Below are 72,089 nucleotides of genomic sequence, written 5' to 3'. Positions count from 1 at the left end.
TTTAACATGGAAAGGTTGAGTTTTTCTGTTTCAGGAAATAAGGATCAAGTATGGATCAAGTGTAGTTCAAGAATGGATCAAGTGTGGATCATCAAGGAAGTTAAAGTAACAAGTGATTCAAAGAGAAACAAAGGCATTGGCTGATAAAGCTAGCTCAAGCAAATATCCAAAGAACTTCAAAAGCAAAAAGTTTGAGAATGATATCAAGGGTGGCATATAAAGTCTTAGGAAACACATTGTAAGTATTTCAAAGTTAAATATCGTTAGAAATATGTTTTGAAGCTTTTCCAAGGGATTATAAGGACCTAAAAACCTATTTAGGATTATTGAAACAAGTTCCATAAAAATCAAACTAAGAGAGCAAATCAATTTTTAAAATAAAGAAAATCATTTCAACAATTTTTGTATGTTCAGATGACTGAAGTGGTAACTTCAAATGACTGAACTTCATGTTCATATGTTTGAAGAATTACTTCAGACGTTTGAAGAATAAGCTCAGACGTCTGAAGATTTTCTGGGAAGAAATAGAAAGAGGCAGTAGTTATTCAAATGACTGAACTGGTCTCTTCGGTCATCTGAACCCAACTCTTGGGTTGTCTGAACCCACTCTTCAGTCATCTGACCCTATATCCAGTTCATTTTTAAAAGGGTTTCAGGAACTTCAGATGACTGAACTTGACTCTTCAATCATTTGAACACTGTTCAATGGGCAAAATTTTTAAAATCTAATATTTTAAATAATAGCCGTTTGAGCTCCAAATTTTCTAACAACTTGGGAAACTCTCTAAGGAAACTTTTACAACAAGGAAACTTGTTTAAAAGCCTATAAATACAGGGTTTTTGTAAATCAACACACACCAAGCATTGAAAATCTCTCATAAGCTCTCTTGCTCTCAAAGCCTCATCTTGATCATCTCTTGCAAATTGAAAGTGCTGTGATTCTTAGATTCTAGCTCATCAATTCCTGAAGTTAGATTGCTGATTTCTCATCTGGAGAAAAGGAATTTGGTGAAATCCTTGTTAGGCTTCAAAAGTGTATTTCTTTCTTGATATTTATCTTTTGAAGTACATAGTTTCAATTTGTACTAACCTGCTCTTTGTGTGAGCATCTCTTGTACACCAGATTCTTGTAATTTTTCTTGTAAATTTGAATGATTCCAGGCTGTTGGATCGTTAACCAAACAAGGGCATATTGTTTGGAGAAGGCGAGCTCTAGCCTTAGCAAAGGAGTGATTGTAAACAGGTGTTGTTCCACCCAGTAAAGGAACTGCTATAGTGGACCCCTTCAGTATTTTGCCAAGGGCAAGGACATAGGCAATGTTGAAGCCAAACCTTGTAAAAACCTTGTGTCTTTCTTTCTTCTTTACTTCCTATTTTCTGTACAAGCTGTTGTTGTATAATTTAAAGTGCAGGTTGTAGGTTCTAAAGTTAAAAATAAAGAAAGACTCTTGATATTTAGAAAGTACGTTTGGATTGACCTTTTGCGGAAACCCAAAAGGGAGTATGTTGGTTAATCTACAGAAATCTTGATCAAGAGAAGTGCATACAAAGAGGTTATCTAAAGAAGGTTGTGAACATCTACAGGAAATTGATAAAAGTACTAAGATTCTTGCTTGAGTGGTTGAATTGTTTAAGTTTAATTGATTGGCTTGTGAATTTAAATTTCAGTATTTTTAAGTGTGATTATTAGTTACTTATTGTGTTTTTCTTGGTGTCATAAGCAAAGCTTAAAAAATATTAAAATTAAAAAGAATCCAATTCACCCCCCTCTTGGGAAGCTATTCCTAATATCACAATTCATCATAAGAAAGCATGCTATTTTTAATTTTCAGAATCACTTGAATAATATAATGAAGCAGAACAAAAGGATTGTACCTCGTGGTCATTGTGAGCCATCAGACATAGATTCACAATCTCGTCATCACTGGATTCAGATTCTGAACTGCCGGTACTGTGAGTGTCCCAGCCCACCTTTAGAGTCTTCTTCTTCTTCTTCTTAGACACTTTCTTCAACTGGGGATAATCTAACTTGATGTGTCCAAATTCTCTATAGTTATAACACATGGGAGGATCATCTTTTTGCTTCCTTATGCTTGACTCTCCCTTTTCTATTTTTGAGCTCTTGAATCTTCTAGTGTATTTCTTGTTCTTTCTCATAAACTCTCCAAATTTCTTAGTGATGAGTGCCATGTTTTCATTTGATTATGAATCACTTCCCTCACTGGAGAAGTAAGATGATGCCTTAAGTGTTGTATCTTTCTTTGCTTTAATTTGCTTATTCTTCCTCTCATTTATTGCAAGCTTATAGGTGATGAGAGATCCAATTAGTTCATCAATAGACATCTCCTTCATATTTCTCCCTTCTGTTATTGCAGTACCTTTAGCTTCCCAAACTGAAGGTAGTCCCCTAAGTATTTTCCTAATCAACTCACAAGTAGGGTAAGATTTACCAAGAACATTTAATGAATTGGTGATGTGTGTGAATCTAGTGTACATGGATTGTATAGATTCATTAGCAGTCATTTTAAATGCCTCATATTCACTAGTAAGCATGTCTATCCTACTATCCTTTACTTCCTTAGTACCTTCATATGTAACGTTTAATTTTTCCCAAATCTCTTTAGTAGTGTTACATGTCATCACACTATTAAATTCATTTACATCTAGTGCAAAGAATAACATATTCATTGCAGTAGCATTTATTTGCCTAGATTTCCAGTCTTCCTCTGTGTATATTCATCTTCAGTCTTAGGAACATTTACCTTGTCAACTACTTTCAGGGGAACATGGTTTCCCTTAGAAACAATTTTCCACACTTTCTAATCCAAATTTAAAAGATATATACTCATTCTACGTTTCCAATAGGTGTAATTTACACCGCAGAAAATTAGTGGTCTAGTGGACGAGTGTCCCTCACCAAATGGAGTTACACCAATGTGTGCCATATCATCTTTTTACAAAAATGACGGTAAAGTCTATGTAAACCTAGCTCTAATACCAAATGTTAATTCAGGTGTAATCCCAAGAGGGGGAGGGGGGTGAATTGGGTATTTTAAAAATCTTTCAGATTATTTACTACTTAATCCCTATATTTATATTTAACAAATTAATTTCAGGTGTTTGAATCTTATTCAAATTATTATATCAATGAATTCTATTTTTACCCAATTAATTATTAAGTGTGTGTGGGGTTATTCAACATACACACATGCAATATAAGTAATGAAATGCGTTGCGGAAATTAAAAGAAGTAAAAGGAGAGAGAAGGCAAACACAGTTTTTATGAGGTTTGGCCAACCCAGCCTACATCCTTGCCTTGAGCAACCCACTCAAGGATTCCACTAAATCCTTGCTCCTTTAACCGGGACGGTGCTTCTCTTACATCCGCTGCTTACAAGAGGAACAACTTCCTCCTCACCTGGTTCACAATTCGAACCTTGATTGCAATATAGAATTTAAAATATGCAAAACAACTCAATATTGCTTCTAACAAAGCTAGTGAGTACAATTGAAAACCTAACACATATTCATATGATGAAACCTTAATCTTAGTATGTATGTAACGATGTAATCGTTATATGAATGAATATGCTTAACCAAATTTCCCTTTTATCAAAGCTCCCAAAATAATTATATAAGTAAATGCTTTGGAGAACTAAGGATTCTAGTTCAACTTACTAGATGCACGAATACAAAATGTGGTCTTATTAAAAGATTTGTCTTGAATATTATAAAGATCTAAATCAATAAGTTTTCTTCCAAATATCCAAACACAATATAGTCTTTGTAATATGTAAATATATATATATATATATGATATGAGTTCCAAAGATCAAAAACCTAATATAATATTTTTCAGAAAATATCCCACAATAATATATTTAGTAATGGGCTCTAAGGATATTTAATCAAGTGGTTTTGTAATATCGAAAATGTCAAGTTTTTAAATGAATACACACTTGAATCAAAAATATTTGACCAATGGCAAAACTTTTCTCAAGTGGTGATCTTGTCAAAACAATCTATATGTATATAAATACACTTATGATCAATCTCTCTAATAATATTCAATAATAGATGTTGAGATGAAAAACTCTTTGAGAATAAGTATTAACAAACAAATCGCTTTACCAAATCTCAATACCAAGTTAAATGCACAATAATTGCTAGAATGCCTTTTGAAAATCAAGGTAGTCTTAGCTCAGATTTGACGTATAAACTTTAAAATCCCAAGCAAACATTTCAGCAGTGTGTTTCCCAAAGTTGTGCTAATCGTTCAATATGCTCAATTGTATGCCAAAGGTTCTTTCTCTTCGGGGGCACTGGGGTTTAGATGTTGATTATATAGGTAACCTTGCCCTTAGGATGTTTTCTAACCATTGGATTAGCTCGTGTGTTCTCTCATTAAAAATTAAAATTTTAATCTTCCCGTAGGTTCAGACGACTGAGGATTAGGGCTCAAACAACTTAAGTTCCTTAGAGTTTCGAAAAATTAACCTGGACATAGAGTCAGACGAATGAAGTTGGGGTTCAAACTTCTAAAGTTGTTGGTTCAGACGATTGAAGTCAAGGTTCAGTCTTTTGGTGTGCTTCTGCCTGTTTCTGTATTTCTCAAATAATTCTTCTGAGGACTGAACTTAATCTTCATTCTTATGAAGGAATTTTTCAAACGACTGAGCTTAAACTTCGGTCTTCTGAAGTTGAATCTTTAGACGACTGAGCGTACACTTCAGACTTCTGAACAGGGAGTTCGGTCTTCTAAACAGAACATTTTTTGGATTTTTCTTTTTAATATCTATTTTTACTCCCTTTCTTTGCTCTTTGATAAAATATTTTCTAGGGTTTTAAAAAATATCTAAGTCCATAAATATCCCATAATGATATTCATGAGATGCATGAGTTCTAAGGTCAATCTAGGGTATATTTTGAGTTTCGAATTAAATCATATGAAATATGTAAATACGTTCAATTCTAAATACCCGTTCCCATGGTGATCTTGAACTTGTCGTTTGCATCTTCATTCTTCAACTCTTTTAGTTCCATGGATTGTGCCAAGATATATATACTTTAATCTTCATGGCTTCCATGCCTTTCTAGCCTTTCGTGCATGCTAAATTTTTTTCCTGTTCACAATCTCAATGTACAGATCAAATACCAAGTGATTTGTCATTATCAAAACAGCATTGGACTCATAGAGTCAACAAAAGCTATTCAAATATGTATATGAGAAAAGAAAGAGTGATTTTAATAACATAAATAAATAAGGCGAAGTAAAACTCTCTGCATTAGAGCTTACTAGTAAGGTGAGTACCCTGATAAGTATCATTTGTAACCATACCCGAGTTTATCGAGTAGGGTTATAAATGATATCAGAGCAGAGGGGAGCTACATGTATGAGCTTGTAATCTCCTATATCCTTGGGACCTTTTGCTGATAAATATGGGTTGCTTGTGAATGAGTTGAAAATGGAATTAAAGCTTAAAAGCTTGTGTTTTATATCTATATGATTATGAGTATGAATGGTATATTTTCTTAGATGGTATTACCACTGAAATGGATAGACATTATGGTATAATGAAACTTATATTGCCACACACTATAAATAATTTATTTCGTCTTAATGAGATGTGTCTCACCCAAATATCTAAATATTTCAGGGAACCATGACAGGCCTGGAGATGGAGCTCTGAGATAGAGGGGAGCAGACACTCTAAGTAGACAGGGTGAGTGTTTTGAACTAGGGATGAAGGATTCCCCTAGAGTTTTGATTGATTTTGGGAATGTGTTAGATATGTATATGTGTATGGATGTTTAGTACTCTGGTTATTTGTATTCTGGATGATTTGTTTATAGTGACTTCTGCTGATAGGGTTGTTATATAAGTTTGGCTGATTACCCGATATCCCACTTCGGGTCAGGTTATGATGATACAGTATCAAAGATTATAACGTGGCCGATGTGTAATTTGAATATTTATTATTTATGAAAAAAAAATGGTATGAAAATCGGGAAGTCAAAGGATCTCTACAACTTACTACACTTACTGCATAAGCAATATCTAGACGGGTATGTGAGAGGTAAATAAGTTTACCAACTAATCTCTTGTACCTTCCTTTCTCTGTTGGCATTTGGCTTGAATGTTCACCGAACTAGTGGTTTTGAATGATTGGAGTGTCTGTTAGCTTACAATCCAACATTCCAACCTCAGCTAGCAAATCTAATACATATTTTCGCTGAAAAAGAAATATACCTTGCCTTGATCTAGCAACCTTTATTCCTAGGAAATATTTAAGTCCTCCCATATTTGTCATCTCGAACTCAGTCACCAATTGTTTTAGAAGCTTAGCAAGTTCCTCTGTATCATCCCCTGTGATTATTATATCATTAACATATACAATTAAAATTGTTATGTTGCCCTTTTGGTGCTTTAGAAATAATGTATGATCTGCATTACTTTGGCAGAAGTCATGCTTCTTTAATGCCAAATTGAACCATCTAAACCATGCTCAAGGTGATTGTTTTAGTCCATATAGTGCTCGCTGCAATTTGCACACAACTTCAGCTTTTGAAGATGCTGTGTAACTTGGAGGAACATCCATGTAGACTTCCTTTTCAAGATCACCATGGAGAAATGCATTGTTTACTTCAAACTGATGCAATGGCTAGTCCAAGTTGGCTGCGAGGGATAACATGACTCTAATTGTATTTGACTTGGCTACTGGAAAAAATGTTTCTTGATAATCTACGTCATATGTCTGAGTGTATCCCTTTGCTACGAGCCTCGCCTTGTATCATTCTATAGATCCATATTCCTTGTGTTTGACAAAGAAGACCCACTTGCACTGTTATATCCCATGGAAGAAAGGCTTAAAAGGATTAGATGTTACTACCCATATCAACAAGGTGCACCTTTCTTTTCAGGAGCCTTCCCATAAGAACTCCACGGTTATGTTGCGTTCTTTAAGTGGGAGAGAATGTGATATCCCATGGAAGAAAGGCTTAAAAGGATTAGATGTTACTACCCATACCAACAAGGTGCCCATTTTTTTTTGGGAGCCTTCCTATAAGAACTCCACGGCTAAACGTACTTGGCTTGGAGTAATCTTGGGATGGATGACCTTTTGGGAACGTTTTCTCAGGAAGTGTGTGAGTGAGGATAAAACACACTGAAAAAGACAAGTTTTGGTCTATGGGGCCAGTCATTAGTCCGATAAGACCCGCCCCTGGTTGTCTAGTTTAGGTGGAGGAGGAGAGACACAATGCTCCTTGGCAGACCCAGGTTGGGGTGTTACATGCACCTAACTATTTTATTTCCTTTTGGGCAGTGGAACCAAGGTCCATGTTTGATTCTTTAGTAGTGCCTCCATTTCTTCCACTATTGCCTAAGTCCACTTAAGATCCGTTAATGCTTCCTGAATTGTAGTGAGAATATGACATGTGGAAAGCTCATTTGTGAATGTCTTGAGAGGATCAAGTAGCTTTTTGGTGGAGACATAGTAGAAAATTGGATACCTCGACCTCATTTCCTCAATGTCTAGAGATTATTTGTTTGGTGGCTTGCCATGATTATGCCTGAAAGGTTATACCCCGCAGAAGTGTCAATATTCTTCATAAATGAGGGCGTAGTGGAATTTATTACCTTGGGAATATTTTCAGGAGATGGGCTTGCAAGCACTGAATGATGGTGGGATTCTGGTTTGTCTGTTAATGGTGTGGACTTAATTGTTGAGGGCCCTTTAAATTCAGAGCATATGTCTAGCCCTGAAGATGTGTTCGTTGATTCCTCGCCAATTTTTAGTGTGTCATTATGATCTTCAAGCCATCGAGCCTGTGTCGTGCAAGAACATAAGTGCCTAAGAGAAGAGTCCGTGTAGTTTCAAGAAGATGTTGATTCTTCTGTTCAATGACCCCATTTTGCTGAGGGGTCTAGGGACATGAGATCCCATGGATAAAACCATGATGTTGAAAATAGGAATAAAAGTGGTGATTAACATATTCACCACCATTGTCGGAACAGAGAATCCGGATCTTGGCAGAAAACTTAGTCTAAACCATAACATAAAATGACTGAAAAACATGAAACGCTTCATCTTTAAGACCCGCCCCCCTGTTTTCTGGTCCAGGTGGAGGAGGAGAGACGCAATGCTCCTTGGCAGACCTAGGTTGGGGCGTTACATGCACCTAACTATTTTATTTCCTTTGGGCAGTGGAACCAAGGTCCATGTTTGATTCTTTAGTTGTGCCTCAATTTTTTCTTCTATTTCCTAAGTCCACTTAAGATTCGTTAATGCTTCCTGAACTGTAGTAAGAATATGACATGTGGAAAACTCATGTGTGAATGTATTGAGGGGTTCAAGTAACTTTTCGGTGGAGACATAGTCGACAATTGGATACCTCGACCTCATTTCCTCAATGTCTAGAGAGTATCTATTTGGTGGCTTGCCACGATTATGCTTGAAAGGTTATACCCAACAGAAGTGTCAATATTATTCATAAATGAGGGTGTAGTGGAATTTCTTACCTTAGGAATATTCTCAAGAGACGGGCTCGCAGGAACTGAATGATGGTGGGATTCTGGTTTGTCTCCTAATGGTGTGGACTCAATTGTTGAGGGCCCTTTAAATTCAGAGCATATGTCCAACCCTAAAGATGTGTCTATTGATTCCTCACCAATTATTAGTGTTTCATTCTGATCTTCAAGCCGTCGAGGCAGTGTCATGCAAGGACATGAGTGCCTAAGAGAAGAACCCGTGTAGTTTCAAGAAGATGTTGATTCTTCCATTCAGTGACCCCATTTTGCTGAGGGGTCTGGGGACATGAGATCTCATGGATAAAACCATGATGTTGAAAATAGGAATGAAAGTGGGGATTAACATATTTACCACCACTTGTGGAACAGAGAATACGGATCTTGGCGGAAAACTGAGTCTAAACCATAACATGAAATGACTGAAAAACATGAAACGCTTCATCTTTATGTTTCATCAAATATAGTCAGGTCATTCAGGTTTAGTCATCAAAAGATATCACAAACCAACATACACCAGAGGCAATGGATAAAGGAAAAGGTTCCATACATCAAAATGAATTAAATTAAATGGTGTATCACTTTTATTCATGCTTAATGGATAAGTAGCATGATGGCTTTTCACTAAAATGCAAGTATCACATTTAAATTCAAAAATACCCACGTTGGAGAATACATCAGGAAATAAATATTGTAAGTAACCAAATGACGAATGTCCCAAATGATGATGCCATAGCCAAACCTGTCAAGCTTTGGAGCTAGGTGAAGAAGACACGTGATGCACACGACCCAAACTGACATTTTCCATGTAGTACAATGCTCCCTCTTAGTACTATGCCCAATGATCTCCTTGGTGAGAATATTCTAAAGAAGAAAAAAATCGAGATAAATTAGTACCACACAATTTAAATTTGTGATAAGTTGGCTAATAGATAATAGCTTGTAGGATAAAAAGGGAACAAGTAGAGTGTTGGATAAATGAAGAAAGGGTGATAAGGGCACATATCTGGCCCCTGTGATAGGTGAGACCACTCCATTAGAATTCGCAATGCTGGTTTGTGCCTTGGAGATGAGCAGTGGGAGAAATCCACGAGATCAAAATTCATATGATACGTGGCCCTAGAGTCGAGGAGCCAAGCATGACCAAGTATACTTGGGCCTGCAGGAGAGAAGGTATCGCCACCATCAAAATAGGTGGTAGCAACATAATACCAACCCAGTTTGGCTGTAGGAAATCTAATGAAATTGCCCATTAATGCTAGATCCATGGACTTGATCAGCTAGCCTTTGACAATGGCATTGTTAGTGCGCCACTAGCGAAAGGACGAGTCGGTTGGAGATGATGTAGGTAACATGCCATTGATGTAGTTTAACTTGTATTTTTTGGAGATGTACATCTTGAAAACTTGGGACCATAAAGAATAGTTGGAACCAACCAACTTGATGCCAATCAGGACAGCCATAGGTTCAAGAGGCATGGTCAAGGTTTGAGCTTTGGACAGAGCTTTTGCCATCTTGGTGGTAGATAATTCAGAGAGGAGTGTATTAGGATTAGTGGTAAAGTCACCAAAATTTGTCAGAATTTTGTCGTCATCTTCCATATTAGAAGGGATCAGGCAGAAGGAGGCTTTGGAGTTTATCGTTGTCGTCATCGTCGTCGTGTTCCATACCATGATAGAATCAAAGAGGAGCAAAAGATTGGGAAAAGAAAAAAGCTTTCATTGAATCATTAGGGTTCTACAAGAAATAAAGATGGCTTATATAACCTACAAGAATAAAAGGGAAAAAGACTATTATACCATGATATAATGCAAATAATTATTATCACTAACATAAACAATTTTACAAGATATAGTTAACAATAAATGAGATATCATAAACCCCATGAAATGTGAGATAAAATATGCATTGTTGACATATATGCTCCTTTAATTTTTTTTTTTTTTGAATCAATAGGCTCTCATTTGTTAGCATATATGATCCTTAGATAATTTAATTTAGATCTTTGACACTCCTCATACTTTATTGTGATGATTTACCTCGGATCTTCAACATTTAAATCTGTAAAGCACAAAATTGTTGATGATTTGATAAAACTGTTGACGGTTTGATGAAATAGTCGACAGTTTAATGAAATAATCGACGGTTTCCTTCTAACTAGTTGTGATGCATTGCTAATAAAGAGACCATGCATATGATCTAAAATGCTCAATTTCATTAGAAATACTATATATGACATAATTATCTTGCTAAGAAAATAACTAATCTTACGTTGTGGCAAAGATGTTTTTAGTGTTTCTCTTTTGTGTATTTCCAATACATAACTATTTTTTTTTTAGCTAAGGTCAAGAGGAGTTTGCCTTTTCCACATGGAGCTGCAGTCTTTGTTTAGGCCTTTAGAAGGGGAGTGACTTACATCACTTTTTTTATACTTTTTTCTTCTTTTTTTGAAACTAGTGAAATGTTTTTGTAAAGTTAAATGGTGCTTGATTTAGCATACACTTTCTTTTTCTTTTTCTTGTTTGGGCCAATGAATCTAAATAGACTACAATCAATCTTATAGCAAGTCATTCAAGGGTATGCATTATGGAACTCTAAGCTTGCCCCTTAAGATGACTATAAATTCTTTCTGATCTAATGCTACTTCTTCCACTTTTCCCTTCAACATGTTAGCACCAAATTTAATTAGGCCATATTGGTAAATACATGTCTTAGCATATTGTTTTAGAATAGTACAAGATGTTTTATCCATATTGTTACTAATGCTAAGAAGATGGCTATTATATTTAGGTCCAGTAAAAAAAAAGTAGATTAAAGCTCACTCCAAACTTTACACTAACAACCCACAAGTCCAACACATCGAAAACATGAAAAACATACTCATCCATCTCCAAAAATATCAAAAGCCTACCATGCCAATCAAAATAGAGAATGAATTCGAAATTGCATGTATAAAGTGTTGGAATATTTTCTAAAATATAAAATTTTTTGGGTTTTCAAAATCCTCCATTTATGAATTTTCTAAAGCATTCCGAAGGAGTATTTATTGTTATATGAGTTTGTCCCACATTGGAAAAAATGGAAAAGGAAAAGTCATTAATAAATGACAATATGGAATAATATCTTAAAATTGGTTAAGAGATAGTACTAGTGTGTACTCTAGAACACCGTAGGATGGTGTTTTGTACCATTCACGCATGCACGCAGGCATGCACGCATGTGTGGCATGGCTGTAGGGCACTATTGGCGCATTGTTTGGTGCACAAACACTTAACACTTTGGATGCTTGCATCGTTGTGAGATCGTGACCGTTGATCATGGTGGCGGGACTAGGAGACCAGGTGCGACCTCATAGACGGTACCATCGTCTGCACATGAATTCCTGAAAGTTTTGATCAGGGGCTTGACCAGGTCGGCGCCAAGTGCGACCAGGTTGAATCTGTTTCGCGATTTGAACAGAAGCAACCTTTTGAAAAAGGCATAATTCTGTGTATAAATAGACATAATTAACTCCATGAAATATACATGAATTCATCACTCTCTCCTTCTCTTTCTTATATAAAGCTTCCACAAATTATATCTTTTTCAAATCTGAATTCTATTTTCTACAGACTCCAGATTATTCTAAGGGTGTTTGTGATCAATTTTCATTTGTGTATAACGCAAACTGATATCAGATTATATTATGGACTTCACTGTATCCTGAAAACGTATTTACAGACTCAATACACACGATCTAGTAGGGACAAATAATTTTTTAAGGAAAATGACATTGTAACGTGCCTTGAAGCAATTTTCTATTCTGCAACATTTTCTCCCATCTTATTCCTACATAAAGTCAAGTGGTAGCTAGGTCAGCATAAGAAGCCTAAAGGGGGGGAAAAGTATTTTAGTTCAACTTGTAATTTCAATTTTGTTGGGACTGACTAGAAAATATGATAACAAAATTGAGATTTTGTATGACTCCCAATTTTATATTTTATTGTATACATAAATTTAAGTTCAACGTTCAGATGTCAAAATATCAAATTAACATTGTAGATACCCTAGGTCTTATATTAAAAAAAAAATACAAATACAAGAAAAAAAATATAAATACAAGAAAAATGAAAAACAAAGAATACAGAGAAGGAAAATAGGTGGGTCAGCAAGTCTTCAATTTGCATCAAATTGGTAATCTATAAAAAAGGAAAAAAAAAATGCTCAAATTCAAGAGTTTAAATGAGAACGTTTAAATCAAGTTGATGATGGATAAGATTGATCAAATTAGAATCAATCAAAAATAAATCACAATTAAATTCAAACAGGTGTCAAAAGCCTATAAATAGTTAGCATTTCAGTCAATCATGAGACAACATTCATAGCAGAAGAGACACAGTAGATAGTGTGTGAGAAAATACAGTGTGAGAATTATAGGGAGAAATTCACAAGGGTGGGAGTTATAGTGAGAATTGCAGAGGAATATACATAGGAACAATGTGAGAGTTTAGGGGAGAAAAGCACAATAATCAACATTTCATGGGGAAAATTCAGATACACAGAGTGCACACAAGCAAAGGGTTCAGTGAATCATTCATAGTAAGCAAATACACAACATCATTTACACATAAATAGGGGGCCCAAAGTTGGTGAAGTCTGAAGACTTGAGGTAAGTTTAAATTTAATTGGGTTTTCTGTCTTTAAATTGCATAAATGGAATTCAGGAAGAATTCAACCCGATCGAAATTGGATCTGATTGGTGATCCGACCTAATCGAAACCAAATACGATTGGTAATTTGACCTACTTAACTTAGAGGCCCATAGACCCGAGACCCAAATCCAAATTGGATATAGGTCCATCAATTCCTGAGCCTATATATTCAAATTCAAAAGCCCAAGTCAATTCACAGTGGACCTAGATTAAGTTTACTTGAAAAAATATTTGAGGGTCAGGGCCCATATTAGTTGGAAGTTAAGCCCAAGTGTTAAAGTCTTCAGTCCACAAATTGGACTGAGCCCAGGTCCTCCGGCCTAGACCCAAAGCCCAAACAGAGCCCAATCATGGGCTGAGACTTGAAGCCCAAACAGAGAAATAGTGGGTCGAGACCCAACTCCAAACAAAGCTCACATGTCCAAAACCCACTCGGTTCACCAAGACTTAGTGAGTTGACTCATTAAGTCACCCAACTAACCGAGTTTGCACACTAAGTTCAGGGAGAGCCAACACACATAACTTGACCCACTTCAAACTCAAAACACAAGATTTAAGAAAAGATGAAAAGTAGATGAGAGGGGATACTCATCTTGCATTTTTTTTTTTTTTTAAGCAAATCTGGGGCTTGATTCCTCGTATGGTTTAGATCTACAAGAAAAATAAGATAATCAGTGAGAAAATAAAAGAAAAGGAACAAATAAATAGAGGGGAAGAGGGGCACATGTGTGTGTATGGATTGCCTAGCTAGCTTCCTCTAACACGCATGCACAAACACATTGTCTTATGAAGAACCACTACCCCTTTGCCTGTATAAGGGTGTTGCGTGCTCATTCCTATTCTCGAATCATAATGTCAAACACTAGTGTTGTCTCAAGCTACTCCAGATCTCATTACCTTCCCTCCATTTATCTTTTAAATTTAGATGGAAAATGAGATCATTTATGCATGTGTTTATACACGAATGGTACGGTGCTTTGACTTGCACTCATGCCCTTGACATGGTCTAGTACTGCCCAAAACTTTCTCCTAATGCTACCCTAGCTAGCTGTGTTTTTAAGATAGTCAGTGAGAAAATAAAAGAAAAAGAATAAAGAAATAGAGGAAGAAACTAGAGAAAATTTGAGAGCAAAAAAAAAAGAACAGATCCGAGAGGTCATGAAGAAGAAGAAGAAGAAGAAGAAGAAAAATGAGAAAAAAAAAATGTGGGGTTTTATATTTGGGGTGGTGGGCCATGTGCCACCACTATGTGATCGCATATGGCACATTCATGGCTAAGTATCCCAAGGGCGACATGGCTCAATATCGGCCGTTCATTCTGTGTTTTCTCTGGACAAACAAAACTTCGCCACGTCATCAATCCATGTGTTATGATCTAGGCTAACTAAGTGTTGACACGTATCAAGGTAATGTCACCTTATTTCAATATTTTTTTTTTTAAGTAAAAAGGGAGGCAACCGAACAACGACATGTGTCAAGGTGACGTCATAAAAAATTTTAAAAAACAAAGATGTCATGTATCACCATGATGGGTGGACACGTGGCACCCACTGAGTTTGAACCGGTTCAAATCCGAATTATTTTTTTTAATGTATATATTTCATTTTTATTTTATTTTATTTATTGTTTTATTTAAACATTTTTAATTAGTTTAAAAATTTTAAAAATAGCAGAAAAATTCACAAAAAATAAGGAAAATAGAGAAAATTTTGAAAAAATATTTTTGAAGTCAAGAAAAATATTTTGAGTTATTTTGGCTTGGAATAAAAAGTGGAAAAATAGTAATACCAAAAAAATGAGAAAAAAAATAAAAATCACTGAAAAATTTTAGAAAAAATTTGAAAATTTTGAGAATGTTTTCAAAGATACTTTTTGATGATTTTACTTGTTTTTGTGTGGGTGCATCCCAATGATTTCAAAAAGGGTTAAGAGGTATTTCAGACCTTGTCTCTATTAGCTATAAAGGGGTTTTATCTAACAAGATCTCCACATTTAGAGGTCTTATTAGACATTCCTAATCGCACTGTGATTTTTTTTTTCATTTTTAAAATTATTAATTAATTTATTTGTTTACTTTTATTTATTTATTTTATTCATTTTTTTTTTACTTTAAAGAAGTTAATTAAAGCCCATCAAAATTCAATTTAGGGATAATTAATAATTAATTAGGTACCATTTGTAGAATAGGTGTGTAGGGGTGCTGATACCTTTCTCTTGCAACAGAACTCCCAATCCCAATTCTGATAAAGTAGATTGAGATTATTAGTACATTGACCTAAGAATAGTCTAAAGACCAATCAATGAGTAGTAAATAAGTGTTCTAACCACACCAAGGTAAATAATAGATTAGTGGCAACTTCATTCAAATTTCAATATATATTATCCCTTGCCATTTCGGACCCTTCTTCAAGACGTTGCGACAAACATGTTGTCTTTATCTATATTTATTCATATTTAACTAAAAAATTATTCTTATTAATAATGGAGTGAAAATATAATAAAAACTTAAGGCCAGTTTTGTTGTGGAAAACTTATTTGATTTTCTCATTTTTAGTTTTCCAAAGAATTATAAAAATTTCAACTTATTTTTAATTTTTGAAGATTAATATTGAAAAGGTAAAAAATAAAGAGTTTATCTAAATTTTTAAAATAATTTTTTTATTTTTTATTTTTAAATTTGAAAATAATCACAAAAAAGATAACTTGTTTTCTAATTTTCTAACATTTATGTGAGGTAATATTTAGAATCACGAGTTTTGAGACTTGAATTTGAATTTACGTGGATTTAGAATAAACAATATGCATAATCCACAAAATAAATTCTAACATTTGAGTTTCATGCTCTCGTACACAAAGTTAGAGTAAAAAATCTAAAAAAATAATGAAAAGATGTTTTCCAACTTTTTTTGTGTATTAACAAATTAGGAAATAAGATGCATTTTCATAATTATCTATATTGTTGTTTGATGATTTACACACAAAAATTAACTAACTATTTTCATCACTTTTCAAAAAATTAAAATAAAACATATTTTTCATAATTAAAAGACCCTTAATTTTCTTCATTTCATTTTCAATAAAAAAAATATTTAAGAAATAGTCAAAGATTTCATAGGAAGGTTAGTGCTTGCCACCAGATGTGGTTATGGGCCTATTTTTAACATTTTTTATAGGCCTATTCAAATAATATTTAATGGATTAATTTTCAAATAGTTAATATTTTAAATGGACCAAAAGTCTAAATGACAAATATGAGGTTGGAGAATTTAAGAAACAAAAGTTGAGATCATAGTGGAATATGTTGTCACATGAAAATCAATACTAAAGATTTAGTGGCTTAGCCGGTGGTCCTATTGGGGTCCAATTCTCATGAATTTTATTCAATTCTTCCTATTCATGGATAAGCATAAATTAAATTACATGGTTTATGTTTCAGTAGCTTGGGTCTCACACTTTGTTACTTAACATGTGTTAATTGCTTTGCCCACAATAGTTCGTAAGTAAATATTCAATTAATTTTATCAAATCATAGGATCCAATTTAATCTAAATTTAGGGCATCAACAAATTTTTTTTCTTCTATATATCATAATTGATGCATCAATTTTAAAATTGGAACTTTAAATTCAAGTATTAATATAGTTACATAATATTTATTCTACATAAATTTATAATATGCCCATCCAACTCGATTTACCATAGTTACTGTATGAGTCAAGTTGAAATCGAATAACTAACCAAAAAAATTAAAAATTGTAAACTAGAACAAACCTAGAAAATTATTAACGGACATTTTGGCTCGGTTTGATTTGATTTTTCTATTTTTCTTGCTCACCTCTAATTTCATCCAACGTGAAATAAATATGAGAGAAAATAATAGAGATATTTTGAAATTAATATTTGGAATTAGTTACTTTTTATCTATTCTTTATTATAAATTCATAAAAATAATTTTGTTATAATTTATGTCATATTAATAGCCAACATATTTTTTTTTGTGATCAAATTCTTCTATAGAACAACTCTATTTTTGAAAATAAACATTGACGGACCAATTCTAACTAAAAAGAAAGGTCTTATCCGTTATTTATGGTATATAATTAGACTAGTGTATTATTTTTCATGAGTCAAGAGTGGTTGAGGAATGAATAGATTAAGCTGGTGTTTGTTTTTGTTTTTTGTTTTTTGTTTTATAATTTTCATAAGAATGTTTTTTAATCTTTTAAATTATTAGTCTATTCCTTATAGATAATGTACAATTTAACAAAATAGGATAATTATGAAAACAATTTTTTTTTGTTTACAATTTTTTTAGGAGAGGTAAATTCTTTGAAATAGTTATTTAACACAGTTCAATCTAATAAGAAATTTAATATTCTAATTAACTTTATGCATGTCAAAATCATACTCAATTATTATTATTATTATTATAGACATGTTTAGGTTAATTTAGGGAAGAAAAAAAAATGGAAATTTGCATTGAGCTGCTTGCAGTGAATAGAGAATCTAATCCCCTGCAGTTCTAATAGGAGTGATGGCTGCAAGTTTGTCCACTTTTTCTTCTACAATTCATCTCATAATTCAAGAATGATAGGAATTCAAAAATGGACATGATGAAAACATCCTTAAAAGACTATTATTTGCATAATTCATTAACATTCCTAAAAAATCACAAATTTTTCAAAAAGAAAAATATAAAACTCTAGCTATATCCTAGGTTCCATTGTCTTGTTTTGAAATCAGAGGGTCTAATACTTGCAAAATCATATCATTGTATTCAATATATAAAAATAAGAAAATGTTTGGTGTCAAAATTTTTCAACAATGACATTTTTTTTCCACTCTTTAATATGGCATGACACATCAATTATATTGCAGTGTTAAATAGAAATTCTTGGTATAGTGAAAAAAAAAAAAGTTAATTTAGAAAATGAGGACTACAGATACTTATTTGTCATCTTTGGTAGAGAAAATAAACAAATTTAAAACACGTGCATTTTATAAAGACATTTATATATTTTATATATATAGGAGTAAACAGTAGATCAATAAGATCATTGCCTTGAATCCAACATGTAAGGCCAATTTTTTAGTTGTACATGGACTTATAATTTGTAAATAGAAGTCTGCAAAATTGTAAGTAAAACATAATGTCGGCAAAATTATAAAGACAACCCATCAGACCTTGTGTTGTTTTATTAAGTACTGAAATATGGACTTATGAATTACATTGACTCAAAGGAAAAGTCTGAATACTTTGTATTCAAGACAACCCAAGTGATCAGACATTGTCTGACATCATAAATCTTGTGTAAAATAGACCAAGAAGAAAAGGGTGACATTTATTTATACTACAGAGTCGCTAATGGCAGATGGATTAGATTCTAGAGATGGCTTCAAAAGCCACAATCAATTGAAAACAAACATAAAAGATTTCACATTAAGATGTATACAAATCAAATCCCCAATCGAGCTGATGTCTAAGCAGTTAAATGGGTGTCCCATTGCCAAGTAGGATTCACACAAGATAAAGCGAAAGGATAAAGCTCCAAGTTCTAGCATACATGGTTTTCCTTCTGGTTTGAAGATAGTTAAAGGTCTGAGTATTATTATAATTTTCCTTCTAAGTTGCTAAAAGTGACTCTATTAGGTGTTATTTGGTTCACAGGATCCTTTGGAAGACTCGGCAACGTGATGCCCATGACATCTTATTCTCATTTTCAGGTTACGGTGATAACATCACTTTCTAGGGAATAAAGAATTTCCATAAAATATAGGAGTCTAATTGTTGCCCACTTCGTATCTTACATTCTTATGGGCATCTTAATTTTATGATTAAACTGCCTCCACTATTTTGGCTGACTTATGAAAATATGAAAATATGTAACCGATGCACATTCTCATCAACCCATCTTTCTCTTTCCCAAACAATATCGGCACTCCCTAGGGCGAAACGCTGGGCCAAATAAACCCCTTATCTAACAGTTTCTACAATTGTTCCTTTAACTCTTTTAACTTTACCGGTGCCATTATGTACGACGCCTTCAAAATCAGAACTGTCCCCGAAACTAAATCAATAAAAATTCTACCTCACGATTAGGAGGTAGTCCCAACAAATCCTTAGAGAATACACTAGGAAAATTCCTCACTACCGGAATATCCTCAATTTCCCCTTCCGATACTTCCTTCACACAAGCCAAATATCCATGGCAACCTTCTAACAACAACCTCTTCTCCTGAATGGTGGATAACAACTATGGTGGGGTGCGCACCCATGACCCCACAAATCCATACCTTTGTCCTCTTAGAGGTCTGAACACTACCTCTTTCTAATAACAGTCTATACTAGCATAATTAGTTGTTAGCTAGTCCATACCCAATATTATATTGAATCCTTGTATGTCTAACACTACAAAATCGTCTAGTAATATTCTTTCCTGAATGCCCACTGGATAGTTTTTAAGTACCCTTCTATATCTCACTACTGATCCAGTTGGCGTTGCTACTAACAAATCAATATCTAAAAAAAGTGTCTCAACTCTAGTCATCTTAACATATCCCAATGAAACGAACGAATGGGTGGCACCTAAGTTAAATAAAACAATAGCCTTATATGATAAGGCAATAAAAATACCTATCACGACATCGCCTGCAGCCTCAGCATCTTCTAGTGTCAACGAATAGACCTGTGCTGGGGCAGTATTCCTTTGTTGTTTGCCTCAGGGTACCTGGTGACCTCCTCAGTACGGTCTAGGAGCAGGTGCAAAACTGGTGGTGCTCAGAATTTCTCGCCATGTGGTCAGGATGACAACATCGATAACATGCCATCTCTATGACCCGACACTGTTCCAGGTGTCTCTTGTAGCATATGAAACAAAGGGGGGGCATCGGTCTATCTTGTACAGCTTAACCTCCCATCTCCTGTCTCTGACCTCCTCTGCTATCCTACTTCCTCCACGGCCCCCGATCGGACCCTACTTGAAAATCTGGAGGCGCGGGTCTCTTCCTCTAACTCTATGCCACAACACTTCTCTATAGGCCACTCTCAATCACTGTGGCTCTATCATCTATCTCCAAAAAATTCTGGGTCCGGAAGCCTACAACCTATTCATAAAATCCCTGACTCAACCCTTCCCTAAACTTCCTCTTCTCCTTTCCTTATTTGGGACTAAATGCAGGGCAAAGAGGAACAGTTCGATAAATACAGCTGCATGTTTCTGTACCGATATATGCCCCTGCGTCAAATGCAAAATTTTACCGCCTTCGCATTTCCAATGGTAGCGGGGAAGTATCGTTCGAAGAACAAGTCCCTGAAGAGGCTCCAGGTCACCACTACAGGCTCAGGTCTCTACTTCTCTACTAGTCACGCTGATCTCCACCAGCATTAGCTTCCCTAGTCAACTTGAATGTAGCAAAGGACACTTTTTGCTTCTTAATACAAGGGAGCACTGCCAACATGCCCATAATATACTGAACCCAATTCTCAGCCACTAATGAGTCAGCCCCTCTGAAAAACGATGGGGCTTCATATGCGTGAACTGCTCAATCGTGCAGTAACTACAAAAAAACTAGTTTTTAGTGACGAAAGTATTAGTGACAAATTGAATTTCGTTACTAAAAATTGGGATTAGTGACGATTTTTAAGAACCGTCACTAATAATGTAAGCACTAGTGACAGTTTTAGTAGCCGTCACTAATACAACACTATTAGTGACGATTTCAAAACCATCACTAATACTTTTGTCACTAAAAATCGTGCAAGAAATAATTTTTCGCGTGAAAATTTTTTCAGAAAAAATATTAGCGACAATTTTAGGGTATTAATGATGAATTTAATCTGTTACAAATAATAGGGTATTAGTGACGGTTTTGAAATCATCACTAATAGTGTTTTTATTTTAAAAAAATATAAAAATAACTTAGTTAAGGATATCAATGACAGATTGGGAGATTCACGGTTTTGAAACCATCACTAATAGTGTTTTTATTTAAAATATATATATATATATATATATATATAAAAATAATTTAGTTAAGGGTATCAGCGACAGATTGGGAGATTCGTCACTAATAATAGGATATTAGTGACAGTTTTGAAACCGTCACTAATAATATTTTTATTTAAAAAAATATAAAAATAATTTTGTTAAGGGTATAAATGACGGATTAGGAGATTCGTCACTCATAATAGGGTATTATTAGTGACAGTTTTGAAACTGTCACTAATAGTATTTTTATTTTAAAAAAAATATTAAAAAAATTTAGTTAAGGGTATTAGTGACGGTTTTAAAATCGTCACTAATAGTATTTTATTTTAAAAAATATATAAAAATAATTTATTTAAGGGTATTAGTGACGGGTTGGGAGATTCGTCACTAATAATAGGGTATTAGTGACGGTTTTGAAACTGTCACTAATACTTTAACCTAAGATAAATTCGTTTCCACGCACACGTTTACCTCTCCCTCCTTTCCTAATCTTCCTTTCCCTCCTCCCTCCTTTCCTCTTCCCTCATTCCTTATTCTGACTACGCGTCCTCTCCATTCTTCCCTTTTTATTTTATTTTTAATGCATAAAAAAGGTTATTCCTCTATTTTCTAGGGTTAGATAAAGAGATGATAGACCATCGTATAGAGGGAGTAAGAGAAGGGGGGTGGGGGTTGAAGACTGGGAGGAGAATGAGTTCGAGCTCAGAGTTGGTGAGGTCGATCCAGGCAGCGCTGTAGGTGTCGATGGAGTCCGACTGGGCGATGGTGATCGTGATGACCTCAGTGGCTGTGATTGTCGTCTTTGTGATGTTTTTGTCGCAAAGATCAGGGAGCAAGGGAAGGAGGTGAATATTTATTCACCTACGTCGCCATCCAAAGTATCCTCAAGTTCACCTTCACTTCCTCTGCTCTTCGTCAAATCAGTAAAGCCCCCTCCCTTCGCATTGCCAATCTATAAACACCATTTGATTGCTCCAAGCCTTATGATTCCGCTGATCAGTCCCAGCCTTCTGATGGAAAACTCATGGTTGTTCGCAACGTCGTCGAGGAAAAATTGGCAGTCGATGGGAACTGGAAGGGCTTCCGGCCTAACGTTCTAGTCTCTCACAAGTCTGGTGAGAAAGGCGTCGTTTTGTAGACAACTCAGAAGGTACGTTGGGGTGTTTTATTGTCTTCAGATATTTAATGGTTGAATTTGTGAGCAATTGAGGTTGTTTCTAAACTGTATTGTCATTTGTCTCTAAAGTATATTGTTCGATTGTTTCTTTGTCTTCTGTTCACTTGAAAGAGAGTTGTAGCATCTCTGAGCTGTACTATTTCTAATAAAAGGTTTTTCTAAGGACTAAAGAAATAACAATGCAATTTTAAGGTCTTTTTTTCCCCATATATTAAACTAGATTTCGGATTCTTTGATTGGTGTATTATCTGTTTGAGCGTTTTGTTGTTTGCTCAGCTAACTCAAGGGAAAATATAATAGATCGATTTGTGCTTGGGTTGAGCCCATCTAGAGGCATAACAAAATTTCTCTCTCTGTGCTACATGTTTCTTCTTAGTAGTGTGGTTTTGTGAATTAGAAGATGAACTAGACGAAGGCAATGAAAATGAAATAAAAAAATCAAGGAAATTGCATTGGTAATATATTTTTTTCTGTCAATTCTACTTTATTTTGTATGCAGGACCATTGTTTTTTCAGGCTCTATTCTTTTAAGGTTCATTAATGTTTTCGTTAGTAGATAACTTTACAGCTCAACTCATGAAATTTTAGTTTTTTGTTTACTTCATTTCATCCCAGGCAATTGCCTTGTTTGATAGTATACAATACTTTAGGACCAAACAACATTATCAACTATTTCCTAAAAGTGTAAAAAGGATCAAGGAGACATAATTTAGCTATCCTCAGCTTAGATTTTGCCGTCATGGAGAAATGTTTGTTATATAATTTTAGGTCTATTTTTGATAACTTCTAATTTTGATAGTAGGCATACCATTTGTAGTGTATATACAATGAATGGAGGGGCTTTCTTGGATGGACTTCTGATTTGCGTGCTCTATTTGCAAAATCTTGGAAAGAGCAAGAATCTACCTCCTTGAGAATGGTATTCAATTCTATTATTGTATTTTTTTTTAGCTAGGCAGGAATGGTATTTCATCAAAATTTTTGAAAGCTAGGGTTGTCTATTCATGAATATGGACTAATATATCATTTATTTTCCTTAATGAAAATATGCAAGGCAATGTTGCTTTTTTTTTTTTTTTTATCAATTCTAAATTTTTAAATGTAATTAGGACAAGAAGCTATTGTTTGAATACATGTATAAATTTTTCTAGAACAAGCACAAATTTAGGTGGAGTTATAGTTCCAAAAATCAATTGATAAGTTTGCAATCTGTTTAGTATTGTTGGTGGCAAATCAAGAGTCATAGTGGGTGTGGGGAAGCATGGAGATCTAGAAGAATCAATGACTTGAAGTGTATTGGGTGTGTGTAATGTATGTGTGTGTAATATTGGGCATATATTAACAATATATGTAGAGTTGTTAAAAATATATTTGTATGCAATATTATAATCTTTTCACACATAGCGGATCCCAAGTTCAGGTAAAGGAGGAGGCTTACCTTAGATAGCTGATAGCTAACATAAAACTTATTAGATATCTATGAGTCTCCTACGAGCGATGTGGTGCACTTATACCAAGGTGTAGTGAGAATTGGCGAGGATGGGTTAGGTTGTTGCTCCACAGTGATGTGCGGTATTGATACCTGGGTACCATGTCAAATATGCAAAGGTTCCTACAACTTTCTTGATGTAGGAAGGTAAAGAAGTTAGTTCATAAGACTTGGATTAGATTAGCAATATGGAATATGGGTACACTTACAAGTCAAAGTATGGATATTGTTGACAAAATGATTAGAAGAAAAATTATCGTAATCTGCCTTCAAGAAACTAAGTGGGCAGGGATAAAGTTAAAGAAATTGAAAAATAAGGATTTAAAACTTTGACATATAAGAAGAGAAAAACATAAGTGGGTAGAAATCATTATAGACAAAGACTAAAATGTTGTTTTGTAGGCTTGTAGTTGTTAAGAGAATAGGGGATAAAATCATAAAAATCAAGATGGTCTTAAGTCAAGTGATAATAAATGTCGTTAGTGCTTATGATCCTCAAATACAAGTAGTAGAAAGCCTAAAAAGATAATTTTGGTAAGTTATAAATAGTGTTATACAAAGGATAATAGGGATTGAGAAAATATATATTCATAGGTGTTGATTTGAATGGACACATTGGAAAGGATAATAAAGGATATGAGAGGGTACAGGGAGGACATGGGTATGGAGATAAAAATGAGTATGATGATTTGATCAAAGACTCACTATATACTTTGATTTTATCACATGAATGACATGCTCCTTATTTACTATAATTTCTCACTTGACGTTATGAGTTTGACATTACCTTTTTGGGAAAAATTTTTGACATCTTTTTACTAGTACAAAGTTTAAGAAATTTGGCATGCACCTTATCATGTGTTTCTATTTTCTATTTCTATATGTTGGAAGGGTTCTATGTGGTTATATATATATATATAGATATATCTCCAAACAACTTTTTTTTCTCCCCCATACAATCATACACTAAAGCCACCACCACAAATTTCTTTAGAAATGCCACAATCTTTGTAATGTCACAATTAAATAATCAATTTCTTGACCTAAAGGTTTTTGGAACTTGTGTGATAATGCATGTGTTAACTCTTTACTAATAGTATGAATATTCTGTTATTGACTATGAATGTTTGATTTGCTAGCATGCTACATATCCTATTCTGGATGCTTCCACTTCATTCTTTGGAGTTTATGATGGACATGGAGGTAAGAATCGGGAGGTTCAGGTACTCTTATAGTGGGTGGATGGTTATTCTTCATCTAGTTTACCCGGAATTTCTTTTCAAAATTGATTTTAAATGCGATAAGCCTGCCCATGTAGACAAAATGAATTTTAGCCTTTCATCTGATAGGTTGTCTCTTATAGTTAAAGTATGATTTAAATATTAATTTTATTTCTCTTGAATCTTGATGCCCTTCTTGCAGTCATTGCATCCACTTGCCTTATTGACAATAATTTCTCACTTGAGTCTTTGAAATTCTGTAGAATGTTCTAATTGAAAGTAGTGATTTGGACAAGATTCGGCCAGATTATGGAGCTAGTTTAGTTATTTGTAGACAGAATGAGTTGTTCTCAATTCGCATTCCATGTCAAGGTATGTTCATTTATTTCTTGTTCTTTGATCATCATGAATTTTTATTAAAGCTTCTACATATAAGGTTGAAGAGATGAGTCCAAGATAACAATACTTGAGGAATTAGTACCTCTTCCTCCTCATGGGTTTGTGGTTGGTTATTGATAGGTTTACATTATGAAAGTCAATCATGATGGTTCTGTGGCTCGTTTGGAGGCCTACCTTGTTGCTAAGGGATATACTCAGGTGCACAATTTTGATTAATGATACACATTCTCCGTGGTTGCCAAGCTTTCCCTTGTTCATCTCTTTAGCTACCACCTATTGTTGGCCTACCTTGGCTATAAATTTATTTTTCTCTTAAAAAAAAAAAAGAAATATCCAAAAATGGAATGAGATGAAATATAAAATGTCTAGTGAAGGAAAATTTATAAGTTGTAAGATTGTCAATTTGAACTTAACAAAAGAAACTTGATGATTGGAAGACAGAAACTTGAATTGCAATCCTAAAATTATCCAAGTCTCATGACTTGGGGCTAGTGGTAGAGGTTATGGGAAGACAGAAACTTGAATTGCAATTCTACTTCTAGATTTATTAAGATTTATAATGATTTAGCTGCTAGATAATTGCTCTGATCTTGAGAACCCTTCTTAATTGATCATGCACAACAATTTAATTCTTTTAATTTAATTCACAACCACTCAAACATTAAATCAAACAATTTAACCAAGCCAATCAATTATAAAACATTCAATCAAGATATACTCTGCAACTTAATGAAAATTCTTAGCTTTTTCAACTTGTGTGTAGTCCTATTTATATAAATTTGAATCAAGCCTTGTATATATGAAATTTGTCTCTCAATTTGATATTCAATACAACATCCAATCACTCTTTCCAAATACTTAGACCTTAAATAAACTTTAAGTTAAAGAGTCTTGGGGCGTTGAATCAATCAATGTACTACTTTACAATTTCCGCAAAAGATTGATCAACTAACGTACTCCCTTTCGGTTTCCGCAATCTCAAAAATAAATTAAGCTTAAGTTTATTTAATCTCTAATCCACGTGGTGTATATGATTTAGATATTTAAAACATCCACGCAATTGTATATATACTGAAAATAAAGAGAGTAAGGAAAGAGAGAGTAAGATCGAGATTTTTACGAGGTTCGACTTATACCCAGCCTACATCCTCGCCTTTGGCAAACCACCAAAGGATTCACTAAAGCCAGTTCCTTTGCCAGGCGGAACAACACCGTTTACAACACTCCTTTGATTAAGCTAGAGCTCGCCTCTCCAAGTGATATCCCCTCACTCGGTCACTCCTTTAATTAGGCTAGAGCAGCACCTCTCTAAGCAATACCCCATGCTTAGCTAACAATCCAAATAACCTTGAACCATTCTAGAAAAATTTGTGTACAAGAGACACTCTCATAACAAAGCTGGTTAATACAATATTTAGCACAAATATATTTCAAAGTAAATCAATATAAAGAGATGGAAGATCAATTGAATTTAGATCACCAAATATATTTTCCGAGTATTGAAATATTCAGACTTTGAAAGCTTTAATTCATAATTTGTATCAGCACCAATTTAGTAGTGGAAGTAGGATAAGCACAAGAGAGATTGAGAGCTTTGAGAGAACTTTTATTGCTGGAAAATTTCTTAGGTATTGAAATCTTTGGAGTTTGGGGCTATTTATAGATGTTAAGAGATAATTCCTTGCCCCCCAAGTTTATTTGGAGTAAACATCAAGTTTTCCAAAAGAGTAGTGCTTAAGAAATCTATTTAAAAATCTTCCCATTGAATTTTAAAATCCTGTTTCAATTGGCAGTCGCCTGCCATAGAGAAAACTAGACAACTAGAAGGTTGGCAGTCGCCTGCCATGACACTGCAGGCAGTCACTTGGCTTGACCACCCAGGCGCCTGACAATGCTCAGGCAGTCGTCTAGCACCCTACTGCCTCCCAAGTTTACTTCTTCTAAAATTTGGCATTCTACTGCCTATATAGGGCAATCACCTAGTTCTCAGTCTTTCCCTTATATTCTTTGAAAACTTTTCTTCCTCTGAGCCCTTTGTTACTTTGATTTCAAAAACATATTTTAAGTTTTTTTTAAAAATGTATTTCTTAATTTCTTTTGATTTATAAGAGCTTCAATTCAGTTTATATTGAAGTTTACATGAAGTACTTACATAGAGATATCCTTAATACTCTAGTCTTTTGATCTTCAAGTAAATCCTTGTTCTTGCATGATCATATATCATCTTTGAGCTTTTGATCATCTTTCTTTTTTCAACCTTTTGTATAGTATGCTCATCATGAGCTTTATTATCCTTTCGAGCTTGGAAATTCTTGAGCTTTGCCTTCTTCCTGAAAGAATTTCACTTGAAACAAACCATATCAAAGTTATTGTGATTTGTTATCATCAAAATAAATAAGTTTTCAAAAAAATTGTCTTCCAATTTATTTTTTATAGTCAAAATGGACTGTTATATATAAGTTTATAAGAGTAAATCAACTAATTCACTTAATTGAAGGGATTATAAATAACCTAAATATATAAGAAAACTAATTCCCTTAATTGAAGGGATTACAAATCACCTAAATATATATAGGAAAGAATATCTCTAAATTTTTAAAATTAAGTTAATGTAATCCAAAAACTTTTAACTCAATTAATAAAAAAAAATTGGTTAAAAAGTCTCATTAACCGAACCGATCGAAATTCCATATTTAACCAAACTCAAAACCGATCAAACTGAATTTCGATTAAATCCGCTAATCGATTATATATATATAATTTTATTTTACATTTTTTCAAAAAATTATAAAGTTATGATTATATTTTATTTTTTTAAAAAAAAAATTTGTATTAGAAATAGGAAGTTTTTTTTTTTTTTTTTTTTTTTCTAAAACCCTCTCTATAAATAATGTGCATAACTACTCCTAAGCATGCAAGAGCATATCTTTAAGTTATGTCATGATTTTTTAGCATGAATGTTTATTCAATGGTTGGACAAAATTTAATATAATTTTGTATTTAGATTTATTCAAATTTATACAAATTTAAATCCAAACCTTAAAATTCGGTCCCAAATAAAACTTTAGATTGTTTTTCTTCTATACATTTCTTTTATTTGATTGAAAAAGGATTTGTAAGTTTTCACAAGTTGTGGGAATCAGTATATTAAACTTATTTGTGGCATCGTTTTTTTCACACTTGGATAGTAACAAACATCTCGTTGAATTCCTCTGATTGAATAATAATTGTTTGGGTATGTAGTTTTAGTGTTGAGCTGCATATATATATATACAGTATTGTGTTTGTTTAATTCTACGAACTGGACATCCTTACAAGATGAAAATACGTGCCCAAGATCTTACACTTGGACATACATCGAGACACTCACTCAAGATAATAAATATGGTCACACATTAATGTACCTCACAAGTTCTACAAGATAACTATCACTAAGCATTCTCACTTCCAAAACACTTCCATGTTGCCAACACACAGAACACACTTACAATTCTTTTTTGTACATACAGCACACACAATTTCTATTGTTTGCGCACTCAAATTTTTTTCCTGAACACAACACACACAATTTCCTTGTGCTTATCTAACTTCAGTTTAATAGATGATTTAACTTCCGGACTACATGTTTGGATTGATATATCTTGTGAACTGCATGCTGGTAGTGGACATTAGGATTGCATGCTAGATTGGAATGTCACCTGCATGGCTGATGCAGTCATGTGTATTGCCTACTGGTAGATACTTTTAGGTTGTTGCATGTCTTAATCTAAATGACATCTGTATGATGCAAAAATATTGTGAATTGCATGCTTTTGTGACTTACATGTTTGGAAAATGTTCTATTTATAGACGGCATGCTGCTGAAAATTTGTTGACTTTTTTCCAAAATAATCAGTCATATACCATATGCTCATATGGTTATAGTGTGCTGAATGTTAAAACATTTTTGAAAAAATGAGTGAACTTCAAATGAACTTTGAACTTCATCTCTTAATTTAATTTTGCATATACTAAGTGAAAATTCTATCAATCATGGACTCATTTGCATTATTTGATTATTATAGTTGTTTTAGAATCCTATCGAAGTCATGTAAACCATAAACATCACATTCTATTTTTTCATAAAACTATATTCTGATATATATTGTTATGAGATGCATGAACACGTTACATTATTTAATGCTTATTATATGAAGCTCCTGTGCACTCGCAAAATTTATTACTGGTTGGATTATTGTGAACTGTTTATTGTAAACACCTAGGTTTGGAGCATATCTCTATAGAAAACGCCATATTTACAGGATAAATGCTGCCAAAATTTTTCAAAAAGTGTATACTAATTTTTTTTAACTTTCTTTATTTGTAGGGTTTGCAACTATCACAACGTCAACACGATGTCATGCACTACGGATGCAGCTTTTGACTTTTTTTGTTATCTGAATAGATGAAATTTCTGTGTTTGAATTTGAATTTGTATAATGTATTTTTATTTAAATTTGAATTTGTATAATATATTTGTATTTGAATTTAAATTTGTATAATATATTTGTATTTTTATTTAAATTTGAATTTGAATTTGAATTTTGAATAATTTATGAATTTTTTTAGCAATTATGGCTTAATGTTACGTATACGAAAATGTAATTACAGATTTTTACATGAATTAATAATTGGAAAAAAAATAATTTAAAATTATTAGTGACGATTTTAAAACCGTCACTACTAATTATCCAATTTAAGTATTAGTGAAGGTTTCAAAATTGTCACTAATAATTGCCTTTTTTAAAAGTTTTAGTGAAGGTTCTCAAACCGTCACTAATAATATAGTATTAATGATGGTTCTCACATTCGTCACTAATACTATATTATTAGTGACGGTTTGAAAACTGTCACTAATAGTTGCCTGTGAGCAATAGTGACGATTTTCAAATTGTCACTAATAATAGAGCATTAGTGACGAATTTAAAATCGTCACTAATACTATGACTTTAGTGACGATTTTTGATCGAGCCGATGTAGAATTTATAATGACGGACTTAGGTTTTTAGTGACGGTTTTAATCCATCACTAATACTCTATTATTAGTAACGGTTTGAAAAATTCGTCACTAATAAGTATTAGTAACGACAAATATAGCAACTAATTCAAAATCATCACTAATAATCTTATTTTTTGTAGTGAGCTCCGATCCCCTAAACTCCTAACCATTTTTGCCATCACCTGCTGGGTGACGCTACATAATACCACTAATATATTTAAGACACTAGGATCCAAAAATAATCTTCTATGACCATTCATTTTATCATCCTCAATCCCAACTTAGGATTTAGTCATACCACTCAGAAACACGACCCAACGATAGTTTACTATAGTTTTCCTAAAGTCGTCACCCTAGCAAAATCACACAAAGAATCCCAAAATTTCGTGCCTCTAGGCTACAAGATAGAATCCTAAATTCCAATCTCATCCTCTAACAATAGCTGACTCATATCTCAATCTACCCATGTCCTATTCTCCTCACAATCCATTCCCATACTCTGGTATTGTATTCCACTATTTAGTAAAGTCTGCAAAACCTAACAACCTAGGCTCTGATACCAAAATGTAACGACCTGAAATTCCATACCATTTTTTTCCAAATAATATATAAAATATACTAATAATAATTTTACTCTGATACCCCTGAAATCACCTATACAATAGAAAGCATAAAGTCATACATCCATAATTACAATATCGAATCTAATATTAACCTAAAGCATAGATACATAATTATACATCATCCCAGCACCTTCTACCCAGCACTCCTGAATACTATTCAAAAATACAATCCCATGAAAACACTTATCCTTTAGACGGGGTAGTGTAGACGACCTCTCTACTTGCGAGCCTGATCTGCTCGTCTAACTGGATCACTTGAAAAATGTTAATTTACTGGGATGAGACAACGCTTAGTAGGAAGAAATATGCTATTACTAGTGTGTGGTAATTAAGTCTACATAAATAATTTACTGATAAATAATTGAACTAAGATATCATGTAAATAATGTGCAACTCACACCTACATGACTTAAAATACAATTGTATTATCTGAGTTTTCTATTTATCCATACTGATAAGAATATAATATATATGTTGTTCTTCGGTAAATATGTATATATATAAATAACGGGGAAATATCCCTGAAAATCTGTCTGTCATGATTTAACCCCTCATGACAGGGTTATGCACTCCATAGGCTAGACTTAACTCTTATTGGCCTGCCAAGATAAGTCACCTGAATACTCTACCAATCCTTAATCTGGCATTTACTGTAATCTCTCCAAAGGCACAGCACTGGTATCTACCTCGTCGAACCGACCTCCTCAACCCAGAATAATGGAGAGACTGCAATCTCTCCATAGGCACGGTTGATGGAATCCACACACTATCTGAGATATGTGGTTGCACTCTGATATGAAAATAGCAACGGTACCGTACTCTACTAATTGAATCTTTCTAAAATAATTCATTAGGGATTTGATATTGTATAATATATATATAATTATTTTGCTGATTCGTCATGATTCCAAAATAATCATACACTATAAATCTGATTTGAAATATTGTATTATCTAACTAAAATAACTATAATATCTACTCGAAAGAACAGTAATATTTGACTGAATAATCTGTAATGTCTTAGTGTTATGATTTTGGAAATCGTGGCATTCTGTAAATACTATAAAATATTTGTCTATATAATATCTGTTTCCAAAATATATCTGTTTGTATAATATCTATTTGTAAAATGTATTGTCTATATATACATTGTAATTCATAATTCTGTAAAATCTAGTAAAACATGTTTCTATGCAAAAACACTGTAAATCATGATATTCTAAAAAACTGTATAAATCCTAAACTGATATAATATTAACTTGTGTCACATAATTAAATAAACAAAAACCCTTGTAATAAAATATGTATTTTCTAATAATAAAAATAATTTATACCCTGTAGAATTCACTCCGAAACACATATATACTACTGATGAAATTTCTGAAATTCCTAACATAGCATATTTCCCTTATCTTGGCTAACTGAACTCATCTACCGATTCTAACTCACGCCCACGACGTTTATAATTCCATTTCCCTGAAAATATCTATATATATATATATATATATATATATATATATATATATATATATATATATTCTTGTCAAATAACTGAATTCCCAGAATAATCTCATACTCACATTTCCCGAATTGTAAACTATTCATTTTCTTACATGGATTCCCGGGAACACCCACTAAAAACCTAGTCTGCCTGCCGTGTATATACCAACCTTGAATTGTATAAAATCCCAATTTCTCAATTTAACCTTATAAATATATTCATATCTAAGCATATACCTTCAATAAATTAATCATTAATCCAAAAATACCCAAATAATACCCTTATCTAGTTTCCTGAATTACGCCTACAAGGATCCTAAAATTATACCTGCGGCACTCACCCGAACCCTGAATTCAATAACCCTAATTTAATCAAATTAACCATAAATAAAATACTATTTAACATTTTCTAAGCCCATAAATTTCCAATAAACATTTAAACATCCAAATATAACTACTTTACTTAATTTCTCAAATCTCACTCTCGCTTTGGAGTGGTACCAAGGATACCCAAATTGAAATTTTACTCCAGCCAAAACAACGACGATCCAGACTAGGACCCCGTGGTGGTACCCGATTGTTGATTTAGCTAAAGATCTAAGGAGAAATTAAGTAAAAAGTGAGGGTTTACCTTTCCCCAAGAGTGGTGCCTACACCGCTCCCACGACAAATCCACTTCGGTAGAAATGTCAGTGGCAGAGATAAGAATCCAACAATACCTTCAATTTTCCAATCGGTTGAATATCCGCTGAGAAATTGAGGAGAAAGGGAGAATAGATGAGGAGAGGTGGCGGAGGAGGGATGTGAGGGGAGAGAGCATGGAAACTTTCCTTTACTTATGTTATTATATAACTTTACTTATTTATATTTAATATATTATATTAATATTATATATATATGTGTATATATATATATATATATATATAAATATCATAATAATGTATTGTATTATATTAATATATTAATATATTATATTATAATTTAATTAATAATTATTATTATTTAATTAGTTATTTAATTTAATTTAAGTCATTACATCCTCCTGTAAAAATTATTTTTGGGGCATTACAGATTGTGTAAGAATGATTTTGGTGTGGTATTTTGAGGGAGTGAGAAGATTTGGTTGACTGTGTCTGTTCGATCAACTGATATGCTAAATATTGTTTATAAGTTTTGATTTTACTAGTCAATTTTTTTTTTCTTTTACCTTTGTGCCCCTAGGTATGTCCCTATGTCAAGAAATCAGTACTCTCGGTCTACATTTACCAGAGTTAGGATGAGGAATTTAGTTATGCGAGGGAGAGGTACTAGCACCTTCTACACACTTGTTCTATATGAATTATCCTTAAATTGAATTTAATAGTCTTAACTAACTCCATAAAAAATAAATAAATTTTAAAATTTTTAGAAAATATAAAATAAGTTGCGATTTAGAAATGTCTAATAAGATCTCAAAATGAAAGAATCTTATTAGATAAACTCCCCTCATAATTAACATAGGTGAGGTCTGAAACATCTCGTTACACTTTGTTTAATCATTGAGATCCATACACACAAAATAAAATATATACAAACAATAATAAAAAAAATTCATTAAATTTGAGCAAAAAATAGTCTTTAAAACATTTTCAAATTTAAAAAAAAAAAATTTTCAAACATTTTCCAACATTTTTTTTGCAATTTTCTGGGATTTTTAAAGACTTTTTTCTCAATTTTATTTTTTCTAGCATTTTTTTTCATTTTTTTATCTAAGTCAAAAAGACTCAAATAAATTTTTTATTTAGCTTTTATAATTTTTTAAAAAAATTTTCCTAATTTTTAAATTTTTTTTTCCTAATTTTTAAAAATTAAAAAAATAATTTTTTTTCCCTTGTCTTTGAAGATTTGTTTTTTAAAGAACCAGAAGCCACCCACATAGCGGTCCCATTCCAAAATTATTAATAACCCTCATTTATGGTGGAAAAATACCGTGGAAACAAATGAACACTTGGGGCATACAAAATAACCAATAAAACACCTCATGCATCAAACCAAACAAAAGAAGAAAACAAATCTATACAAATACCAAAAGGTAACCAACTAAACATACCTCATATAAGTCGTACCTATCTTATCCAATCTATACAAACCTTTAATAACTTGAGAAAGTTGACTACTATTTGTAAAAAACTATTCCTCCCTATGACACCTTGTTGAGCCAAAACATCTACCACTTTATTCCCTTCTTTATACAAATGATTTATAAAAAAATCTACTCCTTCCAATAAACCAATAAGTTACTCCCAAAAATCTCACAAATACCATAAAGAGCATTTATTGGATCTTATCCAATTTACTATAATATTCGAATCACATTCAATGTAAATACTGGTATGACTCAATTGTCTGCAAAACTTTATTCCTTCCATCACTGCTCTCAATTCAGTTTCATTATTAGAACAATAATCAAAATATTTTGAAAAATAAAAAATAAAAGAACCTGTATAGTCTCTGAGGATGCCACCACCACTCATCGGCCCTGGGTCCCCAAGTTGCTCCCATTCAAATTTAGTTTCAACCTCCCTTGCCTCAGTTTTAGTCATCTCGCACCTTGCATAACTTTATTCTTTTTATTCACAATCAACATTTCTAGATTCTACAATATCCAAACATCATCATTTTTTAAATAAGCCATAACTGCCATGTTCTTACTCAAACCCCCACCCAATTCTTAATGGACAGCAACAAATTTGTACTACTCTCCAATTTCCCCTCCATTCTAGCCACACATATCCTTTTCCATAACCTCAAAACTATTAAACATGGAATCAAACAACTTGACTTTGAAGATGATGAGCACTTTTTTTTTTTTCAAAACAACACATTAGACTCTTAAATTAGGAAGACCAATTTTTTAAAGGCGTATCATGCCTCTAACTAGACGAGATAAAGAAGCAAACTCCAGATATTGCATGTGAGAGGTAATCTTTGTAGACGCCCTATTTTTGGCTAAGCCAAATATAACAAAGGGGTTATTATTATTATTATTATTATTATTATTATTATTATTATTATTATTATTATTAGATTTAGGGTTGGAAACCTATAAAAGACTTGCTACAAGACACACACAGCATAGCTGTGCGAGGGGTGGAGGGGGGGAAGGAGGGGCGGTTCATACAAAAAAAAACCTAGTCTATTCTCCCTTACACACTCATGCACACACACCACCATCTACTACCAGCCGCACCTTCTTCACAACACACTCACTCCCCCAAACAACCGGCTGCTAACAACTCCTTCCACATCCATTCTCTAACGAATCTCCACCAACTCTGGCAAACCTGCACCATCTTCGTCGTCATTCCAGCACCGCGTTGTACCAGGCCAGTCGCAGCTTCGCCGTCGTTCTTGTACCACAACTCACACTACGAACACACCCTAACACCCAATCTCCTATGGCCTCACCAAACCATCGAGCTATCACGGCAGCTCCTTCAAAACCATACGCACACTACAAAAAATCAGGGTATTAGTGATGGATCAAATCCGTCACTAATAGTCATAAATTCGTCATTAATAGTATTAGTGATGAATTTATGATTATTAGTGACAGTTTCAAAATAGTTGTTATATGTGCCGTTACTAATAACTTTTAGTGACGAATATAACTTTCATCACTAATAACAGAATATTAGTGACGGATATAATCCGTCACTAAAACCCTAACACCGTCACTATACGGCTCAACTCAAATTCGTCACTAATAGTAGGGGTATTAGTGACGAAAAATAAATTCGTTACTACTAGAATAGTATTAGTGACGAATTAGAAATTCGTCACTACTAGTTGAGTATTAGTGACGACTTTGAAATTCATCACAAATAGAAGCTGTATTAGTGACGAATTAAAAATTCGTCACTACAAATATTGTATTATTGACGAATCCGAAATTCGTTACCAAAAGTAAGTTATTTGTGAAGGATTCAAATTCGTCACTAATAGTAGGGCATTAGTGACGAATTTGAATCTTTCACTAATAATTAGAAAAAAAAAAACCTTTTAATACTAATTTTTTTTAATCATGAATTCTTATATAAAAATATATAATTACATTTTCAAATACATAAACTGAAACCATTCAAAATTTCATATAAATTCAATTAAAATGAAGAAATAACATATGTTCAGATAACAAAAATTATTTAAAAATATTCAAAATTCAAATACAAATACTAGTACAAATTCATATTAAAATACAAAAACTTCATTTGTTCAAATAACAATTAAAACTATATTGAATAGTAACACAAGAAGCAAAGTTCAGATAAACAATTAAACTCATCTAAAAATCTTTTGAGAGTCGAATGCCTGAAATGAGATATGGGATTGAAAAAAATGAAAACGATCTCTAGGCAACAAAACTTTAGGCAGCACCTGCTCCCTTTCCCTTCTTCCTCTGGATCTTCTTCATGTAGAATTCCAGCTCTTTCCCCTCCAAAATATATCTGCAAAACCATTTAATCAATGCATTTAGCCGACATGCCCAACATAAAAGAAAATTCAAAACAAATATAGCAATATTCAATAGTATAATTGATGCTTGACAAATTTTCCATGCAAAAAATACCCCCCTCATCGTTGAGTATCAGAAAATTTAACAACTAGTTTAGTATTGGAAAATAATTTTTGTTTTCTATTTTCAAAATATAATGAAATAAAAAATGCAGTACATTTCCTTGTTTTGAAGACATTTATATTAATTCAAAACAAGGTTATATTTTGGTCATTTTAAATCTAGAAATGAAAAATGAAAATTTGTTTTTGACAACTAAACAAGTCCAAGCTACTTTCATAAGCTGACCACAAACAACTAACAAAAATAGGGCACCTCACCACATGAGAACAATTAACATCAGATGATGAGTAGGATGCCTCATAAAAATTTACCACATACATTGAGGTTTTGTTAGTTCACTGAATAGCTATTCCTACGAATAGAACGGAATACAAGAAGATATCTAGGAAAAGAGATAATAGTCATTTCATATTTATTCATCATTCTTCCACTCAACATGGAATATGGAAGGTATATCTATGATGAAATTATAGTCATTCCTTGTCTACTCTTTACTATGATTGATAAGAAATTATAAATTTTCACTTGTGCATTATAATACATTTTTAATACAAATTATCAAGTTCTTCTTTTACAACTATCTCTATTCCTAGGAATAAGCATTCTACAAACTAAAGATAGTCCAACGGATTTATAGTGTTCACTCAACAGCTAAAAAGCCACAAGATCATGGCAATTTTAATTTTGCTCGGACATGGAAAATGTTTTTACTCATCCTTTCAAAAATATTTTAACATTAAACGACTAAGCCTATCTTTTCTTTTTGTTTGGGAAAATTGTAACGCAATTTCGGCAGCATGCCACTTTTAAATTGGACGTTTCCTATAAAACCTGCACTTGATAGGTTCAAATAGAACATTTATAAGAAGTTGAAGGCACACGAGAACCAATATCACTAACAGCATGCAATACACATCAATTGCATCTGCCATGTAGGAGGCATTCTAGACTAGCATGCAATCATGTAGCATATTCACAACAATAATACATGTGACCTTATCTTAAATTCAGAATATAAATAGTAGAGAACAGTAGATAGTATTTGGTTTAGTGTTGTGACGCCCCGATTTTTTTACAATTTTTTTTTCATAAACAATAATAAATAAATAATTTACACATTATCAATAACATCCACAAATTGGCCACGTCAACAACCCTACAAACATTCGTATGACCCGACCCACATTGGGTACCGGGTAAAAAGTCATTTTATTTATAAAACCTAACAGCGAAAGACAGTATATTTATATCATTCAGAATACAATACCCATAGTATTTACAGACACATATATACATCATCATCACAAACTCAAAACAATCCAACTCTAGGGAAATAACACATCCCCTAACCTAAAAATTCACCCTGTGTGTCAGGGTCCCAGCTCCCCATGATCACAGAGGTCTATCACCTGGTCTATCCCTGCTTCCTGAAAAATTTAGATAATTTGGGAGAGACACATCTTAGTAAGAAGGAATAAATTATTTACAATGTGTGGCCATATGAGTTCAGTTATAATACACTTTACTTTTCAAACCATCGTTTCATCTAAAAAAACACACTGATATACACATTTTCATAATCATATAGATATACAACACAAGCTTTTATAAGCTTTAAAATCATTTCTCAAATTCAATAATTTCCAACACATATTTATTGCGAAGATTACCCACCCATACAGGTAGCTTCCCTCTGCCCTAACACATTGTGCAACCACATATGACCATATCTGATACCTATCAGGGCACTCACTTTACTCAGCAAGCCCTTAGGCGGAGAGTTTCACTTCGCCTCAAATATTTATATTATCAACTCATACGGTTCCATTTCTCAATTTTATTATTCTTTATTTCTCAATTTCCATTCTTTCTTTCATTTCTAATTTTAGCCAATTTTATAATTATTTTTTTTTTTTTTTTTTTTTTCCATTTCACTTTCTGGCTTATGAGTATCCTCGGTATCAAATACCAACATCGCGTCTGTAACTCATGGCCACCCTTAGGATCTTTCTATCCACGCCATGCTTCCCCCCATGGTCAAGGTTGTGCGGTTTGAAGGCTGGATCTAACCACCATTGGCCGACCCGGTTAGATCAAATATCATATCATATATCGTGTCTATAGTATGACAGGCCAGCATATAATCCTAATCCAGACTTAGGGGGCCCAACAACCCTATAAAATGGCTCAGTTGACTGTCATGCCACACGCTCTAAGAGTCTGTGTGGTTGCACTAATATCACTAGCAATGGTACCGTGCTCAATATCATAACCATCCATCAGGGTTCATTACCACATACCCGCATTCATTATGCGGTATTGGCATTTCATCAATCATATTCCAGTATATCACAATTCAATTCAATATAAATATTCTCATTATTTTCTGTCCACATTTCATCATCTGGTAATAACATATATCATATTTCACCTATTTTTCACTTTTTCCCAAAATACTCATATCAATTATTTGTACAAACTCATTTCTCATGCAAACAATTTCCACTCACAAATAAATACCACATTTCATCATTTTCCAATATCATAAATTCACAAAATCTCATCTTTCAGGCAAAACATTTCTACTCACATATAAATACCAAATTTCATTATTTTTCCCAAATCACATCAATAATTTCATTTCAATATTTTCTCAGAAATTACTCATCGTTATATTTTGACACTCCAAAATATCACAATTTAAAATTACTCAAATGTCACACAATTTATCTGATATTTATATCGTAATAATTTTCAAACAAAATGCCATAAACACATTTTCACATATTAATTTAAACAGTAATTCTAAAAATACTGCTATAATTTATTCCCTTTAATTGACTTACTGAGAGTCTCGCTAGAATCCCAAATCCTACGTCCTTGGCGCCTGAAATTTCACTCCTACAATTTGCATTTTCCCCAAATTAATTAATCTATGTCTCCAAAATAATACCCATCTAACCTTCCCTAAGCTCCATATACCTCAAATTAATATTTAGACTAACATTTAATAGCCCCACTTAATTTTTTGAATTTTACCTGTGGGTCCCAAAATTACACCCGCGGTGCTCACCCGGGTCCTAAATTCCATAAATCCTACTTCAACTTCAGATGCTCAACATTTTAGCATTTCTAAATTAATCCTAATTAATTAAAAATAAGCTCCTTAATAACCCCCGTAACCCAAATTTTGGGTTTTGCCCACAACGAACCCACGAAAATTCCATCCCACTAGACTTGTAGAGAATCATCCTAGATTCTCGTGATGGTGTCTGTTCATCAATTGGGATTATAATTTACAAGAAATAAAAGAAAAAAGAAGAAATTGGCTTACCCCAGGAGATACGCCTATGCCGCTCCTACCACCGATTCGCTCCGGTAGAAACGACGGCAACGAAAAATGGAGTCCAGCGGTATCTTCCGATTTTCGATCAGATAAAAATCCGCTATGAAATCGAGGAGAGAGGGAGAGAGAATGAGAGGAAAGAGAGAGAGTGTCTATGCGTGCAGGAACAAAAGAGAAAAGAAGAAGAAAAGAAGAAGAAGAAGAAGAAGAAGAAGAAAGACAGAAAGAAAAAAAGAAGCCTCCTAAAGCTTAAAGAAGCTTCAGGAGACTATAATAATAATAATAATAATAATAATAATAATAATAAATTTAATTAATATTAATAATAATATATTTATTAATAAAATAAATAAATTTTAATTATTATTATTTTGTTCTTTATTTTAATCTGATTAATTAATTAATTAGTTAATTAATTAATTATTTTTATTTTATTTTTTGGGAATCACTCCACTAATCTTCTATATCTCTTTTTTGGGGTTATTACTTTCTCCCCTCCTTATAAAAATTTCGTCCTTGAAATTTGTTCTTCATCACTTTTCATTCTTTAGAGAGAAACACCTCAATTTTATTAATTACCCTCACTTATGGCGAAGGAATACCGTGGTTACAATGAGGGTTTTGGGAGATTACAACTTTTCCAAAGTTCTCCCAAAGCCATTTATGTTTCAAAATTGAAAACCCTATTCATTCTACGTTATACTATACAAATAAAAATATACAATATTATTCCATTTACTTGACTGGCTCAACTTTAAGCTCCACTGAATAAGTATGGATATCTCTGGCGCATCTCACCCTCTAGTTCCCAGGAAGCATCCTCAACGACATGGTTGCACCACAAAACTTTCATTAGTGGAGTCTTCTTCGTGCGTAGCTCCTATTCCTTCTAGTCAATAATCTGCACTGGCACTTCCTCATAAACTAAAGTATCACTCAACTCCAGTGCTTCATATCTGATCACATGAGAGGAGTCTAGGATGTATTTCCTCAGTATAGAAATGTGGAATACATCATGGATCCTAGATAGGACTATTGGTAATGCCAAACGATAGGCAGCTGGACCCACTCTCTCAAGAATCTCGAATGGTCCAATATACCTAGGGCTCAGCTTACCCTTCCTCCCAAATCTCATAACTCCCTTCATTGGTGCCACCTTCAGGAACACATGATCTCTTGTGTCAAACTCCAATTCTCACTGACGAATATAGGCATAACTCTTCTGCTGACTCTGCGCTGTCCTGATCCTGTCTCTGATGAGTCTGACTTTATCCTGAGTATGTTGTATCAGTTCTAGCCCCAATACCTGTCTCTCTTCAACCTTATCCCAGTATAATGGGGATCGACATCTCCTACCATAACACACCTCAACAGTGTCATCCCAATGCTGGCCTAGTAACTGTTATTATATGCAAACTCAACTAGTGGCAAATACTACATCTAATGACTTCCAAAGTCCAGCACACATGCTCGCATCATATCCTCCAAAATTTGTATTGTCCTCTTCATCTACCCATCTGTCTGAGGATGAAACGTTGTGCTGAACGAAAATTGAGAACCCATGGCCCTTTGCAGTCTCTTCCCAAAAACGAGATGTGAACCGTGGTTTCTGTCTGAAATTATGGACACTGGGACGCCATGGAGTCTAACGATCTCCTGGATATATAACTCAGCTAATTCGTCTATGGAGTAGCTAACTCTGATCGACAAAAAGTGGGCAGTCTTCGTCAGTCGATCCACCACTACTCAAATAGTGTCCTGTCCATGCAACACTGGCAGTAATCCTGTGACAAAATCCATCACTATATGCTCCCACTCCCACTCAGGAATGTGAAGTGGCTGCAATGATCCCGCCGGTCTCTGGTGCTCAGCCTTCACTTGCTGGCACGTCAAACACTGATCCACACACTGGGCTATCTCCTTCTTCATGTTGCTCCACCAGAAGGACTCTCGAAAATCCCTGTACATTTTAGTGCTACCTAGATCTACAGTATACATGGACAGATATGCTTCCTCCAAAATGACCTTCTTGATCTCAGGATCTATAGGAATACATAACTTGGTATGGAATATCAAGGCTCCATCATTTAAAATGTTGAACTCTGGTTCCTGACCATCGTATACCTTTCCCACAAGCTCTACTAGTTCTGCATCATTCCTCTAAGCTGCTTTAATCCTCTCCTGTAGAGTCGACTACAAAACCAAGTCAGCAATGAACGCTTGGTGATCGCCCTCTGCCAGCTCCATGCCGAGCCTCTCTAGATCCATTTGGATCGGATGCTGAATCTCCACTGCAGATATAGATGCATCCACTGATTTCTGACTCAAAGCATCGGCAACCACATTAGCCTTTCTCGGGTGGTAGTTGATAGTGTAGTTGTAATCCTTTATTAGCTCCAACCATCTCCTCTGCCTCATATTCAATTCCTTCTGCATGAAGAAATACTTTAAAATTTTATGGTTAGTAAATATCTCACACCTACCCCTATATAGATAGTGCCTCCAAATCTTCAGCGCGTAAACATCTGCTGCCAACTCTAGATCATGGGTAGTGTAGTTCTTCTCATATTCTTTCAACTGTCGTGAGGCATAGGCTATCACTCTCCCTCGCTGCATCAACACGAATCTGAGCCCTTTATAGGACGCATCACTATAAATTACGAATCCCTCTTCTCTTAAAGGAATCGTCAACATAGTAGTGATGAGTCGCTGCTTCAATTCTTGAAAGCTTTGTTCATATTCCTCAGACCACTCAAACTTCACTCCATTTCTGGTCAATCTGGTAAGTGGGACTGACAATCTAAAGAAGCCCTCAACAAACCTACGATAATACCCAGCCAATCCCAGAAAACTCCTGATTTCGTGCACATTCTTTGGTCATACCCAGTCTACTACCGCCTCAATCTTACTCGGATCAATAGAAATACCACCCCTGGATATGACGTGTCCAAGGAAGGTAACTTGTTCCAGCTAGAACTCACACTTCTTGAGCTTCGCGTATAACTTCTTCTCTCGCAATACCTAAAGCACTATACTCAAATGCTCCTCATGCTCCTCTGGGCTCTTCGAATACATCAGTATATCATTAATAAATACTACCACAAACTGATCCAAGTACTGGTGAAAAACCCTATTCATCAAATCCATAAACACTGCAGGAGCATTCGTCAAACCAAATGGCATAACTAGAAATTCATAATGGTCATACCATGTTCTAAATGTCGTCTTCGAAACATCTTCCGCCCTGACTTTCACCTGATGGTACCCAGAGCGTAAGTCTATCTTCGAAAAGATCTGTGTCCTCTGTAACTGGCCAAACAAATCATTGATACGCAGGAGTGGGTATTTATTCTTGATAGTCACTTTGTTTACTTCCTGGTAGTCGATGCACAACCTCATCGAGCCATCCTTCTTCCTCACAAACAAAACCGGTGCTCCCCAGGGTGACACACTAGACCAAATGAACCTCTTATCTAGTAGTTCCTACAACTGCTCTTTCAATTCTTTCAGCTCTGTCAGTGCCATTCTATATGGCGCTTTCGAAATCGGCACTATCCCCAGAACCAAATCAATAACAAACTCTACCTCACGATTAGGACGTAGTCCCAGCAAATCCTTAGGAAATACATCAGGAAAATCCTTCACCACTGGGATCTCCTCCAGCCTCAGCTCCCCTTCTGATACCACCTTCACATAGGCTAAATATCCCTGACAACCTTCTAATAGCAACCCACATGCCTGAATAGTGGATAGTAACTGAGGTGGGGTGCGCACACGTGATCCTATGAATTTGTACTCCTGTCCCTCTTAAGGTCTAAATACTACCACTCTCTGATGGCAATCAATGCTAGCATAGTGGGCAACTAACCAATCCATACCCAAGATTATCTCAAACCTATGCATGTCTAAAACCACTAGATCAGCCAACAAACACCTCCCCTAAATATCCACTGGACAGTCTCTGAGTACCTTTCTACATACCCCTACAGCCCTAGTTGGCGTAGCAATAGACAAACTAATTTCTAACTAATGAGGCTCAAACCCACACAATTTAACATAATCTTGGGCGACAAACGAATGCGTCACCCCAGAATAAAACAAAATAGTAGCTTTAAATGACAGTATTGAAACCGTACCTGTCACCACATCTCCCGCCGCCTCGGCCCGGCGTCAGTGCATAAACTCGCGTTAGCGCAGTATTCCTCTGCTGTCCACCTCGAGGTGCCTGATAGCCTCCTCTATGTGGTCGAGGAGCAGCTGCTACCACTGGTGATGCCTGGCAGTTTCTCGCGATATGCCCAGGCTGGTGGCACTGATAGCAGACAACCTCTCTCGCTCGACACTCTCCTAGGTGCCTCCTCAAACATTTGGAGCAAGGAAGGAGCATCTATCTACCCTGTACTGCTTGATCTCCTCCTCCCTGTCATTTTCCCGCTCTGCTATTATATCTCCTCCATGGCCCTCGATTGGGCCCTGCCTGAAAATCAGAAGGCGCAGGCCTCTTTCTCTGGCTCTAGGCTGTTGCGCCTTTTTGTATGTTGCTCTTAATCACTGCAGCCCTAATCACTATCTTTGAGAAGGTCGCTCGGAAGCCTACCACCTGCTAATACAAGTTCTACCTCAAGCCCTCCTCAAACTTCCTCGCCTTCCTCTCCTCATCTAGCACCATATACAGGGCAAATCGGGACAGCTCAACAAACCTCACTGCGTACTTCTGCACCATCATAGACCCCTGTGTCAGATATAGAAACTCTGACACCTTTGCACTCTTAACTGTAGCGGGAAAGTACTGCTCGAAGAAAATCTCCTTAAAGAGACTCCATGTCATCGTTATAGGATCCGACCTCTTCTCCTCCAATACTTTCACTGACCTTCACCAGCACTTTGCCTCCCCGGTCAATTTAAATGTGGCAAATAACACCATCTGCTCATCCCTACATGAGAGGACTGTCAGTATGTCCTTTATGTCCTGAACCCAGTTCTCGGCTACCAGTGGGTTCGCTCCTCCAGCAAAAGACGGGGGTCGCATATGAGTGAACTGCTCGATCGTGCAGCTCCACTCCTCCGAGCTACTAGCCATCTCAGCCATCACTTGTTGAGTGACGCTACGCAACACTGCGTCAGGGTCTCTACCACCCATACTAGAAGGTCCTACTCCATCACCTCCCGCACTTATGTTACTATTCCCCGAATCCATCCCACAAAGGATACAACTAATCTCAGCATACAATTACTATCACACAACTCATACACTGCTATACCCCATAAATTATTCTTCTATCCATATCCTTAATCCCCATTTAGGATTCACCCCTATCACTAAAAAATAAGACCTAGCAGTAGTATCTATGGTTTTCCTGAAATCGCCACCCCAGGAAAAACACAAAAACAACCTTGGTACTCTTATCTCTAGGCCATAAGATAGAACCCTAAATTCTCACCCCATCCTTAAGCAACCACTAACTCACATTTCAATCTATCCATCTCCTATTTTCCTTAAAGTCCACTCCTATACTCTGGTATTGAATTCCGCAGTTTACTAAAGTCTGCAGAACCTAGCAACCTAAGCTCTAATACCAAACAGTAACGCCTTGATTTGCATACAATTTTTTTTCACAAACAATAATAAATAAATAATTTACACGTCATCAATAATATCGACAAATCAGCCACGTCAACAACCCTACTAACATTCGTACGACCTGACCCACATTGGGTACCGGGTAAAAAGCCATTTTATTTATAAAACCTAACAGCGGAAGACAGTGCATTTATATCATTCAGAATACAATACCCAAAGTATCTACATACACATATATACATCATCATCAAAAACTCAAAACAATCCAACTCAAAGGAAATAACACATCCCATAACCCAAAAACTCACCCTGTGTGTTAGGGTCCCTGTTCCTTATGATCACGGAGCTCTATCACCTAGTCTATCCCTGCTTCCTGAAAAATTTAGATAATTTGGGTGAGACACATCTCATTAAGAAGGAATAAATTATTTATAGTGTGTGGTCGTATAAGTTGAGTTATAATACACTTTACTTTTCAAACCATCATTTCATCTGAGAAAATACACCGATATACACATTCTCATAATCATATAGGTATACAACACAAGCTTTTATAAGATTTAAAATCATTTCTCAAATTCAATAATTTCCAACACATATTTACCGCAAAGTTCCTGAGAATAGGGAAGATTACCCGCCCATACAGGTAGCTTCCCTCTGCCCTAACACGTTATGCAACCATATATGGCCACATCTGATACCTATTAGGGCACTCACCTTACTCAGCAAGCCCTCAGGCAGAGAGTTTCACTTCGCCTCAAATATGTATATTATCAACTCACACGGTTCCATTTCTCAATTTTATCATTTTTTATTTCTCAATTTCCATTCTTTCTTTCATTTTTGATTTTAGCCAATTTTATCATTCTTTTTTTTTTTTGTTTCCATTTTATTTTCCGGCTCATGAGTATCCTCGGTATCAAATACCAACATCACGTCTGTAAATCATGGCCACCCTGAGGATCTTTCTATCCACGCCATACTTCCCCCCACGGTCAAGGTTATGTGACCCGAAGGCTGGATCTAACCATGGTTAACTGACCCGGTTAGATCAAATATCATATCACATATCGCGTTTGTAATACGATTGGTCGGCCTATAACCTTGATCCAGACTCAAGGGACCTAACAACCCTACAAAATGGCTCAGTTGACTGTCACGCCACATGCTCCAAGAGTCCATGTGGTTGCACTAATACCACTAGCAATGGTACCGTGCTTAATATCATAACCATTCATCAGGGTTCACTACCACATACCCGCATTCATTATGCGGTATTGACATTTCATCAATCATATTCCAGTATATCACAATTCAGTTCAATATAAATATTCTCATTGTTTTCTATGCACATTTCATCATATCATAATAACATATATCATATTTCACGTACTTTTTCACTTTTTTCCCAAAATACTCATATCAATAATTTGCACAAACTCATTTCTCATACAAATAATTTCCACTCACAAATAAATACCACATTGCATTATTTTCCAATATCATAAATTCACGAAATCTCATCTTTCAAGCAAAACATTTCTACTCACATATAAATACCATATTTCATTATTTTTCACTAATCACATTAATAATTCTCATTTCAATATTTTCTTAAAAATTACTCATCGTTATACTTCACACTCCAAAATATCACAATTTAAAATTACTCAAATGACACAATTTATCTGATATTTATATCGTAATAATTTCCAGACAAAATACCATAAGCACATTTTCACATATTAATTTAAACAATAATTCTAAAAATACTGCTATAATTTATTCCCATTACCTGGGTTACTGAGAGTCTTGCTAGAATCCCAAATCCTACGCCTACGCCCTTGGCGCCCGAAACTTCACTCCTGCAAGTTGCATTTTCCCCAAATTAATTAATCAATTTCTTCAAAATAATACACATTTAACCTTCCCTAAGCTCCATATACCTCAAATTAATATTTAGACTAACATTTAATAGCCCTACTTAATTTTCTGAATTTTACCTGCGGGTCCCAAAATTACACCTGCGGTGCTCACCCAGGCCCTAAATTTTAGAAATCCTACTTCAACTCCAGATGCTCAACATTTTAGCATTTCTAAATTAATCATAATTAATTAAAAATAAGCCTCTTAATAACCCCCGTACCCCAAATTTGGGGTTTTACCCACGACGACCCCATAAGAATTCTGTCCCATTAGACTTGTAGAGAATCATCCCTAAATTCTTGTGGTGGCGTCCGTTCATCGATTGGGTTAATAATTTAAATAAAAGAAAAAGGAGAAATTGGCTTACCCCAGGAAATATGCCTACGCCGCTCCTACCATTGATTCGCTTCAGTAGAAACGACGGCAGCGAAAAATGGAGTCCAACGGTATCTTTCAATTTTCGATCGAGCAAAAATCCGCCACAAAATTGAGGAGAGAGGGAGAGAGAATGAGAGGAGAGAAAGATAGAAAAAGTCTGTGCATGCAGGAATAGAAGAGAAAAGAAGAAGAAACGAAGAAGAAGAAGAAGAAGAAAGAAAGAAAAAAAGAAGCCTCCTGAAGCTTAAAGAAGCTTCAGGAGAGTATAATAATAATAATAATAATAATAATAATAATAATAATATATTTAATTAATATTAATAATAATATATTTATTAATAAAAATAAAAATAAATTTTAATTATATTTTTTTTCTTTTTTTTAATATGATTAATTAATTAATTAATTTTTTATTTTTATTCTTAGTTTTTTTTTGGGAATCACTCCACTAATCTTCTATATCCCTTTTTTGGGATTATTACAATTATAGTATTGTTATTCATCCTGGCATTTGGACATGAACATTATGTGATGATGAGAGCATTTAATTTAAATAATTACGAAATTGATGCTCCCTATGAGTTATGTATATATTCAATGTACCACTTTTTCAAATTTTCAAATTTTCAAATCCTCAGCCAAGTGTACATAATATTTTTATTAATTTTGGCACGACAATGAATGCTTTAAGCTTACCAGACCAAAAACATATAAATGAATGTTCGTTCTAAATTAACTAAGTCTACATTGCCTCATTTATTATGATTCCTAAGTTTCACCCATCCTTTCAAAAATATTTTAACATTAAACGACTAAACCTATCTTTTCTTTTTGTTTGGGAAAATTTTAACGCAATTTCGGCAGCATGTCGTCTATAAATTAGACGTTTTCCCATAAAACTTACACCTGATAGGTTCAAATAGAACATTTATAAGAAGTTAAAGGCACACGAGAACCTATATCCACTACTAGCATGCAATACACATCAACTGCATCCACCATGCAGACGGCATTCTAGACTAGCATGCAATTATGCATCATATTCACGACAGTAATACATGTAACCATATCTTAAATTTAGAATATAAATAGCAAAGAAGATGCTTAAGTTTCCATTTGTTGGACGAGGAGAAGATAAGGCAGTGTAATCAATGGCGAAGGAGAGAATGAACTAGAATTGGACTTGTGGGTTAATGGGTATGTCTAAAAATGTGACATGTTTGAACTCAGCTCCTGTAAAAACGTCTGTTTTTTTCAACTCATGATATGCTATGATCATTTGGCAGCCACTCAGGTGGGACAATTCATGAAGTTTGAAGAAGCATCTGAAACATCTTTGAGCCATGGTGGGATGACAATTGTAGTGGCAGTTCCTGTCCCTCAGTTACCAAAATTACAAGAAAATGTGTGCAACTCCATGTTCTTTTATTGAATGGCTTGGATAAACTTCTTTTTTTTGGGGGGGGGGGGGGTGTTAAAATTACTGAGCACAACATGCAGGGCTTCTGTATAGTTCTGGATTTTGTTCCATGTGTTGGACAACTTAAATCTTTAGAAGTAATAGTAGAGGTAGTAGTGGTGATAAGCAATAAAAAATCTTTATGCAAAGTTGTTTTGGAAAAACTGAACATAATTAATATTTTCACAATTTTTTAAGACAAAATAAACATCAGAATAATTTAGAACCACAAGAACTATATATGAAAAGGGATCCCCCTATCAAAACTAAAAACTTAAATTGTACCCTTTTAAAATTCATTAGATTTGAGCCCTTTTCATATGTAGTTCTTGTGGGTCTAAATTATTCTAGTCTTTATTTTGTCTTAAAAAATTGTGAAAATATTAATTATGTTCATTTTTTCCATAACAACTTTGCATAAAGATTTTTTACTACTTATCACTATTACTACCTCTACAATTACTTCTACAGATTCAAGTTGTCCAACACATGGAACAAAATCCAAAAACTATACAGAAGCCATGCATCCTGTGCACAGTCATTTTAACCCCCGCCCCCCCCTAAAAAAGAAGAAATTTATCCAAGCCATTCAACAGAAGAACATGGAGTTGCATACATTTTCTTGTAATTTTGGCAACTAAGGGACAGGAACTGCCCTTGCAGTTGTCATCCCTCCATGGCTCTAAGATGTTTCAAATGCTTCTTCAAACTTCATGAATTGTCCCACCTGAGTGACTACCAAATGAGCATAGCATATCATGAGTTGAAAAAAACAGACGTTTTTACTGGGGAAAAGTTTGGAAATAGGTTCGATGTGTTAGGCAACTATTCCATCTTTGAATTGTTATCAAACATAAATCAAGATAAAAATCTTTCCTGAGTTGACAAAAATAGACGGTTTGGTGCAAAAAGCCAACAGATAAAAGGTTCCCAAATCATATCATAATAATTCAATTATCATTAAAAGCATATTTGCAAACCGTCTATAAATTGGACATTTTCCTACAAAACCTGCACCTGATAGGTTCAAATAGATCATTTATAAGAAGTTGAAGGCACACAAGAACCTATATCCACTACTAGCATGCAATAAACATCAACTACATCTGCCATCCAGAAGACATTCTAGACATCCATGATTTAACATGAAACTCAATTTGTGATCATAATACTTTACAATCAATCAGAGGAGCCACCCACATCATCTTGTCTAGATTGGCACATCCTTTCCTTTAATTGCGCGGTCCTATCCATCATGGCCTGCATTTGGGCTCGAAAGTTGGAGACCTTCAATCTCAATTATGCGTTCTCTATAGCGATCATCTGCATCTGTCAAGCCATCTCCTACTTATCATACTCGGCCTCTCGACGCTGTCATTCCATCTCTGCATGAGCCGCTGCACCCATGGATGATGTTGTTGTTGGGGCGATGTAACCACTTCCAAGACCTTTCACCTAGCCCCCCGCTCGTTGCCTAAGCATCTGGGAAGTGATCTCGAAATCTGTCATGTGTGGACTCCCCTCTGAAACAGGTGCATCCCTAAGCTCGACCATCCGTGCCTAATTTCAATCATGAAAATGATAAAAAGGAACAAGTAAGACTACAACTTTGATGTTTTGAATAAAGTAATAAACTAAATCTTTTGCTTCACTTACATGTCGGTCCTGCGCACCCTCGCACCACTCCCCCGATCACCGTTGGTGTGTTCTTTGATATAGATCCAACAGCGGCTCCTCTGCGCCAGTCTTGGGATCATGCTACATGATCATATAAGTCATTATTAGTATTATGTCATGTAATGGTCAAATAATTTTATATATAGTAATTACCTGGCGATGATTTACGAATAGCCTCGATCTACAGCAATGCGTCATAGAGAGTTTGCTGTGGTTCGCAACATTTGTTTCACATATGGCCTACAAGGAAGATGTAATGATGACATATTAGCGACATCATTGTGAAAAAATAGTGATTATAATACAAACACATCACCTGATAGCGCAGGTCGCAGAAATTGCGGCACACCACCTCCCAATCTTGTTGGGATATCTTATCGTATGGTCGCGCTTCTACTTCATCTCCCATCACTCAAAAATGGGAGTGCATTTTCAAGTGATAGCTCTTAAATTTATTACAAAATTGGACGTCGACCGCCCTCCTCACATGGTCATCCTTGAGGTTGTCCATATCAAACTCCTCTTGCATATATAGGTAATACAATTACAATATTAGACAGTTGTTAATTGGCTAGTATATTAAAAAAGTAAAAAAAACATTTAAATTAAAAAATTCTATATAGGGTTAGGTAACTTACCAAAATGCGCATCTAAAGAACCATGCGCTGCTCCTGAGTCACTTGCGGCCAGCTGAATGCGGTGACTGGAGCATACTGTCGGCATATAATGCCGAGCTCCCTCGTCCACGCGGTGCACCAATTGTTTAGTGGGGTGGTGTATCCTGGAGGAATGTCGATCTGAATCTGCTGTTTAGTCCTATCCAGGTGCTTCTTCAACGATATGTTCTTTGCTACACCACGGCTTGACCTGACCATGAACGTAGATGCTGAAAGTAGAGTTAATTTAAGAACAACATTATAACCATACACGTGAATAACTATCATCAACAGTTGACATGTAAATAAATTAATCATATCCATACCAACACTACTCATGACGGTCAGCAACTCACCCTGCGTGTCAGTTGCATAAGTGGTATCAATGTCTGGACGAGTTTTCAATGGCTCAAACAATGGTGCCACCGCACCAGGATCGACGGGGTCTAACGGTTTGGAGGAGGATGTCGGATCATCCTCATGCGATGTACTCGTGTGCCTGAAACGATTTCTCCAATGTTTGCCGCCTGGTGCCATATCTACAAATTAATATACAAGTAAATATAAGAAGTACAAATATTAGATGGATGCATCATACATCTATTTTTAAGTTGTTTACACATGTAAGATACATAGTGTCAAAAATAACATGCTTACCCCTCCCTATACATTCTCAATATTGGTATCATCCTCACTTTCTAAAGTTTCTTCCTCGTCACTATAGTACTCGACCCCTGTTTCATCTTCCCCATCAGTTTCTTCATCATCAATGAAGTGAACATCAACAGAAGGTTCAATTGTAATGTTAGCAGTCTTTATGTGTTCTGCCTTGGCACCATCCCTATGCAATGGTATAGGATCGGTGCCTTCTTCGACAACATCTGTAGCAGATTGTGCTGCTGCGTGGACAGATGACTCATTTTCTTGGAATGCAGTTTCATTGGCACTCATCTCACTATCTGCAACTTCTGCAATTGTGTACAAACTTCAGGGAGAAATCTTTTGGGTCATATGCCATTCACCCTTCAATTTGGTGTCTATAAGGTAAAACACTTGTTCTGCCCGCGTCACAAGCACAAAAGGGTCATTTTGATACCAGGTCTTGCTAAAATCGACACTGGTGAAGTAGCATTCAATGTTTATCCTAGTCTTTTTATTGCCGATGTCCCACTAGGTACACTTGAACAGGTGGACGACTTTGTTTGCTCCATAGCTAAGCTTTATAATGTCATCCAACACCCCAAAGAAGTCAATTTCTTCATCTTCTTTTGTGTCTAGCACCACAACCCCAAAATTTTGGGTTCTTCTATGCAGTTCGAGGGACTTTGTATGAAATTCTAACCCATTAACAATGCAACTGTTGTAGCGGTTAACTCGTTGATCGGGGCCACATGCCAACGCGTACAAATCTTTACTTGTCGTTGGTTCCTTATTGTAAAACATGACTTTCATCTATTAAATAAACAAGAGTTTAGAAGAATATCGTCAATAGTGAAAACATACATTGCCTCTCACTCAAGCAGTTTTTGTTACTCACACGACTCCCAAACCAATTGATAAATTCCTTCTTATGTCTTTTGTCAACATTTCGTTCATTTTGGGTCAGGAGTTCAGCTTTATGTTTGCTATATGCAACAGTAGTACATGTTAATGTCAAGTAAGTATATCATTATGCATATGTAAATACAATGCAAAGTAAGAAGTTTGGAACCACGTACTCGATATATGGAACAGTTTCATCACAATTGCTGAGGACGTAAAAATGAGCCTTTTCTAGGTCTTCCATATCAATGAAATCATAAACTCGTGCATCGAGAGGCTGAACATTTTCTCGAAATATAGAGCTCCTGGGTTCTTCATATTTGGCATTAATGGCATGAATGTCTGCATTTCACTCATCACGAGTGAACATTGTGTCAATGTCATGTAGATACATTGAGTAAAATGCAAGATATTTACTGTCAATGTACGCCTCAATGATTGAACCTTTCGGCCGTGCCTTATTGCGCACGTACCCCTTCAAAATGGACAAGAACCTGTGCATTTTACGTAGCATTATAGACTTATAGACACAATAAAGAAAAAAAAAATTCAAATAGGGAAATCACATGACCATTATACAAGGACTTTATACTTTACCTCTCAATAGGATACATCCAACAATATTGAGCCGGTCCTCGAATTATGGCCTCCCTTGGTAAATGGACAGCTAGGTGGACCATCACATCGAAAAATGCTGGCGAAAAAATTTTCTCAAGCTTGCATAGTATGATCATGATGTCATCCTCTAACCGTTCAAGTACATTTATGCTCAAATTTTTTTAGTACAACTGCCGAAAAAAGAATCCCAACTCAATCAGCACCAAGCAAACATCTTCAATCAAGTGTCTACGAAGGAAAATGGGTAGAACCCGTTGTAGAAGGACGTGACAGTCATGACTTTTCATTCCTAGCATCTTCCCTTCCTTCGGGTTTATGCATCGAGCTATGTTCGATACATATCCATCGGGGAACTTCATTGATTTCAACCATTCGAAGAATTTATTCTTCTCATCCTTCGAAAATGTGTAACAAGCTAATGGCATGAGAATTTTGTCCCCATCATGAAACAAGTGTAGCTTAAGTTGTATTCTCATGTCTTCCATATCTCAGCGAGCATTTGCGGTGTCCTTTGTCTTCCCATTTCAAGCAATGTACCAATGACATTCTCAAAAACGTTCTTTTCGATGTGCATGACATCCAAGTTGTGGCATAGTAGAAGATCTTTCCAGTATGGCAATTCAAAGAAGATGCTTCTCTTTGTCCAATTCAACTCCCACTTAGCGCGTTTTCTTTTTCTACTGGTCGGTGGTTTCCCAAATTTCACATTTTCGACCAACCTTAGCTAGTTTAATATCTCTTCCCCACTTAGCCGTTGTGGCAGCGACCTTCGTTCAGGTTTTCCATTGAAGCTTCTGATGCCACGAGTCCTTCAAGGATGTCCAGTTTGTAGAAAATGGAGATGACACATAAAGCATAACTTGCAGCCATGCTTCAAGGTTAAGGACCCAACATCCTTATTACATACTGGGCATGCTAAGTAACCTTTTCTGCTTTAACCTGACAAGTTGCCATATGCGGGGAAATCATTAATTGTCCACAATACTGCAGCATGCATCTGAAATGTTGTCCTGGTTTCCACATCGAATGTCTCCACTCCTTTTTCCCATAATTCTTTCAACTCGTCAATTAATGGACGTAGGTAAACATCATTATCATTACTAGGTGCCCTCGGTTCGGGAATCAGCAAAGACATATAAATGAAAGGTTCTTTCATACATCGCCATGAAGGCATATTGTATGACATCATCATAACTGACCACATGCTATATGGGTTGGTCATGTTACTAAAAGGATTGAACCCAACTGAAGCAAGGCCAAGTCTAATATTGCAAGGATCACTAGCAAACCACGGATGCATTTTATCAAATTCGGCCCAAACTTCGAAGTCCGCTGGATAGCTAAAGGTGTTTCCATCTTGAAGACATTTCTCTTGATGCCATCTCATATCTGTAGCAGTCTTTTTGCATATATACAATCGTTGCACTCGTGGGATTAATGGACAATATCGCAAAACTTTTTTGGGGATCTTTTTACCCTTTTTATGATTAGTTGTATACCTCAGTTCACCACATTCTGGGCACTTGTTTTCATTTTCATGTTCACCATAAAAGAGTGCACAATCATACCTACACACGTGTATTAGAGTGTAACCGAGACCCAATTCACGCATGTATGTCTTCAACTTACAAAAGGACTTGGGAAGTATTTAACTATCAGGAAGTGCTACCTTAATGAGGCTTAAATGCATGTTGAATGTGCTCTGAGATAACCCATGCATTGTCCTTGCATAAAACAACTTTATTAGAAACTCTAATTTTGAGAACTTTTTATAGGTTGGATATAAGGACACCTGTGCATCCCTCATGAGATTAACAAATGGTTTACTGAGTCAATTCAACATACCAGGATAGCAAGGTATAGTACCTACTGAAGTAGTTTCATCACCAGTATGTGACACACTAACATCACCTATGTCCACTGCAATCCCCCTTTGCAATACACCTAACATTTCGATTAACCCTTCCGAACGTGTATCACCACCTACTATATTTGCCCCCTCATCTTCATCGTCATCATTATCGCTCTGAACTGTGTAATCTTCACCGTGGAACACCCATCTTGTGTACCTTTTCTCCATTCCAAAGTCTAACAAATGTGAATGGACCAGATCAATGTGTTTGAATGTTATGTTTTGGCATTTCTTGCAAGGACACCTTATTCTACTGGCTCTGTCTGCACAAGGATGCGTGAACTCTATGAAATCATGTACCCCTTTCACGTATTCTAGAAAAAACCTACCCCAAGCGTTCATCCAACTCCTATCCATGTTCATTAATTACCCTATAATATGTTCAAGTAAATGGTGTTCATTATATTCCCATAATGTTTATCATGCATGCATCGTGAATTCTATAATCAACCATCATACTCTAAAGGGTATGGATCCTATCCCATTCAGGAATGTTGCATTTACATTGTGATCAATCACTCAAATTCCTTCGTCATAGTCGTTATAAATTTCGACAGCATCTCCCCATGGCTCTCCAAGTACACGAGATAGGGGAAGTGAAAATTTTTCTAGTTTTCCATCACAAACAAATTGTCACGACACCCCACTATGCACTCATAGAACACAAGTAGAGAGGCGCTTGAAATACATAATGACAATTGACAAAGTGTGAACGATGACAACAATGTAAATACAACTTCCTGAGCTGTCCGCATTGGACAATCCAAGAATGGTTGAAATACAAACATTACTAATCGTAAGTGAAACAGATAATTAACATGTTCAAGTGATTATTAGTCAACATAGTATGACTAATAATCAATTGAAATATAACAATTGATTTGTCTCACATGTACAATTATGAATGAATGTATAGTAACCGTTCTTGGACGGGTCTAAGCTTCAATGAATACATAAAGTCGAAAAAAATAAAAAATAAAACATGCAATGGGCTACGATTTCAGGCTTCAGTTTTGAGGAATATAAGACTTATCTATGCATTGCATGTACGCATTAGTTTTTTAATAATATGTGTAAGGAAGATCAATTTTATCTAATGCAATGGATGACTTAAACTGACATTTTTTTCAAAGTGGTGTAAACTTGTTTCCTTTTTTAAGGATTTTCGATATAAAATAGTTAGAATGAAGAATAGCTTTCATTTTTACTAAATCGAAAAAGGGAATATCGCACCAAAGTGAAATGCCAAAATACTAAAAACTAGTAGAATTGCACAAGAAATATAAATATAAATAGAGGAATAGCATAATTTCACAAGCAATAGAACTAAACACAATAAAATAGCATTATTCCATCACCTTGAAGAAAAATACTACAACTTCATTAGAAGGGCAATCTCAAATAACACATTGATCATATAATCAAAATATGCGAGTTGCTTAAATACCCAAACAAAAAAAATGAATACTAAAGTTTAATGATTGCTCATATAACTATTAAAGAGAATATCTAGTTGGCATGCAATGTAACTAAATTTATATATCCTTAATGTGATTGTGCTTCCTGTACTCTCTAACAAGTAACCCTATAAGACAGATAGGACATACTCAAGTCTTTCTAGATTTTCAATGCTTAATTCACAATCCCCAATGGCTAGGGAATGACTTTAAAAAATTAGGTATTGAGACGTATATATTGCCTTGTCAATAGTATTTATCAAAATTACTACTTGGCCCAATGACAAGTATCTAAACTAGAATACAACCTGTTGTAATGCATATTGCTATGAAAATATATGTATTAGTACAAGTAGGTGTGATAAGGCAGATCCAAATTGTATAAAACAGCTTGTCAACATCAACTTGTGAATTTGAGGATTACTTGATTCGATTTCTAACATGGCCTACATATTGTAGATAAATCTGTTTTAATACTGTTTGATGAATTTAAATCCAAAAAATTCCCCATGGACTATCATAAATACTATAAGCGCAGAAGAAAGGAAACGAAAATGGAGAATGCGAACAAATAATGGAAAAAAAATAGAAATGCAAAGATATTAGGTAAAATCGACGTATTTGATAGACTGTTAATTTGTGAGCTATTTTAGATGACAGAAAAATGAGAGAACATTGTCAAAGCTTAGGTGAATAATTATACCAATTTATTGTTAGAATTTTAATGGTTAGAATTAACTGTCTGTTTAATTGTGGAAAATATTTTTCATTTTTAATTGTTTAAATGATTGCAAAATGTCATTTTCTTTTCAAGTTTTTCAATATTCGTATATAAAAGTTGAAAAATAAGAAGAAAAGATTTTGTTTTGGTGGCGTACAAATTTGAAAAATGCTCATATAAAATAATTTGCCCATAGGCTAACTTTTTAGTAACCTATTAAAGTCTTGAGAGAGCATTTGATAATGAAAAAGAGTACAAATTAATATTGAAAAGTTTAAGATGTTGAAGGGTAGAAGTTAGAGCTTCAAATATTTGTTTCAAACCATGAAGGGCAACCATCTTTACATTTTGGTTCAAAGTTAAAGTTTCAAGGCTTTCATGTCAAATCTTTACGCATGATTGTATAGAGAATCCTAGTGTTATTGCTTCACATCCATCAAATCAACCACAAATCATTCTACTTAACTTATCACATAATAAACATAAATAATAATAATAATAACATCAACCCGAACCCGTGGGTAGCGGGGATAGCCTGACATAAACAGTGGAAACCTAAGTAGTAGTAAAAAAATTAAATTACATCCATCAAACCATTAATTACATAATACCAGAGTCTACTACATTTCCAAAATACAGTATTTGAATACAATCTCCAAAACATCAAAATATACCTAGGATCTTACAAAAAAAATCTTTTGATCCTAGATCAAAGCTTACCCTTCTAGTAGGGAAGCTCGACTCACTCAATGGCGGCCACAACCCGTCAGTCTCTCAGGGTCTCCTGAAAAATCAATTAAGTTCAAGGGTGAGACATATCTTAGTAAAGGAAAATAAACTAAATGCAGTTGTGTGGCAACATGAATATATAATGCAGTTATACATATACAATATATTTCATATATCTGTAAATATTCGTCATAACATACTGAATCATCATATACTTTCATATTTTTCTAGTAACTCATATAATTCATAAATCGTATATTATATATGATAATACAAAAAACATACCCAGGATGAATAACTAACTAGTGTCATGTATTACCCCCCATGACGGGTTATGCAGCCCAAAGGCAGGACTCGACAATGGCTGGCCGACCACTGTCGAGTAAAAAATGTCTATAAGTACGATAGGCTGGCCACACCCTGGTCCGGACTTCCAAGTGAACGTCTATAACTCTCCACTGAAAGCCACATCGACTATCCATCTCCCACCCCCTTGTGGGCTGGTTAGCACAAGTTTGAACATAGACATCTAATCTATATAGCTACGGTACCGAGCTCCTGAAACTGAACTAAACTAACATCCGGGTTCTGATAACATATAATACATATGTAATGACCTGCTATGTAAATAGGTTTTTTTTTTTTTTTTTTTTTTTTTTTTATATATACTATAACATTTAGAATGCTCTGATACCATACTGAATTAAACTCAATCATCAGCCTAAGCAGCGAGAAGTAGAAATCAAATAAACATAACCATATGTAATTATATACAATACTAGAGTGCTAAGTTGTTTCCCAAAAATATACATAAATAACTGTTCCCCGGAAATATTCTCAACTAGCTAGGGCTATACAAAAATACTCTCCAAAATATACTCACTCTCTACTGATAGGGCAGTACTGTGGCCCTTCTATCTGCAAGCCTGTTCTGCTCGCCTACCTAGATCACCTGAAAAATGTTAAAGTAACGGGATGAGCCAATGCTCAGCAAGACGAAATATGCTATTGCTAGTGTGCGGTAGATGAGTTACAACACTATAAAAATCTATTACAAATAGTCATGTATCCCTGAATTTGTAATATACAATACCAATAATATAAATCTTCATCTTTTACCTATTGCTTAACATTTCTGTACTTTAGGTTTCTACTCAAAATACTGCTAATATATATATATATATATATATATATATATATATTATATGTTTCTGTAAACCTGTATAAACATTGTAATAACTGTAAACTTCCCTGTAGATAACTGTGTGTCATGATTTAACCCCTCATGACAAGGTTGTGAGGCCCGTAGGCGGGAATTACCCTAGCTGGCCAACCAGGAATAAATCACTATACTCCATGGTTTGATCAGCCCTCCTCAGCCCATATTCGATGGGGAGCCTGTCCACTCGTGGGCTCTATGCGATCGACCTTTATACCACGTACTATCTGAATATGTGGTTGCACTCTAGAAACTGTATGTAGCTACGGTACCGTGCTCTGTAACTATATAATCCAACAGGGTCTGATACTATATAATACATCTTTATATATAACTATCTGTTTTACCATGATACTGTATAAACCATGACGCTGTAGAAAACTGTATCTATATCAACTGTGTTTTTGTAATTAACTGTAAATCTGTATGTCGTGGTACTGTAAAACTATATAATCATGGTAGTTCTATAATTGCTGTAAAATATATTCACTATCTGTATATTCCGTAAAACATAGCTTAGGAAAATACTATAAAACATATTTTTGTGATATATCTATATTCTCAAGCCACACAGAAATTCCAAAACACATTAATCATTCTTAATAAATATATAAATCTCTACTATGAATAATACTCTGGTAGAATATTTATAATTTTACACTGAAATCATACTCAAATAACCTAGCATAACATATTTCCCTTACCTATTTCCTACTAAAAATCCCTTATTATAACGGGTCCAACACCCGCAGGGTTCTCCACTCAACACCCTGAAAACCATAAATCCTAGAACAAAACATTACTATTTCTACATCTATTACATTTCTCACAACTACTGGAAACCCATATTCTGAATAAAAGACCTTACCCTGGATTTTGGATGAATTCCAACTTCGTTTCACCAATGATCCGCTCCAGCAGACTTGAAGAGAACTCCGCTAGGAATATCGTGGTGGCCTCAGATCATCGATTCCACCACTGATGGGGCCAGAATCAAAGAGAGAAGAGGGAAGGGCTGTATGAGAGAGAGAGAGAGAGAGAGAGAGAGAGAGAGAGAGGAGAGGGTTTGTGGCCGATTTTCTACGATTCAAATCAGTTTAGGGCTATTTATACTGTGGGCTTCGTCGACGAGCCACGTCATCTTGTCGACAAGTCCTTAAGTAATTTCGTCGACAAACCTTACCCATCGTCGATGAAATTCAGAGTAGCCCAAATTCTTCTCTCAGTATTTTCTCATCGACGAAGCTTGCCCTCGTCGACAAGGTCCTACTGTACCCTCGTCGATGAATCCATTGTATTCGTCAATAAGGCCCTAATAAATTTATTGGGGTGTTTCCCTAAAGTGTGATGTCATCGACGAACGCTCTACGTTCGTCGACGAAGTTTACTGCCTCCTTCTGTTCCTGTTTCCATTTTCCTCCCTCTTTATTATTAAAATACTATTATTCTTCAGGTCACTACATTCTCCCCTCCTTATAAAATTTCGTCTTCAAAATTTACTATATGTATTTCCTTCTATCATCCCATAAAGGTAAATGGTCTACTTATTTTATTACCTACCCTCACTTATGGCGGAGGAATACCGTGGTTACATGGGTAGTTCTGAGAGATTACAACCATAAAAGAAAATTTCCCACAAAACCAAAATACTACCTAACCTATGCTCTACATTACAATTACACTGGACTCAATAAAAATAAAATTACCATCTTAGCATATACATCAATACTATAATTCATCGAACAAATGGGGATATTTCTGTTTGATTTCATCTTCAAGCTCCTATGAGGCTTCTTCAATCGCATGGTTTCTCCATAGAACTTTTACTAGTGGTATCTTCTTGCTGCACAATTCTTGTTCTTTTCTATCTAAAATCTGTACTGGAGCTTCTTCATATGCTAAAGCCTCACTAACGTCTAGTTCTGTATGGCTGATGATATAGGAAGGATCTGAGATGTATTTCCTTAGCATGGAAACATGAAATATGTTATGAACTCGAAATAAAGATGGCGGTAAGGCTAACCGATAGGCTACTGACTCAATCTTCGCAAGTATCTCAAATGGGCCAATAAACCTAGGCCTCAACTTACCCTTCTTCCCAAATCTCAAGATCCCCTTCAGTGGAGTTATTCTCAGAAACACGCGATCATCCACTTCAAATTTTAGTTCTCGGTGACAAGTATCTGCATAGCTTTTCTGCTGACTTTGTGCTACACTGATTCTATCCCGAATGAGTCAAACTTTATCGTACGTCGATTGAACTATCTCTGGTCCCAAAACTCGCCTTTCACCTACTTCATCCCAGAAAAGAAGAGATCAACATCTACTACCATATAATGCCTCATAAGGTGCCATGCCTATGCTAGTCTGATAACTGTTATTATAAGAAAATTCAACTAGCAGCAAAAACTGAATCTAGCTACCTCCAAAGTCTAGAACACAGGCATGAAGCATATCTTCCAATACCTGGATTGTTCTCTCAGTCTGACCATCAGTTTGAGGGTGGAAAGCAGTGCTGAATGCTAACTGAGTCCCTAATGCCTCCTGTAAGCTCCTCCAGAACTGTGATGTAAAACATGGATCACGATCCGAGACTATGGATATCGGCACTCCATGGGATCGAACAATCTTATATATATATATATATATATATATATATATATATATATCTCTGCTAACTGGTTCATAGGGTAGCTAATCTTAATAGGCAGAAAGTTCACTGTCTTCATCCATCTATCAACCACCACCCAAATGGCATTCTGACCATGCGGTACTGGCAGTAGCCCAGTAACAAAATCCATGGATACGTGATCCCACTTTCCCTTAGGAATGAATAATGGCTGCAATTGACCAATCAGTCTCTAGTGCTCGGCCTTAACCTGCTGGCACGTCAAATACTACTGCACAAATTCTGCTATCTCCCTTTTCATGCCACTCCACCAAAAATACTCTCGCAGATCCTTATACATTTTCGTACTGTCAGGATGAACAGTGTATAGAGATTTGTGTGCCTCCTCTAGAATCGTCCTCTTGATGCTGTCATTTGCAGGCACACACAATCTGGTGCGAAATCTCAGAGCCTCATCGTTAGAAATGCTGAATTCTTCTCCCTGACCATCCTGTATTCTGGGAATCACTTCTGCCAATTCTGGATCATCCCACTAAGCTGCTTTAATTTTTTCATACAGTACAGGCTGCATCACTAAACTGGAAATAAGCGCTTGAGGATCATCTTCCACTAATTCGACACCGAGTCTTTCCAAGTCCATCATAATTGGATGCTGAACTACCGCTGCTAGCTGTGCTGTGTTTTTTGATTTATGGCTCAGTGCCTCAGCTACCACATTTGCTTTACCTAGGTGGTAACTGATGGTACAGTCGTAATCCTTGATAAGTTCTAACCATCTCCTTTGGCGCATATTCAACTCTTTCTGTGTAAAGAAGTATTTTAGGCTCTTGTGATTCGAAAATATTTCACATTTCTCATCATATAAGTAATGTCTCCAGATCTTCAGTGCATGTACAACCGTAGCCAATTCCAGATCAAGAGTAGGGTAGTTCTTTTCATATTCTTTCAGCTGCTTGGACGCATATGCTACCACCCTACCGTGCTGCATCAGTACACAACCGAGCCCTTTCAAAGATGCGTCACTGTAGATAACATAACCATCACCTCCTGGTGGAATCGTCAGTACTGGTGTAGTGACGAGCCGTTACTTTAATTCTTGGAAGCTATGCTCACACTCTTCATCCCACACAAATCTGGAATTTTTCCTAGTCAATCGTGTGAGTGGCCTTGACAAAGCCGAAAACCCCTCAACGAATCGCCGGTAATAACCTACCAATCCTAAGAAACTCCTAACTTCTTGCACATTCCTTGGTCTGGCCCAACTTACCACCGCGTTAATCTTGTTGGGATCCACTGAAATACCATCCCCTGAGATCATGTGGCCTAAAAAGGCTACCTTCTCAAGCCAGAACTCACACTTGCTAAACTTGGCAAAGAGCTTCTCCTCTCTGAGTGTCTGCAACACCTGCCTCAAATGCACCTTATGATCCTTAAAACTCCTCGAGTATACCAGTATATCATCAATGAAAACTACTAAAAATTGATCTAGATACTAATGGAAAACTCTGTTCATCAAGTCCATGAACACGGCTGGGGCATTCGTCAGACTAAATGGCATAACGAGGAACTCGTAGTGCCTATACCTGGTCTTGAAGACTGTCTTCGCGATGTCCTCTGCTTTTACTCTCACTTGCTAATACCCGAATTTGAGGTCAATCTTGGAATATACCCGTGTACCCTAGAGTTGATCAAACAAATCATCTGTACGGGGTAGAGGATATTTATTCTTAATAGTAACCTTGTTGATTTCTCTATAATCGATACACATCCTCATAGACCCGTTTTTCTTCTTTGCAAACAACACTGGAGCTCCCCACAGTGACACACTGGGTGTATAAACCCCTTGTCTAGAAAGCCTTGCAATTGTTCCTTTAATTCTCCCAATTCAGCTGGAGTCATACGATAAGGAACTTTAGAAATCGGCGTAGCACCTGGAGGTAAATCTATAGGAAAATCCACCTCGCGCACAGGAGGCAAACTAGGTAATTCCTCTGGAAAAACATCTAAAAATTCTCATACCACTAGGGTGCTGTCAATCTTCAATTTATTTTAGGTTACTTCTTTCAAAAATGCTATAAATCCCTGACCTCCATCCAGAAGTAATCTACTCGCCTGCACGGCTAACACCAGCTGTGTTGGAGCACGTACCCGTGAACCAACAAATCTGAATTCCTGCATACCAGGGGGTCTGAAAATTATCTCTTTCTGACGACAATCAATGCTGGCATGATTGGCAGCCAACCAGTCCATGCCCAGTATTATATCAAACCCACACATATAAAATACAATCAAGTTAGCTGGTAACACTTTCCCTTGAATTTCTATCGGATAGCCACTAAGTACCCACTGACATCTAATCACTGACCCTGATGGTGTAGCTACTGACAGTGCCATATCTAATAACTGAGTCTCACTCTCAGATAATTTAACATAAGAAGCAGAGATGAAAGAATGAGTAGCACCTGAGTAAAAAGAACAATAACTGGATATGATAAAATAGTAAATGTACCTGTCACCACATCAGCAGCAGCCTCAGCATCACCTAGCGTCAAAGCGTAAACTCGCGCTGGGGCCACATTCCTCCATTGGCCACACGAGGCACCTGATATCCTCTATGAGCTACCTGATATCCTCCCCAATAGGTCTTGGGAACTGGGACCTAGTCTGGCAGACCTGGGCATGCACGTTCCATGTGGCCGGGTCTCCCACATCGATAGCATACATTGCTCCCTACCCAGCACTCCCCTGGTTGATGTCTCCCGCACGTCTGACATACCGGGATGATCGGCACACCTTGATTTTCCTAAGGTCCCGCCATCTACCTCTAGTCTCCCCTCTCGCGGCCTCCTCTCCATGGACCCCTACTGGAACCAACCTGAAAACCCTGAGGCGCAAGCCTCTTCCTCTGACTCTGAGTCGCTATACCCCTCTGTATACCACTCTCGATGATCGCAGCTCTGTCTACAACCTTTATAAATGTCTGAGCTCTAAAGCTAATCACCTACTCAAATAAATTTTGCCTCAGTCCCTCCTCAAACTTCCTTACCTTTTTCTCTTCATCAAGCGCTAGATGTGGAGCAAAACGCGAAAACTCGATAAACCGAGCCGCTTACTGAGATACAGTCATCTGCCTCTGTACCAGATACATAAACTCTGTTGCCTTCATGCTCTGAACAATCATAGGGAAATACCGCTTGAAAAATAGCTCATTGAATTGGTCCCACGTCACTGGCACTAGAACCGGCCTCTACTCTTCTATCAGTCCCGCTGCTCGCCACCGGCGCTTCACCTCCCTATCAACTTAAATGCTGCAAATTCTACCTTCTGCTCATCCGTACATGGAAGCAAATACAGTGCCTCTTCAATATCCTGGACCCAATTTTCAGCTAAGATCGGGTCATCTCCTCTAGCAAAGGATGGGGGCTTCATCCGCGTAAACTGCCCGATCGAACAGCTACGCTCCCCAAAGGCACTAGCCATCTCAGCTATCACCTGCTGAGTGACGCTACATAGTACAGCATCTATATCTCCTCCACCTATGCTGGAAGGTCCTGGCATATCTTCCCCAGCATTCGTGCCACTGCTTCTTGGGTCCATCCTAAAAACAAGAAACACACTTAAGCACTTTATCTCCTTTACGGACCTATCTTGTACCAATATAAATTTTTTACTTTCCCTTACCTTAACTCAATATCCAGTTCTATCACCTAGACACACGACCCGACAATAGTTTACTATGGTTTTCCTGAAATCGTCACCCTAGGAAAAACACAGAAACCACCACGAAAATCATGCATCCAGAAAACTGAACAAACCTCAAATCCTTTCCTATACTCTGGTATTGCTTCTGCTGCATTCTAAAGTCTACAGAACCTAGCAACCAAGGCTCTGATACCAAATTGTAACGACCTGCTATTTAATTGGGGTTTTTTTTTTATATATATATACTATAACATTTAGAATGCTCTGATACCATGTTGAATTAAACCCAATTATCACCCTAAACAGCGAGAAGTAGAAATCAAACAAACATAACCATATGTAATTATATACAATACCAGAGTGCTAAGTTGTTTTCCCAAAATATACATAAATAATTGTTCCCCAGAAATATTCTCAACTGGCTAGGGTTATACAAAAATACTCCCTATAATATACTCACTCTCTACTGACAGGGCAGTATTGTGGCCCTTCTATCTGCAAGCCTGGTCTGCTCGTTTACCTAGATCACTTGAAAAATGTTAAAGTGACGGGATGAGCCAACACTCAGTAAGACGAAATATGCTATTGCTAGTGTGTGATAGATAAGTTATAATACTGTAAAAATCTATTACTATATAGTCATGTATCCCTGAATCTATAAAGTACAATACTAGTAATATAAATCTTCATCTTTTACCTATTGCTTAACATTTTTGTACTTTAGGTTTCTACTCAAAATACTGCAAATATATATATATATATATATATATATATATTGTTCTTGTAAACCTGTATAAACATAGTAATGACTGTAAACTTCCCTGTGGATAACTGTGTGTCATGATTTAACCAATTATGACAAGATTGTGCGGCCCGTAGGCAAGATTTACCCTGACTGGCCAACCAAGAATAAATCACTATACTCCATGGTCTGATCAACCCTCCTCAACCCATATCCGATGGAGAGCCTATCCATTCATGGGCTCTATGCGATCGACCTTTATATCACGTACTATTTGAATAGGTGGTTGCACTCTATAAACTGTATGTAGCTACGGTACTGTGCTCTGTAACTGTATGGTCCAATAGGGTCTGATACTATATAATACATCTCTATATACAACTATCTGTTTTACCATGATTCTGTAATAACTGCATAAACTATGACGCTGTAGAAAACTGTATCTATATCAACTGTGTTTCTGTAATTAACTGCAAATTTGTATGTCATGGTACTGTAAAACTGTATAATCATGGTATTTCTGTAATTTCTGTAAAATATGTTCACTGTCTATATATTCTGTAAAACATAGCTCAAGAAAATACTGTAAAACATATTTTTGTACTATATCTATATTTTCAAGCCATATAGAAATTCTAAAACACATTAATCATTCTTAATAAACTGTATAAATCTCTACTATGAATAATACTCTAGTAGAACATTTATAATTTTACATTGAAATCATACTCAAATAACCTAGCATAGCATATTTCCCTTACCTATTTCCTGCTAAAAATCCCCTACTATAACGGGTCCAACACCCACAGGGTTCTCCACTCAACACCCTGAAAACCATAAATCCCATAACAAAACATTACTATTTCTATATCTATTACATTTCTCACAACTGCTAGAAACCTGAATTTTGAATAAAAGACCTTACCCTGGATTTAAGATGAATTCCAACTTTATTTCACCAACGATCCGTTCCGACATACTTGAAGAGAACTCCGCCAGGAACGTCATGGTGGCCTTAGATCATCGATCTGGTGACTGATGGGTCCAGAATCGAAGATATAAAAGGGAAGGGTTGTAAGAGAAAGAGAGAGGAGAGGGTTTGCAGCTAATTTTCTGTGATTAAAATCAGTTTAGGGCTATTTATATTGCAAGCTTCATCGACGAGCCACGTCATCTCATCGACAAGTCCTTAAGTAATTTCGTCAACGAACCTTATCCTTCGTCGACGAAATTTAGAGTAGCCCAAATTCTTCTCTTGGTATTTTCTCATTGACGAGGTCCTACTGTACCCTCATCGACGAATCCCCTGTATTCATTAATGAGGTCCTGATAAATTTATTGGGGTATTTTCCCAAAGTGTGATGCCCGCATTCGTCGACGAAGTTTACTACCTCCTTCTGTTCCTATTTCCATTTTCCTTCCTTTTTATTATTAAAATACTATTATTCTTTAGGTCACTACAACATGATATTATAGCATTTTTCATAATTTCATAAATACGGCCTCGTTTTGAACATTTCATAATTACGGCCTCGTGTTTAACATTCCACAAATACGGCCTCATGCTGAACATTTCATAAATACGGTCTCATGCCGAACATTTCATAAATACGGCCTCGTGTCGAATATTTCATAAATACGGCCTTATGCCGAACATTTCATGCATATTATTTTGAAAATAAATCAATTATTATGTATTTCAAAATCATCATATACTGCATTATTACATAATTCCTGAAAACAGGCTTATTCGTAAAATTGTCATAGCACTATACATTTCATGAAAAATAATATTCATGCTACACAAAGCTGAGTAAATCCATACATTTCATTCTAAAATCACATTCCTGTATAACAGCAATATTTTCCCAATAACATACATTTTTTCAATAATATTCAAATATAATACATATTCCCTGAAAATTTCTTTACTGATAATAATAATAATACCTGTGGAAAAATAACTTTTTAGTTTATTCCCTTACCTTAGTACTGAGAAAAGCTTCTATAAACTCTAGTCTCACACCCGTAGGATTTCTTGCTCAATACCTTGAAGATGAAAACTCCCAGTATCAAACTTCAGTATTTTCATGTGTATATCATTTCCTATAACTACCGTAAGATCAAATTTGGCTTAAAAAGCCTTACCTAAACTCAAGGATGATTTTCAATGGAGTTCTACTAACGATTCGCTCCGAAAAATATGCAGAGAACTTCTCCAAGAGCATCGTGGTGGCTTCAGATCGTCAATCCGGTGAACAACGGAGCCGAAATCGAAGAGAGAAGAGAGAGAAACCGTAGGGAAAGAGAGAGAGTGAGATTTTTCCTTAATTTTGATGTTTAATTCGGGTTTTTGGTATTTATAGGATTGGATTCATCGACGAGCCACGTTTTCCTCGGTTATTTTTCCCAAAGTGCAATGTCGTCGACGAAGTCAACTGCCTACTTCTGTTACTATTTCCATTTCCCTTCCTTTTTATTATTTTAAATGCCATTATTATTTGGGTTGTCACACAAATTTTATGCCCTCACTACTATGAAACACATTATAAATAATTAAGATAATTGGTCAAAGCCAATAAGTCAGGCGATGAACTCTCACATGCACACACAAGCATCCACACACACACACACACACATATACAAGTATTAATGGTGCAAATCATCCACTCACACACACACACACACACACACACACACACACATACATACACACATATACACATTATAATACAAAATACACTTATTGTATGTTTTAAAATGCCTTGAATTTAGAATTGTATTAAATTGAATAAAATGTAGTATAAAATTGCATTCAAATTTGTCCAAATCCACCCAAATTTAAATCCAACATCTAAAATTCTTACTCCCATGCAAGTATTAATAGTGCAAATCATTGTGTAAATAAATATGAATATGGTATCTTATTATTCAATCAAAATACACTTATTGTATGTTTTCAAATGTAGTGAATTTGTAGTTGTATTGAATTTAAATAAAAAAATAGTATAAAATTGTATTGAAATTTATCTGAATCCACCCAAATCTAAATCCAGGAGCTAAAATCCTGACTCCCAAACACTACTTTGATTTTGTCATAAAGGAAACACAATTTTTTATAAGTAAATTTATTTTTTAAATTTTATTCACTCCACATCAAGCCTAGTGGAAACAAGTATGAATAGTGCAAATTATCATATAAATTTCATTTTATAAGAAACACATTTCTTTTTGGATATAATATTTACCATACCATACTGCCACACACAAGTATGAATAGTGCAAATTATCGAATAAATATGAAAATAGGATAAATGAGAGTTCAATTAAATTAGTTTCGCCATCCTATGATAATTCCCTAGACAAAGTGATAGTTTTCCAAACTTACAAATTCATTTAGAACTAATTTTAAGGCTATTGTAAAGATACCTATTGAATTTGGGATAGGATATTAAATGCTTGGCTTTCTAAATTTTGATATATTGTCGAAATTGTCATCAAGTGATGGGTGTATAATTCTAAAATAATCAATATGCTCAGATAAGCTTACAAGATTTGAACCCCAAACAATACACATTGATATCCATATCAATATGCAAAACACCTAGAGGAGCTGCTTTTCCACAAAGAGGAGCTAGCACGATCAATGCTAGCCACACTAGAGAACAACTTTGTCAATCTAATTGAAGCCCTCTAAAGCCTCAATAAATATATCTAATCAACCACAATACCAATGAATTCATCACCATGTGTCAAGCCAAGGTTTTGAACTCCACCTACACAAAACTATGTAAAATTATAACCACCTATTGGTCGCAAATTTCCTCACCAGCTAGCTTTGCAGCAATTGAGGCATACATTCACAACTCCATCCCCAACACTGCTCATGTCATGTACAATAGTTCCTTGATTGATGTCATCTATAGTTGGTCAGCTCTAGGTTAGTATTCAGAAGATGGAATTCAGGATTTGGAGTTGGATGTGTGACTTAAAGTAAACTCAACACAATATTAGACAACATTTTCTTCAAATCCACAAAATTCAAATCTAATTCGCAAAATCTACTCCCAAACACAAGGTTAAGGCATGAGTCATTATTAATCAGTAAAGATACAAGGTTAATAGTGTCACACTAGCACTACCCTAACACATTGTATATTGAACTCAAACTAGTGTTCGATACCCAAACTTTAGTTAAGTTCATTGGGGAATCTCTTAATAATATCCCTAATTGTTTATAAATTGCATTGAAATGACATTCTTGCATACAATCTTGATTAAAAAAACAAAAGCATCAAGGCAATGTAACTCACACACATGACAAATTTAGGTGGCGAATGAATTAACAGTGGCCAAAAATAAAATAAAACCTTAAAAAATGGTTTTTGCACCTAAATTTGTTGGATTCCACACTATAAATACCAAGTGTTAGTTTGTAACCCTTAGTGCTGATAAGAAATCACCAACCAGTTATACCCCATTGGACACAAACCACTGAACAAAATAGTACCTAATAATAGAAGACA

This window comes from Malania oleifera, chromosome 7 (genome assembly GCF_029873635.1).
Source record: "Malania oleifera isolate guangnan ecotype guangnan chromosome 7, ASM2987363v1, whole genome shotgun sequence".
Classification (NCBI taxonomy): Eukaryota; Viridiplantae; Streptophyta; class Magnoliopsida; order Santalales; family Ximeniaceae; genus Malania; species Malania oleifera.
Note: the sequence above shows the minus strand (reverse complement) of the source record.